General features: G+C 48.3%; 2 protein-coding genes and 1 long non-coding RNA gene across 3 annotated transcripts; 1 reads left to right on the top strand and 2 right to left on the bottom strand.

Moving 5' to 3' along the window:
- Nucleotides 1-34,470: 34,470 nt before the first annotated feature.
- LOC144097502 (uncharacterized) lies at nucleotides 34,471-38,243 on the top strand. Its single transcript, XR_013307035.1, has 4 exons — nucleotides 34,471-34,952; nucleotides 36,138-36,350; nucleotides 36,408-36,574; nucleotides 38,052-38,243. It is a non-coding gene; the product is annotated as an uncharacterized LOC144097502 (long non-coding RNA).
- A 160-nt stretch (nucleotides 38,244-38,403) lies between these two features.
- Nucleotides 38,404-41,245, bottom strand: LOC144097503 (uncharacterized). The gene is made up of 4 exons (XM_077630213.1): nucleotides 41,171-41,245; nucleotides 40,684-40,870; nucleotides 40,338-40,580; nucleotides 38,404-39,132 (listed from the first exon to the last, which is right to left on the bottom strand). Exons 1-4 carry the CDS (start codon nucleotides 41,213-41,215, stop codon nucleotides 38,957-38,959), a joined length of 651 nt encoding a protein of 216 aa, XP_077486339.1. The 5' UTR covers nucleotides 41,216-41,245; the 3' UTR covers nucleotides 38,404-38,956.
- A 640-nt stretch (nucleotides 41,246-41,885) lies between these two features.
- Nucleotides 41,886-44,371, bottom strand: LOC144097504 (uncharacterized). Its single transcript, XM_077630215.1, has 5 exons — nucleotides 43,710-44,371; nucleotides 42,669-42,750; nucleotides 42,503-42,586; nucleotides 42,259-42,435; nucleotides 41,886-42,083 (listed from the first exon to the last, which is right to left on the bottom strand). Exons 1-5 carry the CDS (start codon nucleotides 44,034-44,036, stop codon nucleotides 41,908-41,910), a joined length of 846 nt encoding a protein of 281 aa, XP_077486341.1. The 5' UTR covers nucleotides 44,037-44,371; the 3' UTR covers nucleotides 41,886-41,907.
- Between the last annotated feature and the right edge of the window lie 27,244 nt (nucleotides 44,372-71,615).

Genomic DNA, 71,615 nt, shown 5'->3' on the forward strand with positions numbered 1-71,615 from the left:
AGCCTGTAAAGAGAGTATAGTAAAGTCTTAGCAAGGAGCTCTCCGTTGGGCCCCATTTAAAGCCTGCTACGAAACAAAGGACATAGCAAAAAAGAGTGAGTCTTTTCTTTAGCATATTTATATGTCTCGACCATGACAGATCGGGGTCAAGGATAGTGCCCAATAATCTGTGGTGGGAGACGTATGGTGTTGCAACCCCTTACCATATGTCTCCCACCAAAAAGCAAGCAAACGTTAATAGAGGTAAAGAACAAAATGATAGTTGATGGCAAAGCCCCTTATGTATAGCAAATAAGAAAAATGAATGTTATATATAAAGGAAGGGGGGAACAACTACCGTCCCATAACAGTGACATCTGTGGTTTACAGGGTGGTGATGCGGATTATGAAGGACAGACTGCAGGCTGTTACATTCGGGTGCCCGCCCGTTTTTATTAGCCGCGTCGTCGGCAAGGCTCACCTGCTGGAAGCCAGCACTAAGCTTCTTCGGGATGGTCCCAAGCCACGCGAGAATAATCGCTCCCGCGTTCGCGACCCGAGAGCGTCGCCCAGGTGGATTCCGGGAACAAAGTAAGGGGAGCGAAAGCCCGAGGAATTCCGCCACAGCGAGCGCAGAGAATCTGTCGATCGCTCCCAGGCCGCACCGAGTTCGGCTGCACTGGATGGACCCTTGGCGGAGCAGAGAGGCCGCCGCAGGAATCAAGCGGCAGCTAATCCCCAATGGTTGTGTAAGTTGGGAAAACTAATGCGGCCTGGTTGCCGGTAGAAGACGGTCTGCATGGGAAAACGGCGGCGATAAGCGGTCATCGTCCGTCAGCCTTCCCAAGCGTCGCCAGAAAGGAAGTGACCCTTTCGGCTACTGGACCCGACCGTGCAATCTTGTCCAGCGCGTGGGCTGAGCAGGTGTAAACCCTGTGGAAATACGGGGGGAACAAAGCCTTCCGTCCCGCCCGCACTCCCACTCCGCGGATGCAGCGTTCCCGCTAGCTAACCGCGGAGGGGTTCGTGCTCGAGGGACAAAGGGAAGGGACGACACAGCGTGAACACTCATATGCTATTTATTACACTTGCAATCAATACACAGAGCGGGCCAGCTAGCTACAAAACATCAACGAGGCATTCCTCGGAAATAGAAGGCTACGTAAGAAGGACTTCCGACTTACCGGCTGGGGCAGGGGCGCGACTTCGGAGGTATCGGCGGCGAACGTTTGTATGCGCCGATAATGGCGGCCGGGTTCTCCCGTGCGCGCCGCATTCTTGAGGCAACGCCATTCCCTAGCATTTGCTGGGGAAGGCGACCAGAGCGCGCGTTTGCTGCGCTCGCTTCGCTGCCTGGAACCAGAAGTCCAGCGGCAAGGCACAACGGATCCCCGTGCGCCTGCCGTGGAAGGTGACGGGAGCGTGCGGCTCCAACCGCTCTCGACGCTGGCCGGATCCCGAAGGGCCTCTCTCCGGTTCCGCAGAATTCCGCGTAACCTACGAGGTGGCGCTCCCGTCTTCGTACCCTTTCCCCCATGAGGGAGACTTCCCTCCTCGCCCAGCCGGGGGCTGTCCGTCCCGACGGCCGACGATGAAGATGGGCCGCATCGAAATGGAGGGGGAAACAGGTTCTCCACATCCCTCCCTCCTTAAATGTCGGCCTACGGTTGAGCCCGTCCATGGATGCCATGGACGAAGGGGCCACGAGCGCTGCGGTGATGACTGCAAGGCAGCGCGTACAGGCGGGGTGCCGGGATCATCCGATGAGCAGCAAGGTCACCGGGCACCCGTCCTTGTCCCACGGCAGGCATCCAAAATTAGCGTGTCGGGAGGGTGTTGTTCGCTCCGACGCGTCTTTGTAGGAAGGTAGAGAGGCTGGCCCCCCGCCTCTCGTAGCCGCTGCAAACTGCTCGCCGGAGACTCCGGAGCTCGATGACTCACGGCCGCAAGGCAGCAGGCAGGGACCCATACAATGGACAGCTGGCCGGGGCAGCTTCTCTTGAACTCGGCATATCGCTCCTAGGATCTCCAACAGTTTGAATAAAAAACAATGGAGACCGCGCAAACTCACCATTTGGTTAAATGCGGAGCAATGCAAGTGCCAAACAATCCTATCCGGCACCGCCCGAACGCTTGGTTCATTTGAACGTAGCTGGCTGTCTTCGGTCGAAGCACATTCGCGCTTCGCTTTCCGGCATGGCGATGTTAAGCTCACTTGAGCTGCGTTAGCGTCTCTGGTTACGCGAAATTATAAATTCGCTTCGCAGCCCAAAAAATAAGTTCGAGCAAAGTCAGCTTTCTGTAGTTGAGCGAGACCTCTCGGCTCTATCGAGGTTAAATATGCAACAAGCAAGCCCGTTTGCGCGTGCTTATACCACGCCACGCCACGACGTCCTCCCAAAAGCGACAGGCAGCTCCCGAAGAGCCTTAGGCCTACTCACTCTTACACTTCCGCGTGCCAACAAAGGGTCAAGGACAATAGCTAGAACACAACGCCACGAGGAGATACGTTTCTGCCAAGGTGACCCTGACGCGAACGGCGCCTACCGCTTCTCGCGGCGTCCCAGCGCCCCGGTGCTTTTCCTGTAATCACGACTGAAATCCAAATCAGCTAACTACGGCACCCGGCTCCCAGAGCCAAAGAGACAGAACATAGAATATTTACAGCTATGTACAAGAAAAATCGGGCCACCCTTCAGGCTTCCGCATTCACTCGCTTCTGGCTTGCTATTCTCCGTGGACGTCTCGGTCTCGATCTCCATGAGCAGACCTCGTAGGTTCACCTTCCACAGGTGTACCGATGAAGTGCTCATCAAAAGCGTAGCATGCACGGCAATCCTCCCATGCTGCTATGCTGCTATTACGCTCATCTCGCTGTCAAGAAAGCATCTTCACCTTGCTAGCAACTCCGAATTCGGGTCAGGCCTAACGCTGTTCCAAATCCGGGCGGGCATTCCACGAACCGAACTGACTGTCGTCCCTCGTCCCAAGAGCTTGCCACACGTTGGGGCGCCATTGTGGAAATACGGGGGGAACAAAGCCTTCCGTCCCGCCCGCACTCCCACTCCGCGGATGCAGCGTTCCCGCTCGCTAACCGCGGAGGGGTTCGTGCTCGAGGGACAAAGGAAAGGGACGACACAGCGTGAACACTCATATGCTATTTATTACACTTGCAATCAACCAGTCATTGTTGGACTTGGTTTTCTTATCCCCTAAAGTGGCAGACCACACTATATCTGTCAAGCCGGGATTATCTGACCACAAGATGATCTGTTTGAATGTGCGGTTGAACACACAAGTTCGCAAAAAATCGCATGTTTTAATACGGGTCAAAGATTACAGCCGGGCAGACGATACGTCTATCTTAGACGTCTTAGAAGAAAACTTGAATCAGTTTGCAACTGCATCACACCATGAAAGTGTCGAGGAATTGTGGCAACGTTTTAAGGGCACACTAAAATATTGCATTGATAGGTTTGTTCCCACTCGCTCAAAGAAATCGAAGCAGCTCAATCCTTGGATCACTAGAGAGATCATTCAGTTAAAGCGCAAGGTAAAAAGGCTGCGAAAGCAAAAAAATAGAGCGACAGAACTTTCAAACATCAAAAAGAAGCTGAAAACAGTGTTATTAGATTCGAAAAAAACTTACTTCAATACAACACTGACTAATTTTCTCACAAGCTCACCACAAAAGTTCTGGCGATATTTTTCAGCGAAAAAGAACGCAATCACAAAGGTAATGGATGGGGACGATGAGGTGACTGATAAAAACGATATTGCAAATCTGTTTAATGATTTCTTCCAGTCGGTCTTTAGTAGGGATGACAATGATATTGAGAGTGATCATACAATAATTTACCCGTTGCCATACTCAATGCACGAGATTCGCATCAATAGGGAGGGCATCTGTGAGCAGCTGCTGTCTCTGGACCCGAAGAAATCGAGCGGTCCCGATGAAATACCGACGGAATTCCTTAAACGGTATGCTGAGTGGTTATCATATTATTTGCAAATTTTATTTGAAAAGTCATTGCGGGATCATTCTTTACCTCGTGACTGGCGCAGCGCAATAGTAGTTCCGGTATTTAAAGGCGGTAATCGACTTCTTGTAAAAAACTACAGGCCAGTTTCACTCACTTCCGTATGTTGCAAGGTTTTTGAACACATAATAGCTAAACACATCCTTCATTTTTTGGAAATAAATGACCTATTGTGTCCATTTCAGCATGGTTTTCGGACCGGCCTTTCGACAGTAACGCAGTTAATTGAAACAGTGAACGACTTTTGCAAGGCTATAGATGAACGTCAGCAGGTAGATGTGGTCTGTGTAGACTTCTCGAAGGCTTTCGATAAAGTTCCGCATCATAAGCTTCTTTTTAAACTACGCAGATTAGGAATCGCTGAAAATATAGTACTGTGGATTCAGGCCTATCTAAGTGACCGCTGTCAAGTCGTCAAAATAGAAAGTGCAGTATCGGATAGGCGTGAAGTTCTGTCGGGGGTGCCACAGGGCTCCGTTTTAGGTCCGCTTTTGTTTTTATTGTATATAAATGATATTTCTGCTATCGTCGAATCGCCTGTCAGAATGAAACTTTTTGCCGATGATTGTTTGATTTACTCTCCTTTGGCTTCCCCGGCAGATCAGATGAACATAAATAGGTGTCTTCAGTCGTTAAACTCGTGGTGCCTGAAATGGGGTATGGAAATAAACTACAAAAAATCTAATTACATGCAAGTAACAAGGAAGCAGAATGTTATGATGTTTCGATACAATATCGGTGAAAATTCCTTAGATCAAGTAAAGTGTCTCAAGTACTTGGGAGTGACATTCACAAATAATCTTGACTGGCGCACCCATATTGAAAATGTCTATTTAAAAGCCTACCAGAAGATCTGTTTCCTGAGGAGGAAGTTGCCGAATGCGACTAGAGAAATTAAATTGATTGCGTACAAGACGTTCGTGCGGCCAATCATAGAGTACGCAAGTGCAGTGTGGAGTCCTCATCAAAAGGGTTTAAAACGGCAACTGGAAAGATTGCAAAGGATGTCAGCACGTTTTATATGCTCTAAATACCGCCGCACTGATTCAGTCACAGCAATGCTAAAAGAGTGTGTTAGAATCACTAGAAGTAAGAAGAACAAAGCAGAAATTGAAACTTTTTTTTCTGATAATGAATGATAAAGTCAAAGTTAATAAACATCACTATGTTACACCTCCCCTGAAGCGTTGCCCTCGGAAAAATCACAGTAAGGTATTACAACCTATTATTACACGTACTAATGTCTATCGCTACTCCTTTTTTCCCGATGCTGTAGAAATTTGGAATCAACTACCAAGTGACGTTGTGGACCAAACAGATGTAGAAAAATTTGTGATAGGTGTGAACGCGTTCCTGGAAGATTGCTGTGCAAATCTGTAATTCTGTGCATTTGAGTGTTTCTTTTTTTTTTAGCGAAGAGAATTGCACTTGTGTCTATATATGTTTCCCTCCCTGTAATGACCCTCATGCAGAGGGTTAACAGTATGAATAAATAAATAAATAAATAAAAAATAAAATACAAAGAGCGGGCTAGCTAGCTACAAAACATCAACGAGGCATTCCTCGGAAATAGAAGGCTACGTAAGAAGGACTTCCGACACCGGCTGGGGCAGGGGCGCGACTTCGGAGGTATCGGCGGCGAACGTTTGTATGCGCCGATAATGGCGGCCGGGTTCTCCCGTGCGCGCCGCATTCTTGAGGCAACGCCATTCCCTAGCATTTGCTGGGGAAGGCGACCAGAGCGCGCGTTTGCTGCGCTCGCTTCGCTGCCTGGAACCAGAAGTCCAGCGGCAAGGCACAACGGATCCCCGTGCGCCTGCCGTGGAAGGTGACGGGAGCGTGCGGCTCCAACCGCTCTCGACGCTGGCCGGATCCCGAAGGGCCTCTCTCCGGTTCCGCAGAATTCCGCGTAACCTACGAGGTGGCGCTCCCGTCTTCGTACCCTTTCCCCCATGAGGGAGACTTCCCTCCTCGCCCAGCCGGGGGCTGTCCGTCCCGACGGCCGACGATGAAGATGGGCCGCATCGAAATGGAGGGGGGAAACAGGTTCTCCACAACCCCGAACAGGAAACGAGGGCATCCTCCTCTCTCCCTGGCTCGACACGTGACGAGGGCATGTCCCTCTGTGCGGTGGTGCTTGTTAGTGCGCGATAATGCGTTTTAAGCCACTCCGACCCTCGCGGAGACGTCATCAACCTGGGCAATCTAGGGACGGAGAAAGGTATAAAACTGGACAGCGAGTGCAGTGAAAATCGTTCTTCCTTAATCATTGTCGATCATGCACCATTTTAAGGCTCCTTAAGCCTCCTTTTAAGATCTTCTCTTCGGAGAGAAGTTCCTTTTGGGATGCTCCCTTTTGCACCCTCCATTGTAACAATGTAAATAATGTAAATAAATCCCCAAGTCTTCTGCCTCCCATCATCCAACTCCTTTAACTCGTCGGCAGTCCTGAGTTCGCAGTTCGGAGCAAACGTCGTTCCTGACCTGTGGTCCCGTCGCGAGCGTCTCAGAGCTCCACCTCCAAAAAGGCTTGGGTGGAGAACGAGGAGGTGCTAGGGGAGCTACAAATTGGGTTCCGGAAACAAAGGAGATAGGAGGGCAATCTGTTTTAATTTACGCAGTGTATAGAGACTGCTAAAAAGGAACACAGGATCCAATGGCTAGCATTTCTGGACGACAGCGTCATTCAAAAGGATTTGTGGGATATACTGGGCACATTGGATGTGCACGGTGGAGTAAAACACACACACACACACACACACACACACACACACACACACACACACACGCACACACACACACACACACACACACACACACACACACACACACACGCACGCACACACACACGCACACGCACACGCGCGCGCACACACACACACACACACACACACACACACACACATACACACACACACACACACCAAAATTGAGTTCTGGCAGCAGATTGGGTCAATATAATATAAAATCACCAAAAATTGAAACAGATAACAGGATTTAATTCATGACGTTTCGACTGGAGGACCAGCCTTTCTCGAGGAGGACAAAGCCTTTCGAAAAAGAAATTTTTTAAGCGATAGAATAATCTAAGTATTATTATCCAACTGATCACCACTACACATTAAAAAAAAAGAAACATTCCCCTATGCACGTGACTGTTGGCTCCCGTCATAGGTTAATTAAACGAGCCCCTCATTTTCTTTACCCCTTATATATATATATATATATATATATATATATATATATATATATATATATATATATATATATATATATATATATATATATATATATATATATATATATATATATATATATATATATATATATATATATTGCCGCGCATATTTGCAGTGTGTTCGTTTTTCAAATCTGCCGCCACATCACTTTATCGCTTTGTTTGCTATGCAAGACGCGACTAGATTTATCTTGATTGATCGTAGCCAGGCAGAGCTGATCCTACGTTGTTCCGGAAAGTTCTAGTAACTTTGCGCTCTTTATCTCGAAAGTTCGCTATGAGCTTTAAATTGAGCACGGCCGACAGCGGCCGGCATTCTGTTCGACGACCGCCGAGCACGCTTGTCGCTTCGCCGCCGCCGAGTGATTCAGTCCATTTTGGGTGCAAGTCAGCCCAATAAACAGTTCTTTTAGAAGACCCTTTTGTCCGTCTTCATCGCTGCTTCGACTGCCGTCACCACTACGTGACATCTGGTGGAGGTGCTGGGCAGCCTTCCATGTTCTGGACGCCCCCTTCAAGTCGTGAAACCAGCCCTGAGCGTTTCGCACCCGAGTACGAGCCAGCAGCTCAGCGAGCCAGCCGACGTCTCCAGGGATAGGAGCCTGAGTTCGGGAAACTGCCGGACCGCACAAGACCGCGAAAAGATGCGGCTACGAGCACCGCAACCTCGCCGAAGATGTCGACACCGATCATACTGCAGCAGCCGCGGGTGCCGCCAACTTTCAGTGGATCCCTAGTCGAAGACCCTGAAGAATGGTTGGACCAATTTGAGCGCGTGGCGTCATTCAACAAGTGGGATGATGCGGCTAAGATTGGACACGTTTTTTTCTCATTGGATGGCTCCGCACGCACATGGTACGAAAACTACGAGTCGTCCCTTACGACATGGGAGCTATTCAAGAGAGAACTACTGAAGGTATTCACCAGCGTCGTGAGGAAAGAATGTGCCGAACGACTTCTCGAGTCCAGGATCCAGATTCCGAATGAGCCCGAATGAGCCGAGGAGATAAAGCGCCTATTTCGCCGCGCCGACCCCGGGATGACCGAGGAAAAGAAAGTTCAGTTTTTAATGCGCGGCGTAAAAGAACAACTCTTTGCAAGCCTCGTCCGCCAGCCGCCAAAAACAGTCGAAGAATTCATGCAAGAAGCAAGCCTGCACGATTGAAAAGACCCTCGACGTCCGAGCTCGGCAGTACAATCGTCCTTCCTCTGCCTGTGCAATCCGTTCGGACACGCCGGCCACCACCAGCGACAGCTTGCGGGAAGTTATCCGCGAAATCGTCCGAGAGGAGCTACGCCGATTAGTGCCATCCTCCCCACAGCCACAAGCAGGGACTCTCATGGACGTAGTACGGGAAGAAGTGCAACAGGCACTTGGCACCCCGACGGCCACAGAACCCCCGGCCATGACCTACGCCGCTGCAGTAAGGACTGCCCAGCCCCAACGACAACCCCCACGTCCTCCCCGAGATTAGCCACTTGTTCCACAACGCCGCCTCCAAGCTCCCGCCCGCCCAGACTATGACCATCATCATTATCATTTATTTACCCTTAAAGGCCCTTGGTTTAGGGCATTACATAAGGGGGGGGGGGAGTAGTCGTTACATATACAATGGTACAACAAAAATCAATACAAAGTGCAGGGTTCTTGTTAAACATTAACATCATTACAAGCATCAACACTAATAAAGACACAGCGGCTCAAGAACAACTTGGAAAAAACAAAAAACGGACGCATACACATTCAAAAACACGGCAAAATATCTCAGCCCTTAAGATGTGCTGTTAATAAGTGCCTGAATTGATTAGATTCTTCTTCAGTAACTATGGAATCGGGTAAGTCATTCCACAATGTAATGGAGCTAGGTAAAAAGGATTTATTAAATGAGTTTGTTGAGCCATGTATGCGCTGCAAACTTAAAGAATTGAAAAGTCGGCGTGAGGTGCGAAGCGGCAGGTGTAATACAGAATTTCTTAGCTGTGGGAAGGTATGGTACAATTTGTGAAATAGGCAAAGCTGTGAAATTTTACGCCGAAGTGCCAGGGGTTGAAGATCAAGGGATGCCTTGATAAGAGTTATACTGTGTCGTCTGTCATACTGCGATATGATAAAACGGGCCGCGCGATTTTGGATGGCTTCAAGTTGATCGATTAGATATTTCTGATGGGGATTCCAGATCGCCGAGGCATATTCGAGTTTCGAACGGATGAATGTTACGTAGGCAATTGAGTTGACGGATAGAACCGACGCTCAAGCCCCAGGAAATGCGATGCCTGGAGGACTTCCGACAACCGGCCGTTGTGCTTGCATTGCGGTGAGGCCGGCCATATTCTTCGTCACTGCCCGTACCGACGTATCGGTCTTCGAGGATTTGCCATTAACGCCCCACGACCACGCTTCGGGCAACGTCCGCAGGAATTCGACGAGTACCTGCGTCGAGAAGAGTACACGCTGAACCGCTTTTCGCGCTCACCATCGCCGTCAACCTCGCGCTTTGCGTCGCCACGCCGCAGCTACGCATCCGCGGTACGATTAAGGTCTCCCGGCCCCCGTAGGGGAAACTGAAGGCAGCAACCTCTGGAGGTGAGGTTGCTCAAGAGCGAAACGCCGAAGATCCTCCACCGACCACGCCCCATGAAGACGCTGCACCCGCGAAGCCGCATAAGGAACCGGCACTCGCTGCACCAACGCCGCACACAATGAGAACCCCGACCACGACGCAGGCTGCCTTGAAAACGACGCCGCCACCATGAAGAGCTTCGACCACACGCCCCACCCGTGACTCGCATACGCGACGAAGCCGTGACCCGACGCAAAGAGCGACGTGCAATGCAAGAGCCAGGACCTCTGACTTAGAAGTGACTATCGACGGCCGGAAAGTTACCGCTCTAGTCGACACAGGAGCCGATTACTCGTTGATGAATGAAACATTCGCAACGCAGCTGAGAAATGTCACAACAAATTCGCACCGCAGGGGGCCACCTCATTAAGCCATCTGGACGATGCACAGCGCGAGTGACTGTCAAAGGACATACCTATCCTGCGACCTTCGTTGTGCTACCGCAATGCTCCCGCGAAGTGATCTTGGGTATGGATTTCCTTAATGAGCATCAGGCGATCATCGACCTGCGATCCAAGCTTATCACGCTTTCGACGGACGAAGCCATCGCTTCGATGAAAACTCGGGAAAATCACGTTGCCCTGAGTGTCCTGGAGGAAGAAGTGAGCGTCCCACCCCGATCAAGCGTTATCCTGACCGTAGGCGCCACGAAAGCCATTAACGCTGAAGCCATCATCGAGGGCAACATGCAGTTGCTCCTAGACCCAGGAATCAGCATCGCAAGAGGCATCGCACATTTGCGCAATGGCCAGGCCGAAGTACTGCTGACTAACTTCAGCGAAGAATACCGGCACATCAACAGAGGAACGACGATTGCTTTCTTCGACGAAATATCTGACGTACGAGACTCCTTCGCCCTCTACGACCCCTCCGCAGAAGATTCGCCTGACCAAGAGAACTCGCCCACTTTCGACATCAACCCAGCCCGGCACCGGAACAGACAAGACCAGATCCGCAATCTGCTTCAAAGCTACAGTGAGTGTTTTTTGACATCGCCGAAGGTGCGACAGATGTCAATTGCCAAGCATCGCATTATAACGGATCAACACGTCCGACCTCTCCGTCAAAGCCCCTACCGTGTGTCACCGCGAGAACGACAAGACATCCGGGACCAAGTCGAAGAAATGCTTCGCGACGACGTCATCCAGCCTTCAAACAGCCCATGGGCGGCACCGGTTGTTCTAGTGAGAAAGAAAGACGGCGCATTTCGATTCTGTGTGGAATACCGCCGCTTGAACAACATAACAAAGAAGGACGCCTACCCCCTCCCCCGCTTCGACGACACACTGGCCCGCCTCTGCAACGCCAAATATTTCTCATCGATGGACCTCAAGAGCGGCTACTGGCAAATTAAGAAAGCAGTGCGCAGATTTCTCGGACTATGCGCATATTACCGACGATTTGTGAAAAACTTTTCGCGCATCGCCGAGCCCCTGACCCAACTGGCGAAGGCAGACGTGCCGTTTAAATGGGAAGCGCCGCAAGCAGAAGCCTTAAGGAACTTCAGCGTCTTTTGCAGTCCCCACCCATCCTTGCGCATTTTGATGAAAACGCCGATACTGAAGTTCATACCGACGCAAGCAGCGTGGGACTAGGCCCCGTCCTCGTTCAAAAAAGTGACAGGCTGGAGAAAGTCATCGCATAAGCTAGCCGTTCCCTCTCCAAGGCCGAGGCTAACTATTCGACAACTGAGAAGGAGTGCCTTGCCATCATGTGGGCTACGTCAAAATTCCGCCCCTACCTTTACGGACGACCGTTTAAGGTGGTCAGCGACCACCACGCGCTCTGCTGGCTTGCCAATTTGAAGGACCCCTCTGGCCGACTCGCTCGATGGAGTCTGCGCCTCCAGGAGTTTGTCGTCACCGTCGTTTACAAGTCCGGACGCAAGCACTCTGACGCCGATTGCCCCTCACGGGCCCCTGTATATGCACCGCCGCCGGACGACGATGAGGACGCCTTCCTGCGACCCATCAGCCTCATCTCTTTTGCTCAGCAGCAACGCTCGGACCCCAACCTAAAAGGCCCCATCGAGTACCTGGAAGGCAAGGTTTCTTCACCCCCCGCTTCTTTCAAGCGAGGACTGTCTTCCTTCTGTGTGCAGAATGAGGTCCTTGTGAAGAACTTTACAGCGAACAAAACAGCCTACCACCTTGTTGTACCTACTTGTCTCCGCGAAGAAGTTCTACAGGCTTCACACGACGAGCCGACAGCTGGAAGTCTCGGGTTTACTCGCACCCTCCGCCGCATTCAAGATACGTATTACTGGCCCCGACTGTCTGCCGATGTCGCACACTATGTGAAAACCTGCCGAGATTATTAGCGACGAAAGACTCCTCCCACACGACCAGCAGGTTTTCTGAGCCCCATTGAACCTCCCTCAAGGCCCTTTCAGCAGATTGGCATGGACTTGCTTGGTTCTTTTCCAACGTCAACATCTGGAAATAAGTGGTTATCATAGCGACCGACTACCTGACCCGCTACGCCGAGGCGAAAGCCCTACCGAACGGAACAGCAGCTGAAGTCGCCAAATTTTTCGTGGAGTGCATTTTTCTTCGACACGGCGCCCCCGATGTGCTCATCACGGACAGAGGAACAGCATTCACGGCGGAACTAACGCAAGCCATGCTGCGCTACAGCCAAACCAGCCACTGGAGGACAAGTGCATACCATCCGCAGACCAACGGACTGACCGAGCGCCTGAACAAAACCATCGCCGATATGCTCGCTATGTAGGTCGATGCCGAACACAAAACCTGGGATGTCATTCTGCCTTACGTCGTCTTCACCTACAACACCGCAGTGCAGGAGACCACCCAGATGACGCCTTTTAGGCTCGTCCAAGGCAGGGAGGCCACGAACACGCTAGACGCCATGCTGCCCAACGTTACAGAAGAAGAGAACGTCGACGTTGCCGCCTACCTTCAACGCGCAGAAGAAGCTCGAAGGCTTGCCCGATTACGGATCAAAGATCAGCAGTGGTCCGACGCCAGACGCTACAACCTACGAAGACGCAATGCGGAATACAAGCCAGGAGACCAAGTCTGGGTGTGGACGCCCATTCGCCGCCATGGATGGAGTGAAAAGCTTTTCCGCCGCTATTTCGGCCCGTACAAGGTTCTTCGTCGGCTGGGTGAACTGGATTATGAAGTCATTCCTGACGCAATGACTGCATCTCAGCGACGCCGCGTACGACCAGAAGTTGTCCATGTAGTCCGTCTGAAGCCGTATTACGCGCGCTAAAGGCCGCTGCATTTCCATGCTGTATTTTCGCAAGATCCGTTTTTTTCCTTACTAGTCGCATTATTTGTTTTAATGCATCGGGTCGATGCTTCTTTGAGAGGGGAGTAATGCCGCGAATATTTGCAGTGTGTTCGTTTTTCAAATCTGCCGCCACATCACTTTATCGCTTTGTTTGCTACGCAAGACGCGACTAGATTTATCGCGATTGATCGCAGCCAGGCAGATCTGAATCTACGTTGTTCCGGAATGTTCTAGTAACTTTGCGCTCTTTATGTCGATAGTTCGCTATCAGCTTTAAATTGAGCACGGCCGATAGCGGCCGGCATTCTCTTCGACGACCGCCGAGCACGCCTGTCGCTTCGCCGCCGCCGAGTGATTCAGTCCATTTTGGGTGCAAGTCAGCCCAATAAACAGTTCTTTTAGAAGACCCTTTAGTCCCTCTTCATCGCTGCTTCGACTACCGTCACCACTACGTGACAATATATAAGGGAAATGAACTGAGGGGCTTCCTTTATATATATATATATATATATATATATATATATATATATATATATATATATATATATATATATATATATATATATATATATATATATATATATATATATATATATTTTGTGAGCGCTTGGCGCGAACTTTCACCGCTTTCATCTGTATATCCCCATCATCATCGTCGTCGCTTGCCTGGGCTCAGGGGAGCGCGTGCTGTGTGCCCGGCTGTTCCTGAAAAAAAGACGCCTGTGCAAGCGGTGGCTCACAAGAGGTGGAGGTGCTATTCGTATCCCCTAGCTCTCGCTTCGGACCCGTCTTTCGCTCTCCCTGGAGCTCCGAACAGGCCGTCGTTTGCGTCTGCAGCCCTCAGGTATGGAGGAAGGCAACGGAACGCGCTCACCCCCTTCGCCTTCCCCGGCTGCTGCGGCTGCCCCAGCCTGGACCATCACCAGCCGTCAACGCGACCCTCAGGTCTTCGCCGAACTTCGTGGCGACGACGCCGACGACTGGCTCGAAAACTACACCAGGGTCAGTACGTTCAACCGGTGGTATGACTCCCACAAGCTGCTGAATGTCGTCTTTACTTGACTGACGACGCAAAGACGCGGTTTCTTAATCATGAAGATGACATCGCCGACTGGCCTACATTCACACTGCAGCGGCGGCAAATTTTTGGCACGCCGACAGGCCGCTCTGAGCTAGCCAAGAAGAAGCTTGCCACGCGGCTCCAGCAGCCTGGGGAGTCCTACACCTCTTACATAGAGGACGTTCTTGCTCTTTGCCGCCGCGTTAGTGCTGACATGCCTCAGTCGGAGCGCGTTCACCACATTCTTAAGGGCATTGGGACCGTTGCTTTCAAGGCGTTGATAGCCCAGATCCCCTCCAGCGTATCTGCCATTACCTCCACATGCCAGGCATGGATGAGCTGCAGTCATGCCGCCTTCAGCCAGACCCCAGGGATGGCAGCGTCCTCGTAGATGGGAACCTCCGTTCCGTCATCCGTGCCCTGATACGCGAGGAACTCTACGGGCAGCCCACCACTCTTGGCCCTCCCACCTTTAATATCCCGCCTGCTACACCTGACTTGCGGGGCGTCATCAAAGATGAGCTGGCCGCTTTCACCTGCGCCGTAGCCCCTGCCACCCCTCAGACACCTTCGCGCCCGCCCACCTATGCCGACATTGCCTCGAGGCCACCCGCCCCGGTCCCTACGTCTACTCCAACGCCTGTCTGCGGTCACGTGGCTGCCGTGGCTCCGTGTCCTCCAGCAACGCCTTATGCTCCAGCCTGGCGTACTCCCCGTCCTCTTTGCTACTTCTGCGGGGTCCGCGGTCATGTCTCACGCGTCTGTCGCCGGCGACAGCAAGATGAACGACGCGGTTATGCTGCTTTCGAACGTGCACCTGTGCGCCAGCCTGATACTTCCACCTCGCCGGTCTCCCAAATTTACCGTCGCTCCCCCTCGCCTCCAAACTCCCAGGATATCACTCGGTCCTCCAGTTCTACTCGCCGCAGCTCCCCTTCACCTTTTCGCCGCTCATAACCTCTTCGTCCCGCCTCGCAGCCCTGCGCTCCTAGCCCGGAAAACTAAACGAAGCAGTGTTTGGAGGGAAAGCTGCTTGCCGTGCGAACTCTAAAATTCCTCCTGACCACCCGTCGAATATGTTGACAGTGTGTGTTGAAGGGGTGTGGACTCAAGCTCTCATAGACACGGGTGCCGCTTTCTCCGTCATTCACCTTGCCCTGTGTTCCCACCTGCGCAAAGTCACAACTCCATACACCGGTTCGCCTCTCCGTGGAGCCAACGGCACGCTCATCTACCCCACTGGCCAATGAACTGTGCGTGTTTTCATCGATAACCAGCGCTATCATATTGAATTCCTTATCCTCCCATCCTGCGTTCATCCGATAATCCTGGGGTGGGACTTTTTGTCGTCGTCTTCTGCCCTCATCTCTTGCAACGACCGCCTCATCCACATAGCAGATTCAGAGTTGGCACCCTGGTCTGACTGTTCGCCACCACGTGTGGTCGCTGCTGTCGACTTCGCCCTGCCCCCTGGCCGTGAACAGCTCATCCTTGCCACTTTAGACTTCGCTTTTGACGGCGATGCCTTAGTCATGCCTCGCTCTTCAGGCATCGCTCTTGCCTCTTGCCTCACATCTTTCGTCCGTGGTTGCACGGTCATCACGGCGCTGAACACTACCAGCCAGTCCATGTTACTACCCAAAGGCGCTACTATTGGTTTACTGTTTGAGAGTAAACCTGTCCCTCTCGACACCGACCCGATTTCATGTGCTGTGCTACCAGCTGATACTCCCGCTTCGTGTTCTTCCTCTGCGCTCGCAGCCGCCATCAGCGCTGACCTTACGTCTGAGCAGTCGACAGCCTTATTAGAAGTTGTTATGACCCACCAGAACTCCTTTGATGTGTGCACGTCCGCTTTAGGGCAGACTTCTGTAACGTCCGATCGCATAGAGACGGACGGCTCAGCTATTGTACGGTGCCGTCCGTACCGCGTTTCCGCATCTGAGCGCAAGATCATTGAGGACCAGGTTGCAGACATGCTTTCGCGCCACATCATTCGACCGTCTACAAGCTCCTGGTCATCTCCTGTCCTTCTCGTCCGTAAAAAAGATGGCTCAATTAGTTTCTGCGTGGATTACCGTGCCCTTTACAAGATAACCCATAAAGATGTCTACCCGCTCCCTCGCATCGACGACGCGTTGGACTGCCTCCAAGGCGCTGAGTACTTTTCAAGCATCGACCTCCGCTCGGGCTATTGGCAAACCCCCATGCACGAATCATACAAGGAGAAGACCGCATTTGTTACCCCGGACGGTCTTGACGAATTCAATGTGATGCCTTTCGGACTGTGCAATGCCCCGGCCACATTTGAGCGCATGATTGACACCGCGCTACGGGGCATGAAATGGAAGACCTGCCTTTGCTATCTGGACGACATTATCATCTTTTCGTCCGACTTCTCCCAGCATTTGCACCATCTCAACGCAGTTCTCACGTGCCTTGCGAAAGCCGGTCTTCAATTAAATACCAAAAAGTGCCACGTTGCCATCAAAAGCATCAAAGTACTCGGTCACATCGTTAGTAAGGCCGGAATCCAACCTGATCCTGAAAAAATTGCCGCTTTCCTCAGTTTTCCTCGCCCCCAGCGCCTTAAGGAACTTCGCAGCTTCCTGGGCTTAGCGTCCTACTTCCGCCGTTTCATACGTAATTTTGCATCCATAGCGTCCCCCCTCCATAAACTATTGACTTCTCATACGCTTTATCTGTGGTCCACTGAATGCGAAGAGGCCTTCCAAGCCCTCAAGCAGGCGCTCACTTCAACGCCTGTGCTTCGCCATTTTGATGAGGCAGCCCCAACCATTCTCCATACCGACGCCAGTGGACAAGGCCTTGGCGCTGTTCTCTTACAACGCAACGATGCCAACCAAGAGCAGGTTGTAGCGTACGCCAGCCGTTCTCTTACTACAGCTGAGCGTAACTACACCATAACAGAACCGTTGTTTGGGCAATCCAGAAATTTCGCCCCTACTTGTACGGCCGTCACTTCACCATTGTCACCGATCATCACGCGCTCTGGCTGTCGACACTGAAGAACTTGTCCAGCCGTTTGGGTCGCTGGGTGCTACGTCTTCAGGAGTACACCTTCACTATCACCTACAAATCCGGGAGAAAACACCTCGACGCTGACGCCCTGTCTCGATGCTGGTTGCCTGACTCCCGGACTCACGCTGCGGCCCCCTCAACAACGTGCCCATCACCTCAGGCGCCCGACCTCCCTCTGGATTGTGTACCCATTGTTGTTGCACCAGTCGACGTCCACGCCGATTTTCCCTCCCATCAGCTGGCTGATCCATACTGCCGCACTATCATAGATCGTCTCCGAGGCCAATCAGCGGCACCCAACAGTCGCTCACGCCGCCAGCTTCGCCAGTTCAGATTTCAGCACGGCACACTCTACCGCTACACCTACCACCCTACGGGTCACCGGTGGGTTCCCGTTGTGCCTCACTCCCTTCGTCTTCAAGTTTTGCAGGCTTACCACGACGACGCCTCTGCCGGTCATTTGGGTCACCTGAAGACGTTTGACCGTATCAAGAGCCGATACTTCTGGCCTGGGCTCTCTACTAGCGTCACCAAATACATATCCTCCTGTGTGTCTTGCCAGCGTCGCAAGCGGTCAACATCCGTTCCTGCCGGCCTCCTACAGCCTCTTCCTTGCCCATCCGTGCCTTTCGACACCGTCGCCACCGACTTGTTTGGTCCCTTTCCCCTTACGCCAGCTGGCCACCGTTGGATTGTCACCGCTATTGACCACCTGACGCGGTATGCTGAAACAGCCCCGCTTCACTCCGGTGCCGCTTCTGAAGTCGCCGACTTTTTCTTGCATGCGATAGTGTTGCGCCATGGTGCTCCTCGTGTCCTGATCAGCGACCGTGGGAAGACATTTTTGTCCCATGTGCTTGAAGAGGTCCTCCGCGCCACCAACACTGTCCACAAGGCATGTTCTAGCTTCCATCCTCAAACCAACGGTCTCATCAAGCGCTTTCACCGTACCCTGTCTGACATGATATCTATGTAAATTCAACCTGACCATAAGAACTGGGACAACATTTTGCCCTTTGTCACATTTGCCTACAATTCCGCAGTTCAACGCAACCACTGGCTACAGCCATTTCTTCTTGGTTTATGGCCGTGTTCCATCCTCATTGTTCGATACCGCCTTCTTTTCTGCTCCCGCACCTCCGTCTGCGTCCCTGGGCGAAGAGTTCGCTTCTCGGATGGCATATTGTCGTCACCTCGCCCGCGTCAACACCAGAGCCACTCAGCAAGACCGCAAACACCGCTATGACCTGCACCACCGTACGGTCTCCTTCCGACCCGGAGATGAGGTCCTCCTCTGGACACCCGTCCGCACGCCTGGACTGTGCGCAAAGTTTCTACTGCGCTTTATCGGACCTTGTCGTCCAGCAAACATCTCCGGTCAACTGCGCCGTTGTTCCCTCGCACCCCGTCATCGACCGCCGTCGCCGCTCTCAAGAAGTGGTTCATGTATCCCGGATGAAACTCTACACCCGTCGCCCCTCTTCTATTTAATCCGCGGCCAGGATGGCCGCTTTCCTGCCGGGGAACTATTTGTTTGAGCGCTTTGCGCGAACTTTCACCTCTTTCATCTGTATAACCCCACCATCATCGTCGTCGCTTGCCTGGGCTCCAGGGAGCGCGCGCTATATATATATAAGTAATAGAGTGCTTATAAAATAATAAACAGTGTAGCAGGGCCTATAGACATACAGCGGGGCATAGGCAAGGATGTCCTTTGTCTCCTTTTTGTTTATCTTGTACCTGCTAGGGTTAGACAGCAAACTTGAGCGCAAGCAGCGCATTGGGGTTCAACCTTTCTTTTTTCAAACAAGGCGAATGAATTAAACAGCCATTACCGGGACTAATCTACGCAGATGATATAGAGCTAATGGCTGACAATAGGGAACATTTGCAGAAGTTGATAGATTAGGTTTAGAGTTTAGTAAGGAAATATCCCCTGTCCCATTTAATAATGAGGGCAGCGAGCATAGAATACTGGAGTTCACGCTAGGAGTTGTGGATAAGTACAAGTATCTTGGGGTGTGGATAAATAACGGTGCGGAGTATTTGGCAAGGCATGGAAAATGTGTAATGGATTAAGCTAGTTGTAATGCAGCTGTCATGCAAAATAGGGTACTGTGGAATTACAACAGGTAGGAAGTGGTAAAAGGGATCTGGAAAGGGGTGAGGGTTACTAGCGTGACTTTTTGGCAATGCGGTACTGTGCGTGAGACCAGATGTTCAAGCAAGGTTGGAAATGAAACAGCGTGGCGTAGGGAGGCTAGCTTTGAGAGCACATGGCAATACACCAAATCAGCGGGTACAGTGTGATATGGGATGGCCGTCGTTCGATAGCAGAGAAGTTAGCAGTCAGATAGCGTTTGAGGAGCGATTAAGAAAAAAGGAGGAAAAGCAGTGGGCTAAGAAAGTTTTCAGATACCTGTACATAAGGAATGTTGACACGAAATGGAGAATGCGAACTAGGAAATTGACCAGCGAATATCTGGACAGCAGTGGGGGTGGGAGGAGGGCTTAAATCAGCAAATATCGGTTACGAAAAAGTTAAACAAACAGAAAGAGCTCTTTGGAAAAGAGGGATGCTGACGAAATGGACACTGGGAACATTCAGGATCTTTAAGCAGGAATTGCGAAAGAAAATATCTATGATAATTGTAGGGAAACATTTGTTGTTCGAGACCAAGACGGGAGTTTTGTGGACTAGGACATATAGAGTCAGGTACCACGAGATAGAAACGTTGTTCGGTGCGCGTGGAGAGGAGGCGGAAACGGCCTAACACTTGATGCTTTTCTGTAAACTTCACTCCACAGTCAGGGACCCCGGAGCAGGAGGGAAAAGAGCCCCCCCCCCCCCCCCCCCCAACATTTTTCCAGAGGCGGCAGCGCCCCTCCACACACTCTCTATTTGCTTGCACTTTGATCAGATATCTGACAATTGAACCACTTGAGTTCTAGGACTTTTTTAATGGAAACCACAATGGGGCTGAGCTACTTGGCTTCGTAGCCAGTTGTAAAGCATTTCGTATATGAGTAACCTAAACCAGTCATGTCCCAACAGAAGTAGACAGTCTGACCCGTGTACATGATCATGATTACCCTGATTTAAACAACTATGCATAAACTTTTTATAGCCAATTGATCACTCCTCGTGCGCACATCTATAAAGGTGACAATTCAGTTCGTTTTATATTGCCGTGAATCTTTGCACCGTTTGATCGTCCGCATTCAAAACCGCCGGCACACGGCTTTATCATTTTGTTTTGTAATGCTAGATGCAACCAGACTTATTTCCATTGAACGTGGCCACGGGCAAATGCTTCCGCATTTTCCCAGATTGTTGTAGTGTGTGTTGGTTCTTTATCTCGGAGGTTCCTAGCCAGCTTTAAATTGAGCGCCGCTAAGAAATGCATGGCATTCAGTTCGATTACCGCCCAGCGCGCTTGTGACTATCGCCGCCATCGAGTCATTCAATTTTAGGGGGCGGGAGTCAGCCTCTCAAACAGTTTCTTCTGGAAGCCTTTTCGTTGTCTTCCTGACAGCTGGAGTGTCGTCACCGCAACGTGACAGTTTGCATCAACCTTTGGGCATTGAACAATAAATAATATAACAATATAAAATTTATTATGCAAATGAGCTTTAAGTAAATAAATAACAAAAAAAACTTGGTCTTGCATCCCCCCCCCCACAAAAAAAAAGAGTTCCGGAGTCCCTGCCTACTAGAATGCAGCGGGGCTGATTTATTCAAAGCATTGGGGTTTAAAGACATTGAAGGAAAAATGGATTTTAAGCGGGTAGAGGTAACCAAGTGAAGGTTGTCTGATTGGTGGCTAAAATCAAGACAAGAGTAAAATATTACCAGTCATGGCTAGGTGGCTTGAGCCACCGCCCGATTTAAGGGTTCAACATTATCCTCCCATTCATCCTTTGCGCACGTGCAGACGCGGCTTGCCGCTGGCGTCAAAACGCCTCCTCTCTGGACTGACACAAACCAGTACCGCTGCCGCGTCCACCGTGCTAGTACGTGCTAGCGAGAGGAGCGTACGACAGTCCAGCGAGCAACATGGCGGCGCTCGCGAGATCGGCCTACAGATGGCGTCGTCGTCACTCCTCTAGTGTGAACGGGCAGCCGGTGGCTCCCGCTGAAACGTACGCGGCGGCGGTTCACTTCCAAGCTCGCGCTGGGTTTTCTGCTGAAGAAAACGTGCGCCCTACAATCGGTGAGTGATACCCTGCTTAAAATGTTCCGATTTTGATCAAATAAGCGTAGTATCGACCAACGCAATGTGAAAGGAGCGCGGAGCCGCCGCGGTGGGTCGTGGTTATGCGCGCGGCAGCTGACTCGAAAGACGTGGATTTGACCACGGCGGTCGAATTTCGATGAAGACGAAATTCTAGAGGCCCGTGTGCTGTGCGACGTCAGTGCACGTGGAAGAACCCGTGGTGGTCGAAATTTGCGGCGAACTTCACTACGGCGTCCCTCTTAGCCCGAGTCTCTTTGGGATGCTAAACCTTCATGAACCATAAATCACGAAAGGACGACATTCTCCTTGTTTTGTAATTTTCTCACGTGGCCTCACATGCGTTTTCCTTCTACCGTACTCACGCGCCTTATATATTAATTGCGTTACATTTGCCTGAAAGCAGTATTTTTACTTCGCCTTTTTACCCGTGTGCGCGCCACTGCTTGTCGCTGCAGAAGTTACGGTTGTCGGACAAGCGAACTTGGTGCCACTTCCAGCAGCTACGTGCTTTTCACAGAAGCTGTCACAAACAAACTGTGACAGTTGCGACACTGTGCTACACTGGAGAGCAAAATACGATACGCAATGTGCATCTTTAGCAACGTACTGCGCATACGCTTTCCTTCCTCTATTGTTATAAAACTAAGCCGCTGTGCCTGTCTTCCACGATAGGCGCTTTATTGGGCTTGCACAGCACCTAATGTATAGACCTACACGACGAACTGTGGCACGATACATTAGGCGCTGTGCTTGCATTTTCTAAACCCACAAAAATGCACACGCACTTTTGACGCCAACCTGCCTCAAGAAAGCAGACACGGTCTGGTACCCTAGGACTCCCTTGAGTTAAGGATTAAGCGGATAAATGCAGTGCTGACAGCGCAGTGCACAGCAGGTGTCTATAGATGGTGCGCGCACATGCCTGATCTGGCTAGACGACGCTGGCACTTTTCTGAAGCATTTCCACAAAACAAGACCAATCCGGCAACGTACAAGAGTTTTCGTCGCACAGGAAAGTTTACTGTTCACGTGTACAATACGGAGTGTTTAAGCGGAATAGAATGGGTTCGCTGAACTCACTACGAGGTGATTACTTTTTCAGCTATATAATGTCAGTGACGTTAATCATGTGACGCTGCGCGAATGACTCGAAACGCGAGTGTCACGCGTTAAAAATGACAACTTGGCCGTGTGACAGTAGTATTTAACGCAAAAAATTAGTAGGTCTTGGAATTAGTTCTTTTTTACGTTGAAGTGCAAGCTACTCATTAGTCGTTGCTTAGACGCTGAAAATCATTGCGCGTGAGTTCGGTTAGTCGTGTGCAAGTAGTCTTCAGGGAATAAAGATTGCTTTAGCTCTGGAGCTATAGCGCATTACATGTCTTATGCAGAACATAACTTGAGGGATATATTTCATATTGCCACCTGGTGTTCTCAGGTGGCGCTGAAGTGTCTTCGAAGACGTTGAAGTGTCTCTCGCTGGCTGGCTGGCTGCTTGCTGTATTCTGCTGGTTAGCGACCTGTCTCCCTGTTTTCCGTTACATATTTTGGTGTAGGCGCTGGGTAAAGATCCCTGTATATGTCTCATACTCCTCCGGATACCCTGGGCTCCAGTCCTTCGCTAGTGGACACCCCCGTGCACCGTGCTAGCCGGAGAAATCAAGGCCTACCTCCCGAACACGGGCTTTTGGAGTCTGCCAGAGCACCCACCCATCGACCTGTCATGCCAGCTGCTGCCTACTACACCTTGCAGAATCCGCGACTGCCCAAACCATTCCACGGCAGTCAGCTCGAAGACGTAGAGGACTGGCTTCTCGAGTTTGAACGCGTGGCCTCATTCAACCAGTGGGACGACGCCGCTAAACTTCGAAACGTCTTCTTTAGTCTCGAGGATGGTGCACGTACCTGGTACGAAAACCGAGAAGACGCCCTAACATCATGGCGCGAGCTCCGCCGACGCCTGCTGGAGGCCTACACCAGCACGGATCGTCGAGAACGGGCTGAACGGGCTTTGCAGTCTCGCATTCAGATGCCGAATGAGACTGTAAGCATGTACGTGGAGGATATGACTCGGCTCTTCCGGCGAGCTGACCCGGCCATGCCCGAAGATAAAAAGGTGCGCCATCTCATGCGCGGCGTTAAAGAGCAACTTTTCGCTGGCCTCGTGCGCAGTCCACCTGGGACTGTTGCTGAGTTTCTCTCGGAGGCGGTCACGATGGAGAAGATGCTCTTGCGGCGGTCTACCACCTACGACCGGCCGGTACTCGCCGCTTCACTTACAGAGCCGCTTCCTGCCTTCGGGGCTAACCCTAGTCTTCTCCGCGACCTGATCCGCTCCGTTGTGCGCGAAGAGCTCCAGGCGCTTTTCGGTGCTCCCCTGCCGACGGCCGGCTCTCTCGCTAGCCTGGTCCGCGAAGAGGTTCAAGCCTTGAGACCTTCGTTCCCGTCCGTTGACCCGCCGCCTTTACCAACGGAGTGCCGTCGTCCAACGTACGCTGAAGCCTTGCAACGTCCTGCGCCCTCTTCGGCGCAGTTTCCTCCGTCCAATCAAGGCTCGCTGTTTTCCGCACACCCCGACACGTACTACATCGACAATCGACGATCACCCCAGCGGAAGACGGACCTGTGGCGTGCTCCGGATCGGCGGCGTCTCTGCTTTCACTGCGGGGAACCCGGTCATCTGTATCGCCAGTGCCCGTATCGACAGCTTGGGCTGCAGGGGTTCCCTATCGACATGCCCCGTCCACCAAGAGGTCAACGACCCCGGGAGATCGAGGACTACGTAGCCCAGCAGCGCATGGCGACAATTCCCCAGCGGCAGTCTCGGTCTCCATCACCACGCCGACCTTCGCCACAGCCCCAAAGCTCCTCCTGGATGGCGCAGAGACGGTCGCCAAGTCCCCGCCGGGAAAACTAAAGAGAGCGACCTCAGGGGGCGAGGCCGCTGGCAATCGATACGAACAAGACCCCCCGACAACGCGAACAGCGACCGACCGCGATTTAAAGGCAACGACTGCAGTACCTGAATTCGGAGATCGATTCTCGTTGGATATACCCGTGCTTCTCGATGGCTATAAGGTTAGTGCTTTGGTGGACACTGGCGCTGATTTCTCGATTTTAAGCGGAAAGCTAGCGGCGCTTCTTAAAAAAGTAATGACACCATGGTCCGGCACGCAGATTCGCACGGCTGGCGGACATGTCGTAACTCCGCTTGGCCTATGCACAGCAAGAGTCCAAATTCGCAGCTCCACATTTGTTGTCAGCTGCCTAGTTCTACCGAACTGCTCCCGTGACTGTATCCTTGGCGTTGATTTTCTCCGAGAGTATGGAGCTATTATTGACCTCCGAAAGCGCACTGTCACATTTTCTACCGAGAAAGCTGATGTTTACTCCGAGGACTGTCCACGCCGCGCCGCCCTTAGAATATCCGCCGAGAGCGTTTGGATTCCGCCACGCGCCAGCGTTTTTGTGAGTGTTCACTGCGACGGACTACGTGAAGGGACAGCGGTCGCAGAGGGCAACCTGTCCCTTTTGCTCACCCACGGCATCTGCTCAGCGCGAGGTCTCATCCATCTCCGCGACGGCTGCTCTGAGCTCCTGGTGACTAACTTCTCTAACGAGCCCCGGCACCTTTTTCGTGCTACTGCCATCGCATTCGCCGACCCCTTAGCGGAGGTTTCTGAATGTTTCGCGTTCGAAGCTGTTAGACCTGTGCGCCCATCCCTTGACATCAGCCCGGACCTTTCGGTGACTCAACAGCGAGAACTACGTGCCCTCCTACTTGAATACTCCTCCTGTTTCGCTTCTTCGTCGAAAGTCCGGCAAACGGCTCTTCTCAAGCACCGCATCATTACGCCCGACGATGCCCGCCCCATCCATCAGCAGCCGTACCGTATCTCACCGCAGGAGCGTGAGGCGATCCAAACGCAGGTGAAGGAGATGCTTTCAGATGGAATCATTCAACCTTCCAGCAGCCCCTGGTCTTCACCTGTCGTGCTGGTGAAGAAAAAGGATGGGACACTCCGCTTCTGCGTGGATTATCGGAAACTGAACAACATCACCAAAAAAGACGTCTACCCGCTGCCTCGTATCGACGACTCGCTCGACAGACTTCGTCGCGACCAGTACTTCTCCATTGATTTAAAGAGTGGGTACTGGCAGATAGAGGTCGACGAGCGGGGCCGCGAAAAAACGGCGTTCGTGACACCCGACGGACTGTACGAATTTAAAGTGCTACCTTTTGGGCTATGTTCAGCGCCGGCAACTTTCCAGCGGATGATGGATACCGTTCTCGCTGGACTAAAATGGCAAACTTGTTTGGTTTATCTCGATGAATGATGTCGTCGTATTTTCCGAAACCTTTGCCGAACACCTTGAACGCCTGAGGACAGTATTAGATGCCCTCCGATCGGCCGACTTAACGCTAAAGCCCGAGAAGTGCCACTTTGGGTACAAAGAGTTGAAGTTTCTCGGTCACCTCGTGAGTGCCGATGGCGTTAAGCCCGACCCCGAGAAAACTGCTGCCGTCGCCAACTTTCCTGTTCCTGCAACAAAGAAAAGTGTGCAACGTTTTTTTGGGTCTGTGCGCATATTACCGCCGCTTCATCGCCGACTTTTCAAAGATTGCCGCACCCCTGTACCACCTCACGCGCAATGATACACAGTTCGTGTGGGCTGCCGAGCAGCAGGAGGCTTTTGCCGAGCTGCGCAGACGACTGCTAACATCCCCTGTTCTTGCGCACTTTGATGAAGAGGCTGAAACCGAAGTCCACACCGACGCGAGCAACGTCGGCCTCGGCGCCGTACTCGTCCAACACCAAGGTGGCGTGGAAAGGGTCATCGCGTATGCAAGCCGCACGCTTTCTCGCGCTGAAACAAACTATTCGACCACAGAAAAAGAATGCCTTGCGGTTATGTGGGCAACCATGAAATTTCGTCCGTACCTCTACGGCCGCCCGTTCAAATTAGTTACCGACCACCATTCGTTGTGCTGGCTTGCAAATCTTCGCGACCCATCGGGGCGCCTAGCCCGATGGAGCCTCCGCCTCCAAGAATTCGATTACACCATTGTGCACAAATCTGGCCAGACGCACGAAGACGCTGACGCACTCTCTCGCGCGCCTGTCGGGTTAGCGGATGATAGCATAGAGGACGAGAGTGGTTTTATTGGAGTTGTCAGCGCCTTAGACCTAATGACCCGCCAGCGAGCTGACCCAGACCTGCGACCTATCATTGATTATCTGGAGGGCCGAGCTTCTGTCGTACCCCGACAATTTTCTAGAAACCTGCCGGCCTTCTGTCTCCGGAACGGCATTTTTTTTAAGAAAAACTCCAGCACTGTTGACCGAGCGCACCTCCTCGTCGTTCCGGCAGATCTCCGCGCCGATATCCTTCTTGCTTGTCACGATGAGCCGACCTCCGGCCACTTGGGCTTTGCCCGCACACTTGCACGCGTGCGCCAGGCGTATTATTGGCCCAAACTTTCTCACGCCGTCCAGCGTTACGTCAGAGGCTGCCGCGATTGCCAACGTCGTAAGGCGCCTCCTCTCAAGCCAGCGGGCTTGCTCCAACCTATTGAACCCCCTCGGACGCCTTTTGATCAAGTCGGCATCGATCTTCTGGGCCCATTCCCTGTGTCATCGGCCGGTCATAAATGGATCATAGTCGCGACCGACTATTTAACAAGGTATGCGGAAACTAAAGCGGTGCAGCGCGGTACGTCATCTGAGATCGCCCAGTTTTTTATGCAACAAATCGTGCTGCGTCATGGCGCACCGTCCCACGTAATCACTGATCGAGGTACGGCGTTTACGGCACAGCTCATGCGCGACGTGTTCGAGCTCAGTCACACGAACCATCGCAAAACTACTGCCTATCACCCACAGACGAACGGGCTCACAGAGAGACTCAACAGAACGATCGCCGACATGATCGCAATGTACATAGACTCGCAGCACAAAACCTGGGACGAGATTCTCCCGTACGTCACATACGCTTACAACACGGCCACCCAGGAGACGACCCGATTTACACCATTTCGTCTGGTCTACGGACGTGACGTTCAGACGATGCTGGATGCAATGCTTCCATGCAGCACTGATGACCACCCACTCACGCCAGACGCCGAGCAGTTCGCTCAGCGCGCCGAGGAAGCACGTCAACTTGCCCGTCTTCACATTCAGCGGCAGCAGGGCACGGATGCACGCCGCTACAACCTCCGTCATCGGCACGTCGAATACCATCCGGGAGACCAAGTTTGGGTGTGGACCCCGGTACGCCGCCCAGGCTTGTCTGAAAAACTGATGTGCCGTTACTTTGGACCGTACCGAGTTTTGCGCCGCGTCACCGAAGTGACCTACGAAGTTCTTCCTGACGGGACTGTGCAGCCTCAGCGTCGTCCACCCCGCTCTGAGGTTGTGCACGTTGTCCGCATGAAACCCTACTTCACGCGGTAATGGATAGTACGCTCAGTGTTCTGCTAGTTTTCGCGTGGGACACCTTCGCCCACCTCCCTTGTACATTTTTGTGTGCTTGTGCTGTTTTTTTTTCTCTTTCCACTGCCCATACTGCAACCCCGCTTTTGTTTTTCTTTTTTTTTTGGAGGGGGAGTAATGCCACCTGGTGTTCTCAGGTGGCGCTGAAGTGTCTTCGAAGACGTTGAAGTGTCTCTCGCTGGCTGGCTGGCTGCTTGCTGTATTCTGCTGGTTAGCGACCTGTCTCCCTGTTTTCCGTTACAATATACTACTTAAGAAGTAAATTCTACAAAAGGATATCGATGCTCGATACCGCATGGCTCTTTTGGCTTTTGGAAAGGATTGCTAATTTTTACTAGTGTTTTCCAGCTTCTCGGGCGCCGAGAGCACTACTCTGACGTCACTGCGTTTTGAAATCTTCTTTAGGCAATGCGAGGTGTTGTACAAGTACGGAATGACTACTATCCTATTTCCTTTGCTTCGCTCTGGTTCTTGTCCTTTTTCTGTGCCGTTTTCAACCTACCTTCAGATACAGATACAATAAGGCTGATCAAGTATCTAGCTGACTGGAGACGCGTCACTTGCTTCAGGAAACGATGGCTCATTGAATGGCAGCATGACTTTTTCTAGTGCATTATCTTGATATCGCTTAGCGATTGCTCTCTTAAAAAATTTAGAATGAGATGAATGAAACGGTAAGAGAGGTTTGTTAGCCCTTGGACGGTACTCCCAACACGTAGATTTTTCAGTGAAAATTAGCTTCAAATATAAAAGGTATAAAACACCATCTCTTGGAATTTCATGCGTCAGTTCCAAAGATTAAAACACTCTCCAAAAAGTGCCGAAAGCTAATTGACAGTGGCCGAAAAATCCATGCACCCTTGTAGAAAAATTAAAATATCATCAACGTATCTAAAAACAGTCACATTGTTAAAAACCTTCCGGCGGTCCGAAATGACTGTCACAATGGGCTAAAACTGTCACTAAGAACAGGGGCAATACAAGAGCCTATACAAACCCCTTGCTTTTGCATGAAAACTTGGTCATTCCATTCAATGTAAGTTGATCTGAGATAAAATGAAAGCAATTCCAGAAAACTTTCTACGGACAAACCAGCTGCATTCTGAAAAGCTGTTGACCCAAAACAGTCAATGAACTCTTGCACACATCTGAGGAGTTTTTCTTGTGGCAAGGAGTAGTATAAATCCTTTATGTCAAAAGAGCAGGCCAGAAGACCTTTGTCGTGATTCTTCTCCTAGAACTCCAAAACTTTTTCGGAACTTCGAATATGAAAGGGATCGTCAATCGATAAAATATATATACTATAGTTTCCTTTGCAGGAAGAGTGTGACAGATTTTTGCCACGTGCCATTTTCTGATACAACACCCTTAGGGGACACTCCACTTTATGGGTTTTAGCGGTGAACATGACCAGCAAAATAGCAGCATTATTTTTTCGATGTTTTTCGCCAATCTTTCAAGGTTGAGTTTGTGGCACAGGGCTTTGCCAGCCGATCGTAGTTTTTTCGCAAATACCGCTTGTGCCTTATGCAGGACTGACGGTATCACTTGCATGGCCTTCTTTCCAAGCTGATCTCTTGTTAGCACAACAAACCCGCCTTCTTTATCTGAAGGAAGAACGGAAAGATTATCTTTTCTCAAATGTAAAGCCAAACGACTTATCGAAATACGTGGAATTACACCCCTTGCGCGGCTCAGCACGTAAACCCCCTCCCAGATGCACCTTTCGGCTTCACTCTATCAGCATACCGTGAAACAAGGGACAACTGTTCCCGGCCACTCAGCTTTGGCTCAACGGTGAACTTGGGTCCAAGTTCACCGTTTGTGACTGTATTTAGATACGTTGATGATTTTTAAATTTTACTACAAGGGTGCAAGGATTTTCCGCATTCTGTCAACGAGCTTTCGGCCCTTTTTGGAGTGTTTTAATCCTTTTATAACTGACGCATGAAATTCCAAGAGATGGTGTTTTACAGTTTTTATATTTGAAGGTAATTTTCACTGAGAAATCTACGTGTTGGGAGTACCATCCAAGGGCTAACAAACCTGTCTTACCGTTTCATTCATTTCATTCTCAACTTGTTAAGAGAGCAATCGCTAAGCAATGTCTAAGTAATGCACTAAAAAAGTCGTGCTGCCATTCAATGAGCCATAGTTTCAAGAATCAGGTGACGCGTCTCCATTCAGCTGGATACTTGATCTGCCTTATTGTATCTGTATCTGAAGGTATGTTAAAAACGGCAAAGCAATAGAACAAGAATCAGAGCGAAGCAAATGGAAATAGGATAGTAGCCATTCCGTACTTGCACAGCACCTCACATCGCCTGAAGGTTGCTAAACGCACTGACGTCAGAGTAGTGCTCTCGGTGCCCGAGAAGCTGGAAGAAACTAGTAAAAATGACCAATCATTTCCAAAAGCCAAACGAGCTACGCGGTATCAAGCATCGGGATCCTTTTGTAGAATGTGCTTCTGAAGCAGTATAGGAAATTCCTCTGTAGTGTGGCGCTAAGTACATCGGTCAACCTGGCCGACGTCTGCATGAAAGGTTGCTGGAGCACAGGTGGAAGGTATTCGATTATAGAGATGGTAATCCTTCTGAACATTGTCATCCCTGCGCTGAAAGGAATAAGAAACCATGCAAACCTTTCTTCAGCGCATGCAAGATATTGGCAAGCATAGATGTCAGGGTGTTAGAGAGATAAGAGAGGCAGATTTGATTAAAAAAGCGGTTACATCCTGCACCAGTGCAGCATCTGTCTCACTGACTAAAAAGATAAACAATGTTTTTGTTTGCGGCCACTTGTCGGCAGTGCTGTCAGTTTGACGTCATGCAGCAAGATGTATTTAATGTGCTTGTTTTCCAATAAATCTTTAGTTGGAAGTAAGCGTTCGTGTTGTCCAGTCCTTTAGTTGTCCGTGTTTTTTGCGCTTGAACATGACTGCAATGCACCAACTAGCACAATGGTCGGTGCTCTTGAAAAATAAGAAAGCAGTTGAGGTGGGCTGAGCCTAAGCTTCAAACGTGCTAAATGAAAAGAAAGGAAGGAATAAGCGGCAATATCGTATATTCATAACGTTTCTCATCGCCCGAACAGAATTAGTCGCAGATCTGGCGTGAATGTGGTTTCTTCAAACAGCGCAAAAGAAGCTGACACAGATAGAAGGGGTACACACACAGCGCTGACTTTCAACTGTTTATTCATAAAATTTACATGCATACATACGCATGGCTTGATGCGCGAAAGGAGGCAAACACATACAGTGCGCAAAATATTGCTAATCGCGTTTCGCTCATTTTGCCAAGTACCGTCGTTCTTTTCCTGATAAGGCAAGAGGAGGTCTGCTGACGCAAACGTTACCCACAAGCTAAAATGATAGCAAATGATAGAAAGAAAAATGATAGGCGTAGCGTAGGGACAGGAAGAGGGCAGAGTGGATAGGAGAACAAACGCGGATTAATGTCATCCTAGTCGAAATCAACAGGAAGAAATGGGCATGGGCAGAGCATGTACCGTGAAGGCAAGATAAGCGCTGGTCGGTAAGAGTAACGGAGGGGATTCCAAGAGAAGGCAAGCGTAGCAGGGGGTGGCGGAAGGTTAGGTTGGCCGATGAGATAAATATATTTCAGGGGATAAAATGGCGAGAACTGTCAAAGAACAGGGTTAATTGGAGATACATTAGAGAGCCCCTTATCCTGCAGTGGACGTAGGCAGGCTTATGATAGCATCGGCACTAACAATATCATCATCAGTCTGGCTGCGCCCACTGCAGGGCAAAGGCCTCTCCCATTTCTCTCCAATTAACCCTGTTCTTTTCCGGCTGCCGCCATGTTATCCCCGCAAATATATATATCTCATCGGCCACCTCTGCTTGCCTTCTCCTGGAGTCCCCTCCGTTACCCTTAACGACCTCTTGCCTTCGCGTTACATGCCCTGCCGAGACCCATTTCTTCCTCTTGATTTCGACTAGGATGATGTTAACCCGCGCTTGCTCCCTCCCCCACTCTGCCCTCTTTCGGTCTCTTAACGTTACACCTGTCATTTTTCTTTCAATAGCTCGCTGCGTTGTATTTAACTTAAGCTGAGGACTTTTCTTTAGCCTCCTCGTTTCTGCTCCATAGGTGAGTACCGATAAGGTACAACTGTTGTATACTTCTCTCTTCAGGGATATCGGTAAACTGTTGTTTATGATCTGAGAGACCCTGACATATGCGCTGCGCCTTATTCTTATTATTGTAGTTTTTCCCTTTCATGATCCGGATCAGTATCAACTGCCTGCCCGAAGTAGACGTATTCCCTTACCACTTCCAGCGTCTCGCTACCGGCTGTGAACCGATGTTGCTTTGCGAGACTGTTTAAGTTAGTTTGGTTTTCAGCGCCTTTCTCAATTTCTCTAGCAGATTTCTGACAGCACGAACAGCCATTTTTAGGAAAGAAAAGGGTGTTTTATTATGAGAATGCGTTAAGGTGGTTTATTTTTAAAGTAGCTTAACAGATGGGTAAAAATGGTGTCTTAGCTATCGGAACACAGCCGGCCGAAGCTGCGAAGACAAGCCAGTGAAAACTGCACTTGTTCCCTAACTAGCCCGACTCGCAGACTTAAGTGGTTTGAATTCGGCTGCGTGCTATGCACACTACTGATTATGGTAGAGGTCTCTCTCACGCAGTTTCTAGGTCATATAGGGCTGTAAAGCTTTCGTGCATTATTTTGGAGTGGTAGATTGGATTTAGATGTAGTGAAATCTGACTCAGCGCTGATAATCCTCGTCACTAAAAACTAATTCAGGCCAGACGAAGTTTGGGGCTATCTATTGGAGGCTTGCAGCAGTGTCACTACACTTTTGTCAGAACTATGGTTCCTGAAAAGGCAGATTTTAAGCACTAAAAAGTAAGCTTGGAGCTGAGCGATTACATAACAGGTTCTTGTTGCTACCGGCCACTGATTTCTTTAATTTTTCATTGGCTGTGTCATTAGCTTGCATAACAGCAATTACTCAAAGAGGCGAACTGAAGCTGTGATGAAAAGTTAAGAGCCCTGGTAACTCTGATGCGTACTACCTCGATGGAAAGGAACGCGAACAATCCGGCGCCAACAAGCTCCGCTGTTTCAATTTTTTTTTCACCGCGCTTTCACTTCGGTGATAGCGAAAAGACCATAGACTCGTCTTTTATGCATTCTAGGGCGACTCTAACGTCTTTTTAGTACCACCCAAGTTAAAGGGCGATGAAAATAAATTCCAACAGCGGGGCGTGTTGGCGCTGGTTTGTTCGCGTTTCTTTTCATCGAGGTAGCTACCAAAACTATCATCGGGTACTGCTCAATAGCAAAGCGGCAAAAACGCTGCGGATCAAGTCCTAAAACTAATGCACGACGAAAGAGGATAAGGTGGAAATAAATAACCCCCCCCCCCCTCCCCCCCAACGCTCTGGCCTTCCGTGTAATGTGCGCCAGCCGTTGGAAGTACTGCCTAAGGACGATGTAATGTTCAGCAATACAAAGCGTCAGCTGTGTCTTAGGGCTAGTAAAAAAAGTCATTTTTGGTGCCACAGGAAAGCCTTTGTGAGAACCCATGAAAGTTAGAATGGAAAATTAAACTCAAACAAATAATTCAACGGCATGCGAATAAAAACATGCTCCATTACTTTAGAGGAGAGACTCGTGAGTAAATCGGGTTGATAGTTTGACACGAAAATGAGGGACCTTTTTCTATGGACGGTAATTACATTTCCTATGCTCCAGTGTTGTAGAATCATGCCAGCGGACGAACATGGTTGAAAGAGGCAACATAAAATGACACTTGTATTGATCTTCGTAGTTTTTTTTTATCCCCAAATTTCAAGTCTTCAAGATCAGACACAGAGACAGGTTTCAATTAGCAAATTATATTTTCACGATATGATTAGCGTCACCAAATGTCTCGTTGAACTGCCGGAACGGGAGGGGAGAGGTCCGAAATTTGCTATTTGGTTTTCCCGTGAAAACTGAACAAAAGAAGCCATTATGAACACGGCCAGCACCGATGTGTGGAAAAGGCTTACTTTGTTCAGCGTTTATTGTGAATGCTGGAATGCGTGGGTGTTAAGTCTCGCAATTGGTGAGAGCATGCCTGAAAAGATAGATGGGAAGTCTCATGTCAAGAAAGAATGATTGGATTTGCCTTATATTGACTGAGCGTTTCGCTCTGTGGAGTAGCACATCATCCATGCAAAAGCATTAAGTGTTTAACTGTTCAAAAACATTTCTTCTTTTTTTTCTGTGGCCGTTTATATCCTTGTCAAACCACGGTAATGGTCCATTTTAGGTCATAGGTATCCCGGACATTTTTAAGGAATTGCAGAAAAAATCCACCACAGCAAATCGGCGGGTTAAGATTCGGTCGAAAACAAGGTGTCACGCTCTTGGGCGAAAGTCAGTCAAGTCCGGTGCGAATAAATAGCTTAAACAGAGTTGCTGCATGATGCCGGCTCTGGGTTAAAGGGAGACTGAAGCACTTTTTGCAAAAATCGGGCTTGCGGCGGCACCTTACAGTTTTTGATGCTGCGAACTCGAATAGAGAACTGAAATTTGGTAAAAACAAGCGCTAGTTGTCGTTTTTAGCAGAAATACGCAGCCGGCGCCTCGGGGCACATCGCGGGTCGCGCCGCCGCCTCTGATTGGCCAAGAAGACGTGACGACACTTCGAGGACCGGCGAAGCGGCCGATATGGCTGCAGTGCTGCGTAGGCTGCGTTGCGTGCCGATTGCAGCTCTTCGCGGTGTTGTATAAGCGATTACAAGACACTTTTGGCTCTCACGTGAACATCGGGGTTATCCTTATGGAAGGCTTTCATTCCACAGTTCAGCTCGGTACTTCCCCTTACCTTTTTGAGCCTGACGCATCCCCGCAAGGGAGTTCTACTGCGCCCCCGTCGAGCGACAGTTCGTCGTTGGCCGCCAGCGAAAGCGACGAGGCATTTTTACGCGTGGGAAATGTGAACTGGTAAGTATCTCGATTGCTAATCGGTTCCCGCGCATATAGATGCTGTTTGTTGATGCGGCGTTGCTGCTGACGAGGCCCTACAGCGCGAGTGGCTCAGTGCGGCATTTCTTTATTGCATTTGGTCGCGAGGAATACGCAGGTGTAGTGTAGGTATAGAACACGGTCAGTGTTTGAGCGCGCTGGCAGAACACATTATCCCGGTTGTAAATGCAATTTATCGACAAATAAATTCAAGGAACAGGCTGCTACCGCAGTATTTGCGCGTGCTGTACGATAGCCTGATCGGCGTGCGACAGTACGTTTTTAACATGCATTCTTCCAGTATACGCAAATTATTCAGCATGTGCACGTTTGTTTTTCATATCTTCAGAGTAATGCTGTAGGTTTCGGCGCGCTGGCGCATCTTTTTGGCCCATCTGTTGCGAACACTCCGCGACGGGGCAGTGACCTATGCTGCGCGTCCTGTTTTATTTTGCTTTGCTGCACGTCGTTAGAAGGGGAGGACCAGTTTGAGCTTCCATGCACTTAGGTCTATCTCCCCGTTCGCGCTTGCGGCTTCCCTCGCCACCCCAGACGGCGGGGCTCTCTGCCGGCCTCGACCTTGGGCCCGTCCCCTGGGCGAGGGACGGTGCAGCCGCCTGGGGAGGAATTCTCGTATAAGGGAAAGACGTTGACATCAGTTTTGAGCTTTCCGACTCGTTCAAACTGACGAGCTGCAGTTAGCAATTTATTTTTACGCGTGAAAAGGGGCGCGGACATCTTGAGGGTGGACCGGCGAAGGGGGCTGCGCTCGTGGCAGGTTGTCTCTAGCTACTCCTAGCAGGCAGGCGCTCGGTCTGGCCGAGCGCGGAGGCAGCGACCGCTTGAGAGCTGGTGCAAGGCGCGCCAGTTCGACTGTTGGGACGCGGTGTCCCTCGCCTCTGTGCAGGCGATAGACTAAGTCGGCCGCGGGCAGTTGTGGCCGTATACTGACTCTTGTACCCATTTGTAAATAGCCTGTATAAAAGTTCTTCGTTTCTCACTAAATCGCTTCGCATGCAAGTCATATCATCGAGAAGCCTTCATGCGGTGCATTCAGTTTTGAAAACCACCGGCAAACTTTACTAATGCATAGTACGATTTTAGACTTCTTGCCTACAGGCTTGGCACTGAAGCATTACCGAAGCGTTTTACCTTCCTCTTCAGGTGTTCCTGCAAACACTGCGCAGTAATGACTGAAAAAGAAGACTGCCTATGTTGTCAAGAGGTCCCCGAAATTACTGGAAAGCAGAAGCGGGCGCGGTGCATCACAACAACAAAAAAATTCAAAGATGTATGCCTCAACAAAGCAGTCCTTGAAGTTGCACTGGCACGGCAGGAATCCAGGGCATCAAGAAACGACAGGGGCTCTGTGAACAAGTGAGGAGCACATGTGGTAGCTGGGTCAGTTTTATTGACATGCATTCTTTATTTTAGGAGGATGAGGTATGCTGCATATCGACAATTTGTCTACCTTGTGTGGAAAAGACTGGGCAGGCACAAGAGAGAAATCCTGCCGAGCTGCGTGCTCAGTGCTGTAAGAAAAAAATATCTTTCTGCTGATGGCAGTTATACAGGATTCAAGCACCCTTATACTTGCTGAGGTAAGTACACATTATAAAGCCTAAATAGCTAAGCACACAAGTCATTCCTCTAATTTGCAGTTATTTGTACCTCCTTCCAGAGTTTGTGCAAATGCCTAGAACATTCATGAAATAAATTTTCATTCATGGTTGGCAAAACCAGAGATAAAAACACACAGATGCTTTCAAAAAAGTAATTTATTTGCGAAGCTTCTGCAAGTCAGCATACATCTCGCCAGTAAGAATGCGAATCAAGTGGGCGGTAGAGACCATGCTACAGAATGAGGAGCATGGGAATGAAATTACAATTTCACTCCATTTGAAATAGTAATAAAAGAAAAGAATGGAGAATATCTGGTGGTGGACTGGATGGCAGTATTATATGCGTAGGTGACGAAAGGAAGGACAAGGTCCCAGTTGGAATGGTCAGGACTGATATACATGGTGAGCATGTCAACAAATGTCCGGTTAAACCGTTCGGTGAGACCGTTGGACTTCAAGTCTTTTTATGCTAACCTACAAATTGTCGAGAAATGCAGAAGGATAAAGCTTTTAGGATCATGCAGATACTGTCTTATAGTTTATGGTGTGTTCACCACAGTCTGTCGCTACTAATATTTTTTGGAAGACAGCAATGGCTGCTAAATATGTGGCAGTAGTGCATTGGTTCCTCTTTCATAATGGCAGATATGAAGTACAGCAGATTGAAATCTTAAAAAAATAAAGTGAAGAGAGAGCCTCAGTCCAGCGACCAGCGTTCCAACAAGAGGACTTGTCTTTGTCAGGTCAAGTGCGGTCATCATTGGCAGGGGTTATATAGGCCCTTCACTCTAAGGAGGATGGACTGGGGTTACGGTGGGGTGTGGAGCGAAGAGGGTGGGAAGGTGGCGCGCTTAGTCTTCAAACAGCTCTTGTCTAGCCATGGAGGCTGTCACCTACAGGTAGGAGAGAAGCGGGTTAGTAACCATACTGAGTTGAAAAGAATGCAAGAACAGACCCCCCTTTTTCAAAAAAAAATGCAACAGAATCTAAATGAACAATGGCAATAAAACAATAAAAGGAAAACAGCTAAGGGAGCAAAAAAATGCCACGAAGGAAAGAATAGAGGCCTTAAAGTGGTTGTCAAGGTTGCATTCTTTTTCCTTGTAATCTATGCAATCCCCAGCATATAGTGCAAAGTGGTATACGTACTTTTTAGTGGCTGCATGATTTCGCCTACTCTGCCTTCTTGTGTTTAGTGATATCTGTTTTTCATTTTTTTTACAAACTAAACATTTTAGTAACTAGTACTCCCTAATTAAACTACACGGTGCATGTCATCACATCCTTTGCTGTACATTTTTACCTGTCACAATGGCTATCAAGGGCTTTGGCTGCTCAACCCACGTTCGGATTTGGGACATGTGGTAAACCCCCATACTACTTACCAGCATTTTCTCTGCAGATCATGAGAGGCTGATCATTGCCTATTGAATCTTGACTTTCTTTTCTCGACCAGCTTCTCCTTTGGGACCTTTGGAAAACTGCTGCTGAGTGGTGGGCGAGATTCTGGGGCAGTTTTCCTCTCCTGGGGCTGCGTGCTCTCAGCCATGGCCACAACCTTGTCGAGGAGGCATTTGACGTAGCCTGTGTGAGCATTTCATCTTGTAGATTGTGCAATATTCACTTTCTTCATGACCAAATAAACTAGGTGGTGCAAGCTTACCATGAGTGGGTGGCTCCTTTAATGGACAAGCTGTTGGGTCACCACCTGCTGCCTTTGGGTAACGCACGCACCATCGAAGTGTGCCATCCTTTGTGCGTGCCTGACCACGTCCACTGTTCTCATTGTAGTGAAGTGCAGCAAGTTGGGTCCTGAAAAAGTTGCACAGGACCGTGTGAAAACGTGTAAACGTGTAACATATATAAAAAGTCCAACCGTAAAGATCATGCAACAAAAGAAGGTCACTGATGGATGTTAAGCACAGCACCATGTTAGCAATTAGTGCTTAAAAGCACCATGAGCACGCATGATGAAAATACTGAAGAAGCAAAGAACTACTTTTGAAGAGCGAACAGAACAATGCATCGCCTCAGTTGCTGGGCAAATTGAAAATGAAAATGCAGTTCTTGTATGGTAAACACAGCCAAAACTAAATGCTCACAAAGTGTCGGCACGTAAAATCCCTTCCGATTCGCTCGACTCTGTTTTTAATTTCTGTTTAGACGACGTAAGAAATGATGCAGCTATTGACAATTTCAGTAAGTGTAATTTAAGATGGGCACCTTTTCATATAGTTCTGGCACGTGCCTACATGCCTTTCACTTTTCTATAGATGCGTTTAACATTTGTTTTGTTTAACACAATTGTTTTGTGATATCGATGGTTTCTCACTGTGAAAATAGAGTATAGAAGACAACAGCTTACCTGGCCCTCATTCCTGAATACGAATAATGGTAGGTCTTCGGTGTAAAATGGACTAGAAGGCTATGAAAAGCCTCTAATCCATATGTTTGATGTCTGGTGGATAGCCGTGGCATGTCTTGCAGAAGGGCCTTAGACTTTGCAATGTCTTCTAGCTTCTGGAAAGCTTCTGATTCTAAAAGGAAACGGCTATTATCATCTCTTTGTATAGCTCTAAGCGTGCGGCTTGCTGTATGCTCCTGCATCAACCAGTTAAAAAATATTTCAGTGCACCTGTAAATAAACTTCTGTTCAGTAATGAGCCACTTATAAGTTTCGATAGTTTTAATAAACATTGGCATTTGAGTTGCACTGTAATAAATGGTATGGAAGAAATTTAAACAGCCATTATTTAACTAGCTCATGAAGCTTTTCATGTAAATCCTGCTGCACCGCACAGGTTGCTCAAAATTTTGGAATCCCGTCTATTACACTCAACAACGATAGGTTGTCCAGCCCTCCATTCCATTCCCTGCCATTTCCTCTTGATTTTTGCTAGGATGTCATTAACTCGTTCATATCGTAACGTTGCACTTTTCACTTTCCACAGCTTGCAGCATTGTACTCAATCTAAGTTCAACCTTTTTTGCTAATTTTGTTTCTGCACCATAATAGTGAGTACTGGTAAGATACAGCTTTTGTACAATTTGCTCTTGAGGGATACTGGTAAATTACCATTCATGATTTCAGCATACCTGCCAAATGCACTGCTCCTTATTCTTATTATCCTATTTCTTTCACTCTCATGGTCTGGATGTGCGGTCATTACACACTAATAAGATCTCTTCCCTTCGCGCTTTTAAAGTTTTACTGCCTATCACAAACCACTGCTCGCTTCAGAGACTTGGACATTGCTTAAGTTCTCTGCATAAAGTTTTTAGACCCACTGTTCTGCTTTGCCCGCCGAGGTCATCGATCATGCTTTGCAGTTTGTTCAGAAATCATTTTTCGAAAGCGCTAAAACAAAACGGACAAAGAAGGAACAGACATGGACAAGCACTCATCCCCGTCTGTTCCTTTTTGTCTATGTTGTTTTAGCAATTTCGAAAAATGACAAACGTGCACCAGCTAGCCCGATCCGCCACTCTTCTGGAGTTTCGAGTTCTTTAGCAAGGCAACGTCATCACCAAATTGCATTAACTCTTATCGCCAGTTCTTCTCATTTGAGGTCAGTGATTACCTTCTGTAAACATAGAGTGAATAGTACTCTAGAGATTGTGTCTCCGTACCTGAAACCCTCTCTTATTGGAAATTATTACTTTATATATCATAGTTAGATGTGCCTTATTATGCTTTGCTAGGGCCTTTCACATATTTTCATTACAAAATGTAATAATATACCTTCTCTGAGCCACTGCTTTGGTTCGATGTCACCATGCAAGCACGTGGGGAACAATGCCTGGTCGTGTGTGTGGATGTCCCTTATGTGGTTGAGAAGTGACAACCATTTAGGCACAATGAGTTGTGCTTTGCCTTCGCTGGATGCTGCCGCCCAATACAGGTGGTTGCACACAGACTTGATCCAGGGTGCAAGTTCCTTGCAGCTATTTTGTTTTGCAGCTGTGTGCAGCTTCTTGGTGATACCTAAAATGCATATTAGAAAAAAATAGAACTAATGTAATATATTCCATAAATACGCTAAAAATAACATTTTATCAGCCACTGTAAAGCAGCAGCTGCTAGATACCTTTTGCCATGTGCCACACGTCAAACTCGTGGGTGATTGCAGCTTTGTTGTTGCGGAGAAAGCACTTGATCTGTGTATGACGGTCAGTCACCAGCAGTGCTACTTTGATGTTCGCACTCTCCAGAAAAGCAAGGCCTTGTTTCAGGCCTTCCAACTCCATGCGACAGCTGCCGCCAGCATCATTGGACTGTGGAATGATAATGGCAAAGGATATTGAGTTTGATGCGCTGCGTGTCTATCAGTTAAAAAAAAAGACTGCATGTGTTGAGGTCTCTCCTTCCCAGGTGTTTAAGTATTTTTACGAGAATACATCTTTGTATTTCTAACAATGGTAGTGCTATGCTGATGGGGATTCAAGGATAAACCCATGGCAATGCATGTGCTGTAGAAAGAAGTCACCATATTTAAGTGTTGCGTTAGTTCATTTGGCAGCATTAGTGAGCTATAAACATTTACAGAATGTTGCTGTAGCACAGTGGAAACGCACCTGCACGACTTCAAAATGCAAGACTTTGTGGCGTTCAACGTCCATCAGAGTATACGTGCCATATTTGGCACTAAATCCTGGCGAATCAGATCGTCCATCTCCAGCAAGGTTGACTTGTTGGCCTTGCAGCTCTTGGAGCAGACTTTTCTGCTCTTCTTTCCAAACCTGAAAAAAAAAAAATCAGTGTGCATTGAACCTTGATCATGCAAAAAAAGCTGGAAACTTCTTCATGACTCCTTACCCTGTCAATTGCAGGCCACAGATATGAACGCTGGATTGTAAAAAACGTCCTGTTGCTCACAACTGGTACACCAATTGAAGCCAGCATTCTCAGTGTAGCTGTTGGATTGCTTCCAGAGAAGAGAACTGCTGCGCAAAGCTGCACGTTGAGCATCGGCTGCTGTTTTTTGATGTCCTGATTACACCAGTACAACAAGTGGCCCGATGCACACTCCCCATAGACTTTTAGAAGTGTACCTTCACACTCGAATCTGACTGCCCGAGGAGCAAGGCATTCTGTGCACAGCTGGAAAAGTTTCCAAAGGTACTTCTCCTGTACCAAAAAAATTTTGTTGCCGGAGTCATCTGTGGAGTTTCCAACACATCCCTGCCTGGAAGAGAATGGGCAAATTTTCAATTGCACTGGACGGCCTAAACACGCTACCTCGCATGAAAAAAATTAGGAGTGAATGTTTATGGCACCAGAGTAAAAGAAGGGTAAACAGGTGTTTATCATACTATTTACAAATCACATACTTCTCTTCAAATTCTTCACATGGGCTGTAGTCCTCATCATCGTAGTTCTCATCTCCACCTTCGTCTTCTGTGGTGTTCTCATTTTCAATCGCCTCTCTCTGGATTGGCATGGTCGTTTGAGTAGCTGCGTCTATCATGGGACTACCAACCTGAATGCCTAAAAGTCATGCGACATGTGCACCTGCATTTAGTAGTTGTTACCACTGGATTCAATGTAGAATATGCGGAAATTTTTGTACAATTGAAAACCTCTATAGCGCTTTGCCCCCTTCCCCATCAATATTATACAAATGCATGAATCGAAAATGTATGCTGATTGTGGAGGCACATACCAATAGATACAGTATGCGGTTTTGTCTGAGAGTGGCGTGATGCTGTGCTTCTTTTCACACATGCCTGTACAGCTTTGCTTTGTGTTGATGGCCACACTGTTGCTTGGACAGACTTGTGTCTTCCCCCCTCACAAGACTCTGTCAGTTTGACCTCCGGCGGCACATCCTGTGCTGCATCTGAAATAATGAGCAGGTTATCATGTAATGCCTTGTATTACTCTGCTTGGTCAAGATTGGTCATTACCAGTAAGAGCGAGGATACTTAGTTGCATTGCACAGTTTTCTTGTGGCATTGCACAGAGATCTGCTGCAGCTTCTGTTGTGACATCTGCAACAGAGGCTGAGACATGATTTGATGCACACGAGATCCATGCATAACTAAATGTTCAGACTGAATGTAGCGTCATTACCTGTAGAGTTACCAGAGGAACTGCCCAATTTTGGATCAAGTGTTTGCACGCTTGATCCTTCTCCAAGCAGTTCTGCAAGGACCTGAAAGGATAAAAAGTGTACTGGACCACTGAATTGCTCTTCACTGAAAATTTTTCTATGAAAGCAAGAAAGCCGCGTATGTGATGTCGTTCTCGGCTGTTAGGTGATCATCGAAATGGATGTTTACCTCGTAAGAATAGCATGACGCCTGCCGACTTATCGCATTTGCATAACCACATCGGAATTGGACAGATTTAAAAAAAGTGTGAAGCTAGCGGTTAGGGTCATAGGGGAATAGCGAGGCGCCAGTGCGCATTCGCAGGGCAGTTACCAGAGTGGTGCTATTGTCCTGCGCCTGCGCTGTGGCTCCTCGCTATTCCCCTGTGACCCTAATCGGCAGCTTCACCCTATTCTAAATGTCTCTATTAACTTCTAGTCCGTTCTGCGTCCCGCCGCTGCCAGAATAAGTCCGACGCCGCGCACCTGTGTTTCAAAGCCAAGCTTCAGCTCGCCCAGGCTCTGTCGAGTATTTCCGTTTCAGATTGCGTAGCTAATGATTCAAGGCGAAGCAGCAACGGGTGGGAAATCACGACGCCGCATGTGAACAGCTTCGACATTTGTTTGCTTCGACGCGTCGGACCAAACCTCGCTCAGCGCGCCCCAAGACCTGGCCAACCTGGCAGCGCCACTGCTCCGCAGGGGCTTCCCGAGCATGTCAGGCACAGCAGTGGGCTTTCTTCAATTGCCTGTCCCGTCTGCACGCGAAGAATCACCAGCGGTGTTTAGTTGATTAATTAAGTAACGTTTAGCACAGGGGTCTCTATAGCATATCCCCTTGCGCGAGAAAAGGAAACTCGCCAGTACAGCCGCGCGCGGCGCATGCAGCTGTGACCTACCATCGCGGGATCGCTCTCCACGTGGGCGAATCACAGTCAACGCTTCATGCCACGCTCCACACAAAAATGAGACCTGAATTTCCGCGAAGTAATGAATTTAAAATCGGAAGTAGAAGCACTCACCTCATGTTTCCTTCTTTTAGCAAATGCACTTCTTGGCGGTGGCGACATGCTTTTTTTGTGCGAAAATACTGAAGGAACCGCGTCATGGTTCAGCCTTGCCCCTCTGACAGAAATCCCTAGCGATCGCATTAGGGACAAGCTCTGCGCGTAGTCGCTGTCACGAAAGTGCTTCGAGCAAAGTACGCTTGTTTTGGTCGGCTTGAAATTCTTCCTCTTCACAGCCACGACCCACTGCGCTGCGAGCTTTTGATCTTTCGGGAAAGTGTGGAAGACGACATCGTCGCGGCCGTAGGTGCTCGTACACCCGAATGCACAGCAGTACCTCATGTTCGATCGCCTGCACGGGGTCGGGTGCTCAAAACTTGGCTGGAACACTTTGTGAGTACGTCCACAGCGCAGCCAACACGAGGAACAACGCGCACTGAAAGCACAGTCCGGCGACTAGGGAGAGTCTCCGACTCCTCATAATGACGTCACACGGGCCGACAAGGAGGCGGTTCTCCTCTCCGCTGTTTCCCTCTCCTGCGCTCTCTAGGGACGCGGGAGATTTGAACGGCGTGATTTCAATCTGTGATTGCGCCGGTGCTTTTGCAACAATTGAAAAAATAACTTCACAGACATGGTCAACAATGAGTATACTTCAAAAGCCTAGTAGGTTAGCAGATTTGAAAACCGCCTCAGTCTCCCTTTAAGCATGGTGAGAAAATGTGTGCAGTGTACGCCCGCGACAATGCATTACGCCGTAGAAACTGCATGTGCGGCCCACTGTATAACGGCATTACTACCTCAGATATTCATTTTTCCTCCTTTACTCTAACCCCCTCTTCCTATCACTCAGCGTCAAGCAGCCGTACAGAGCAGCGTGGGCCCCCAGCCGAGTTCTTGGAACAGCATGGCAGGCAAGCTTCTCTCATGGTAGGAAAACTGGCCGAGCTAGTGGTGACACTAAGACTTCGGGGCGTGTTTTCTGAGCAGCTGTTCCCGGTTCATTGTTTCGCTTCCTAGTTTTGGCCAGCGACGCTTTTTCTGCAGTGAGCGGCGCCTGATATTAGTGGCCAGCTATCACCTCTGATGTTTCAGTAGGGGGTCGTGAGCAGTGTAGGAGGAAAATAATTGACAAGTTTTGAATAAGTGGTTTCTACTTTTTGAAAAATGAAGGCTAATTTTCGTTTAAAATTTTGATTGCTTCATGGTTATTTTTTAATAATTTATACTGCTTTATTTGGATATTTAAACCGCACTCTGTCTTTTCCTTGTCATTGATCCAGTATAACTGACTTTCATGTTCTGTTACTTTGTGGTCGAATAAGAATGTTTGAGAACTGGGCTCTCCATGACCAAGGCTGTTAGCTGAGAAGGTTTTTGCGAAGGTTGTCTTTCGAGGTTTCAGACGTAAGTGAAAGAAAATAAATGAACACAATTAACTGCGAAAGGGATCTTTACGCTGTCTGGTGCTTTGATGTTAAGAAGCTAGTTTTTTTATTCAAAGGAAGACAGCAGCCACCAAAACCAAGGAAACCACAGGGAAATATTTTTCTTTTGTTTTCCCTCTTGGGAAATAAATGTGGAAAACTACAAGGGGGAAATAAATGTGAAATCAACTATCTTTCAGCCATAAAGAGATTACTCTTATCTTCCCATAGGTCAAGGTTTCAAATTCAGATAAAAAAGCATTTCCGGAAGCTTTCCTTAGAATTAATGACTGTTCGCTTCAAGCTTATATTTGTCATAACGAGCCGCTCATTTTCCTTCTCTTGTCTGCTCAGTGGCTCTTAGTTTTGTCGGAAATACCCATGTTGACTCATCACTGTTTTCGGCCTCGTTGCGTAGCTGGAAAGACCGAATCAATGGCGCTCTCGTAAATCGGAATGTGTGCATTGTGTAATAGTATGTCTACCTATTGAGCGGTATACAAATTTGAGGGAACACTTAAGCTTTGCCTTAAGCATATATGACATGATAGAATTACGGGCGCCTTTAGCGTCATGAGGCCACCACTTCGCACACTGTTTATTATTTCTTCGCTCTGTTTTTTTGTTCACTATTACGCAACGCTTGCCTACCCTCAAGAGTAAAATGCGACACCGTTGGAGATCCCTCCCGCGCATGCAGTCCTCTCTTCAACATAGGTTCGGCAGGTATGCTGATATATGCAGCATTGGTCGTTCTCTAATTTAGATTAATTGATAACGACGAGTAGTGCAGAGGTGAAGCGATGCGCCACTGCGCGGGTAAGTGGCAGTTTTAAACAAAGCCACCCGACTGGGCTTGTGCGGGCTAGGTTGCTATTTCCGAGGCCCTGTAAGACTCATGTGCAAAGCCACCGTGGGCAGGTGGCAGCTGCATTGACTTTACTTCAAATAAATTTATTTCCACTTGCCGCCGGAGCAGGTGGCTCACAACTCGGTGGGGAGATGCCATGTTGGGCAGCTTCCTCACAATCCGGTGGGCAGGTTGTCGCCTCCCACGGCGAATAGGTTGTGGAGACGTCACAAGGTCACGTGAGCTTGACGGAGGTGCCCTTTCATGGGTTGAGGGGCTTATGTCATTGTCGCCGTCGGCCTCGGCCTAACCAGCAGTGCGAACGAGCAGAACACCAGAGAATCAAGGAGAGCGAACACGTAGAGTAGTAAAGGATAAACAAAAAATTAATGCAGATTAGCCCAGCTTATCCAGGCTATACAAAGCGAAAGATGTCGCCGTTCACTGCGTTCATTGGCGTTGGCGTTCAATGTTCTAGACAGCGATCGCTTTGCGGAAAGGAAAGGCTCATAACTGGCTCCCTGGATACGCGGGCGCCTCATTCGTGTTTTGGCACATGTGGTGGTGGTAGAAAGCAAGACGTGGCCAGAATGCATTAGCGCTGCATGCCACCTCCCAGGGTGGTAGGGAGGGCGCGCTGCCTATCGAGTGTGCGGAACGCAATCAAAGCGGGCTTTTGCAGTTGAACACCAAGCCACGTATATGGAAGCGAATTGAGCTCTCCACTGAGCCACGGAGCCGGTTTGCGCCTTTCCTTCCGTGAAAATGAACGTCTCTGTGGTGGTTCAGTGGTTAGGGCGCTCGACTACTCATCCGGAGTTCCCGGGTTCGAAACCGACCGCGGCGGCTGCGTTTTTATGGAGGAAAAAAACGCTAAGGCGCCCGTGTGCTGTGCGATATCAGTGCACGTTAAAGATCCCCAGGTGGTCGAAATTATTCCTGAGCCCTCCGCTACGGCACCTCTTTTTCCGTTCTTCTTTCACTCCCTCCTTTATCCCTTTCCTTACGGCGCGGTTCGGGTGTCCAACGATATATGAGACAGATACTGCGCCATTTCCTTTCCCCCAAAACCAATTATTCTTATTATTTTTATTGCAAATTTCTCAACGCCAAATAACTCTATGAACGTCGTCGGCTCACTTGTTTTGTTTGGTTTTTGAGGAAAGGAAATGGCACCGTAGCATGTCTCACATATCTCGGTGGACACCCGAACCATGCCGTAAAGGAAGAGATAAAGGAGGGAGGGAAAGAAGAAAGCGCAGGGGAACACCTGTGGCTCAGTGCTACTAGTGGCGCATGCGCCGTAGTCACTACGGAGCGAGAGAGAGATAAAGAGCCGGCGGCGGCCACCTGCGCCGTGCGTGACGTCACTCGCGCTCCGACATACGCCGGCTGACCCATCATAGACGTGTCGCGCTTTGGCTAGCCTGATTTCTGCCTGAGATTTTGATTTGGTTGGATCTAGCAAGTGTCGCAGAATGTTCCACGTTTTTGCTAGGCTCATACCTCTTTTCATGTCGTCGCACCTGCTACACCAGTTTTGCTCGCAAAGTTGCATCGCATACTTTTCGATCTCCCGGTTGTGTCTGGCTATCCTTCTTTTGAGGTTTCGATTCCACCTTTTTTTTTAAGTCTGCGTTCTAGGCCACATTTTGCCTCCCACATGTGGAGGAGCCTGCTGTCGGCTATTATTGGAGCGTCTGAACCCTCTAAAGGTATCGTCGCCTCGACGACGTGTCTCTTTAGTGTATCTGTCCAATCCCCAATGTCCGTGATGGTTCCGATCGAGATTTCCTTCCGTCGTTTTCTAAATTTTTCCCATTCCGTGACTTTCGGCTGTTTTAGCCGGTTTTCCCTCACCCCTTTCGTTAATGTTGTGGCTATTGTATAATGATCACTTCCCATGTCTTGCTCTGTATTCTCCCAAGTAACCGCTGTTGCGTTCTTAGAGAGCGTCAGATCAGGCGTAGTGTCCGCCATCACGCTATTGCCTCTTCTGGTCGAGCAGCCTGGGTCGGTGTGCAGTGTAAAACCTAGCTCCTGTATGTCCTCCCATAGCTGCCTGCCCTTGCTGTCTCTTCTTCTGTAGCCCCACTCCTCGTGTTGCGCATTTAAGTCGCCCACTATAACCAGGGGATTTCTCACCGCCGCCTTCAAAGCCTTCCTAAAGATGGCCCTGAATCTATATAATTATAATTGGTTTTGGGGGGAAAGGAAATGGTGCAGTATCTGTCTCATATATCGTTTGACACCTGAACCGCGCCGTAAGGGAAGGGATAAGGGAGGGAGTGAAAGAGGAAAGGAAGAAGGAGGTGCCGTAGTGGAGGGCTCCGAAATAATTTCGACCACCTGGGGATCTTTAACGTGCACTGACATCGCACAGCACACGGGCGCCTTAGCGATTTTCCTCCATAAAAAAAAACGCTAAGGCGCCCGTGTGTTGTGCGATGTCAGTGCACGTTAAAGATCCCCAGGTGGTCGAAATTATTTTTCGTTGTTTTGGTCGCGAGTAGATGTTTAAGAGAAAGAGGCTCGGCTCGTCCTTTCGCCCCGTGAGCATCTCTACTAAAACCCCTTCTATGTCTTTAGAGTTGATTTCGTGTTCAATTGTTTTATGGAGGAAATCATACAAACATACGTAAAAGATGTAACTCGCTCTAGCCTACCGGAGTATAGGGGGCCTCCCAGAGAGGAACTCGATGCGCCTATAACGGAGGCAGATGTGAGAGCAGAGATAATTAAGCTCAAAACGAAATCCGCTCCGGGCCCGGACGGAATCACAAACACAATGCTGTGGAATCTAGACGACGAGTCGATAACAGCAATTACAAACTACATCCAGCAAGTGTGGGAAAAGGGTGAGCTCCCCGAGCAGTAGAAGGAAGCTAGTATTATACTAATTCCTAAACCAGGCAAACCACCAAAGCTGGAAAACCTTAGACCGATCTCTCTTACTTCCTGTGTAGGAAAGTTAATGGAGCACGTGATAAAAACGAGAATGACTCGATTTATGGGAGAAAACGAGCTATGGCCAAACGAGATGATCGGCTTCCGACCTAGCTTGAGCACCCAAGATGTAATGCTGAGACTTCAACACGACATCATAGATTCGCGGTCGAGAGGCGCAAAGGTAATCTTAGGATTAGACTTAAAAAAAGCCTTTGATAATGTCAAGCACGAGGCAATCCTAGCAGAACTGCAAGAAGGTGTAGGCTGTACAACCTACAACTACATAAAAGACTTCCTGTCTGATAGGACAGCGCGTATAAAATATCAGGACATAGAATCGGAGGAAATCACGTTGGGAAGCAGAGGTACCCCCACGGCTCTGTACTATCCCCGCTCCTCTTTAACCTAGCAATGAGAGGCCTCCCTACGAGACTCAAAGAGATAGAAAGCGTAAACTTCAGCATGTATGCGGACGATATAAACGTTTGGATTAACCAGGGTAGCCACGCTGACATCGAGAGCAAGCTGCAGGAAGCCACGAATATAGTGGTGGACTACGCAGCAGCTAGGGGGCTCTCGTGTTCACCAGAGAAGTCAGAGCTCCTGGTGTACAACCCTAAATCTCTGAGACTTAAACAAAGCAATGACTTTAACATCACAGTCGAAGGTAAACCGGTCCACAAGGTAGACAGGATCAGCATTCTTGGTTTCCATATCCAAAGCAATGGATATAATGATGCGATTATAAAGAAGCTGGAAGGCTATGCGGCACAGGTCATAGGAATCTTTAGGAGAATAGCCCTCAAGGGAAGAGGGCTTAAAGAGAGGAGCCTAATTAAGCTGGTGCAGGCCTACGTTATTAGCCGTCTGAGCTACGCTACACCATGCCTTAATATACTGGCCTCGGAACGAGACAAACTAGATTCGGACAGGAGATTTAACAGGAGATGTTAAAAGCGAGCACTCGGTATATCCATAAGCACTTCAACCGAAAGACTCTTAGGAATGGGAGTTCACAACACATGGAGGGAAATCGCCGAGGCTGTTAAAACAGCCCAGCTGGAAAGACTTAGCCAATCCAGCACAGGTAGGGCTATCCTAAACATGGTAGGACTACAAATAGACAGGGGTATGCAAAAGAAGCAGGGCATCCCAAGAATAATTAGAGAACAACTTAGGGTGGATCCTCTCCCTAGGAATATGCACCCCACCTTTCACAAGGAAAGGAGGGAGAAGAGAGCTGAGGCGCTAGTCAGGCGCTTCAGCGAGGCAAACGAGAAAACAGTAGCATACACGGACGCGGCGAGTGGCAAGCTGGGAGCGGCGGTAGCCTCGGTGGTGGATGGCCGGGGTGAGGCAGTCTCATCAGCAACCATACGCAGCCGCAATCCGGAGTCAGCAAAAGAAGCTGCATTAGCGCTTGCTTGCGTAGGGACAGAAGCAAAATTCATAGTTAGCGACAGCAAAACGGCCATATATAACTATGGTAGAGGTAGGATTGCACCAGAAGCGGTGCGGATACTAACAGGAGGAAAGATAGACAGGAAAATTAGCCTCGTATGGGCACCAGCTCACACGTCAGTTCCAGGCAATGAGGCGGCACACGCTCTGGCTCGAGATCTCTACTTCCGAGCCGGAGCAGAACCGCCCGACTGCAAAGAACTAGACGAGAGACTGCAGAATTACACGGAAATAACTGAAAACTACAGATTACAAAGGAGACTAGTCGCTCCACCGGACAGAGAGCTCGGAAACAAAGAGGCGACGATCTGGCGCAGATTGCAGGCAGGAAATTACATTAATCCGGTCTGGGCATCGCACGTCCTCAAAGACGAAGACATAGATAAGTGCAAAAAATGTGGAGAGGGGGACCCTCGATCACGTAATTTGAAGATGTGTAGACTCCCCAGGGGATAACGAAGGAATTGATAGTAGAGAAGCCTGGGAGATCCTTCTGCGGAGCACGGACCCCGTCAAGCAGAAGCAAGCCATTCATCTGGCGGTGGAGGCCGCGAAGAGCCAGCAACTCTTTGAGTGCCTTTAATCGCGGGGGTCCCGGCCCTTACCCCCTAAGCCTGCGTGGCGGGGGTAGGGGGCCTCCCTTCTGATGGAAATAAAGGTTTTTGGAATGGAATGGACATACGCCGGCTCGCGCTAAGCGCGGTGTTGACTAGCGTAGTGATGTTTTTCGCTTCAAAAGTAAGGCAACAGCTCAGAAAGCGTGAGGATTAACGCAGAGGACGAAGGTACACCAGTAGCCAAATGCGGGATGCGTGGCGGCGACAAGAGTCGGCGCCGAGTAGCGCGTGTCGTTGCGCGTTCGTCCGAGTGAGGCTCAGAGGCGGCGGACCGCTCTGAGCTGCTTGAGCCGAATGTTTTTTCAAGCAGCTGTCTTCTATTAAATCGAGCAAAAGTTGGATGCAGAGGTGTATGCTTGAAAATAGATTTTTGGTTAAGAAATGCGATCCGTGTGTTGTCATTTATTGGTCCCGTTTTCGCGTTTGCTTTTATGCGCAGGGACCTGAAACAAGCAGGTTAATCGACAAGAACTGCTGGACACAAACAACCATCGCCATCGTTCTCGTGTTGGCAGGCTCGCTAGCCATTTATCATTTTGTGTATCCTCTACATCTTTTTAACCTGCCATACAAATCTTCGACTAAATGTGGCAGCGATTTAGTGAAGACGGAGCCAAAGCCGTGCGCCAATGCGAAATGCAAGTTTCTGGCCGGCGAATTTCATCGCTCACTCTCGCGTGAATATGACCCTTGCGAGGACTTTTACAGCTACGTGTGCGCTGGCTGGCTGGAAGCGCATCCTGGGCAACGAACCAGCGTGTTTGAGCAACAAGCTGAAGGTATCGACTCTGCCGTGGCTGCGATCCTACGGGATAGGTTTGTTCCCGCGGAAGATCAAACGGCTGTAGAGAAAGCGGCTGGACTTTTCCAGTCCTGTTTAGCCCTTTCATGCGAAGACTGTCAGTCGGTTCAAGACCCCGCTAAAGACATCATGGACTTCCTGGGTAGCCTGGGAATATCGTTCGAGCCTAAATCAAATGTTCCGCTGGTTTACTTGATGCTTGACCTCGCCTTGAACTACCACATTCCAACGCTATTTGATAGAACGATTCGTCCGTCTTCAATCAAGACCGAGAGTGCTCAAGTGATTTTCAGCTTGAGAAAATATTTTGCGGGGAAGATATTGGTTACCGAAAATATTGTAAGGGAACACTTGCAGTGGCTCGGCGTCGAAAAGCAGCAGTTGCGGGAGCTCGTGGCAGTGATAAAACCACTCGACGAGTTTCTTGTCAAGCTTAGAGGCAATGCCGTCGAAGATGACGCTCCACAGGGAGAAAACTCTACGCACTCTCTGTTGGAGCAGAAGATCGCGTTCAACGATGGAGACGTTTGGAACAGTTACATGAAGAACCTCACAGACGGCCTGCTGCCGGGGGAGCATTACGTTGCGTTCAAGACCAGGCAGCTGGAATCCTTCCTCATGAAGGTGTTCCAGAAGATCGAACCGGATCATCTGCGCATGTGGATTGGCTTCGAAGTGTCCCGACAGCTCAGGCATGTTGTTCAGCCGGCTGATTACAATTCCTTCAACAAAAATCACCGTCTTTCCCGCTGGGAACTGCACTGCTTGATGCATACCTCTCACGTAATGCGTGGGGCCGCTTATGCTGCGTACTATCACACAGCCGTGCGCAACGAAACAGTGATGAAGGGGGAAGAAATGGTTTGCCGCATCAACGAATCCTTGAAAGTAGATATATTAAAAGCAGACTGGCTATACGGTGCGAAGGCAATTGTTATTCGTAAGCTGGAAAGGCTGAAGAAGGTAATTGGCTACCCTGAAAACGCAGAATATGGAAGCGCACTCGACGATTTCTATTCGCCCGTCAACGTTGGAACATCTCTTGTAAAAAACTGGCTTAGCGCTTCGCGCTCGAAAGCAAGGAAGTTGCTGAAGCGCCTTTCACCACCTTTTCCGATGAGCGTCATTGATGATGCGTGGCAGTTGAAAGCCGTTTACTATTCCAATGCGAACGCGATGGTGCTGGGCCTTGGGCTCCTTTTGCCGCCTTTCTTTGACACAATCCCTGCCGCTGATTACGCGTCGGCGGGACATCTTGCCGCCCACGAGATGATGCATGCTTTTGACGTACTGAACTGGCAACGAGATAGCGAGAACAAATGGAGAGCATGGTGGCCCGAAGACGTGAACACTGAATACAAGAGGCGTGTCATGCACATTCGCAGTTTGTACTGGCCTAAGGAGCACCATTCCGACCAGCCGAGCGACGATGTAGACTCCGAAGCCGCTGCCGACTTTATAGGGCTGCCTGCAACGTACAAAGCCTATCTCACGGCTCCCGGAACGCTAGCAGGCTTGCAAGACATGCCTGAAATCACCAGTGAGCAGCTGTTCTTCATCTCGTTTTGTTATAGGTGGTGCTCGAACCGGCGTGCCACGGAAAGGTACCCCGAGTACAGCCTGAGGTGCAATGTACCTATCCAGAATATGGTGGAGTTTTCGGCCGCTTACGAATGTGCCGTAGGTTCGCCGATGAATCCGGACGAAAAGTTCACCTTCTGGTGAATTGCGCGACGCTGCTGACAACTGTGTGAAGTAAGCTAGGGTAGTACATCATACAAATTTGTTTGAATGCGGAAGGTGCAGGGTTCGACCCCCCAGTGCCGCCGGGGAGAGGCCGGTGATACAATGGGTACAAGCTTTCCCCAGGCCTGGTGCTCGGTTTATTTAGGGCGAATGCTTCGAAAATGGATCTTTGACCCTACGTTAAGAATTCAAAAATATCCTGTGCCATGGAGCTCTTTGGCCGCAGATGCCCTTGCGCAATAAACATCCATAATCATTTATCACCACACAAATTGGAGTAAGTCCGGCTGCTGCCCTTAAACGGACACTAAAGAGAAATAGTTAGACTCGACTGATAAGCTGGCGTCACATGATAGCAAATGTGTCGCTTCTATGCAAAATAACGATTCTATAAGCAGGGGAATTGCTTTAAAATGAAGGGCACTTGTCGCCACAACACGCGGATTCGTACAGCTGCAGCTGTAACGCATGTACAAGCTTACACCTGCGACACAGATTCGATATGCAGTTAAACTTGTACTAATGGTACAGGCGCATCCCCGAGAAAATCGTTCAACTGGCTCAGGCTGGTTTGTCTAGATTATGCGTCGATTCCTTGCCGACAGCCATATCCGGCTGCTGGCTGACTGTATTTGGGCCGAATGCACACACTCTTTTCAGCTTACAACCCGCAGGAAGCAATTCTCGAACGTGAATGATCGCAGGAGCGTCAAGCACAAGGGTCATCTGCGATCATACTTACTTCGTGCTTAGTCAACACCATGCGATAATCAGCAGCACAGCGTGACGCTTGATCAGTAAAGCGAGTGAAGGAGGAGGAGAAAGAAGAGGAAAGGCAGAGAGGTTAACCGGAATAGTAATCGGTTTGCTACCCTACATGGAGGAAAGGGGTGAGGAGATAAAACATGAAAGAGAAAGAGCGTAACTATGAAAAGTCAGCATTCGTAAAAGCGTGCGAAGAAGAGAGAGAGAAAGAAAGACGGAAAGGCAGGGAGTTTAACTAGGCAGCGCCTGGTATGCTACCCTACACGTGGGAAGGGGAACGGAGGTAGAGATAGAAAAGGGAGAGAACAAAGGGATATCACCTTTCCACGTGTCCGTTGGCCGTTGGCGTGTGAAATTTTGCGCTGAGATGAGGTGCTGAATGGAATACGTTACAGCGCGACTGCTGCTCGCGAGCTTATGAGGGTCCCTCGAAGCTTCCGGGCACACATCGCGGCAACACAACAGGCAATTAGGGCCAGGCGTTCGAGCCGTCCTCGGTGATACAGCCATGCGTGACAGCGACCAGCAGTTTGTTCTGCTGTCTATATGCTGCACTATAGAACTACGTGCAGTTTGTCCTTGGAGTCTATTTATACAGCACGCGTGCGTTGCAAGGAGACACCACAGCCGTACACGATGCAGCGGAGGACATCTGCGGAGGAGGGGCTGAGGCGGTGTTAAAAACGGCGACAACAGGTCTCGCCTCGAGGCAGCCAGCGCACCTGTTTCTCTTGTGTGGTTCTGAGCAACCCGTGTCTACTAGATGACGATAGCTCCGAGGCCTGCCGTGATGAACCACACAGAGAGGGCCAAATTGACATCATGCTCCAATCAAAGTGCATTGCCACCTCGATGTGCGGCCGTCTTCAACCTAAAAGAACGAACGGCCGAAGTTGGATTCGTTGTCTCCTCACGTGCTGAACGCCGCCGGGACGAGAAAGCGGCGATCTGCCTCGCGCGTCAGGTGTTATGATGCACAGACGTCGGCAACACATGTCGACTGCAAGGTGGCCATGGAATGACACGTACTTACCAAACGCAGCCTACACTGCTTCCAAGGCATCCCCATCTGGTGCAGGCTCAACACATGCCGGAGCGCGAGTCCATAAGAGCAGGGGTGTGAAACTGTTTTGCAAACGTGAATGTGAAAGGCCACTCCGTCCTCGGTGAGACTGTCCTCCATCTGGAGATTCAGGGAAAGAGAGCCCTCTAAAACTCAGCATCTAGTGCGCCCGAGAGACTTTCCCGTTTGCTCATGACATTGTACAAATTGTAAATAAACGCATGCCTAATATTTCGCCCTTCACCCAACTGGATCCTTCCCTCGACGGCACTCCTGACCTGGTGGAACGGGGCACGACTAGACCGAGGTTCCGTGATGCCGCGACCTTGAACCCCACCTCTAACAATTGGTTGGCAGCACTTGGGATGTACCGTGCGACACCGCGGTTCCTCTGTGGGTAAGCGTTAATTTTGGTTTCGATCTACCAGATTCAAAATGTGGGTTAATAATTTGAACTGCTGGTTGATCGGGTGCCGGTATCTCTGTAGTAAAAGAGTAGTTGCTGAGAACCAAGATGAGCAAGCACGTGTAGCATCTAAAAACCGCCACCACAGAACTGAAGAGGTTGTAGAGGGCAGAACTGTCGTTCTTGTGCAAAAAGATGAGAGAAAAATTCAGAAAAAATTGTGTTATTCAGGCAATTAGTTTGTAGTGGAGGAAGAGGCTGATTTTAAAAATTGCTTAGCAAAATACGCAAATGTGGATAAAAGAACACGAGTAAAAAGGACTTAAAGAAGGAGCAGAAAGGAAAGCAGAAAAGGAGAGAGGAAGCTTTGACGCAGAACTGAAGAGGCTTAAACTCCAGCTTGAGATGCAGCGAACGACAACCCACAACGGGAAAGGCAACATCTTTGGGAAAGGAAAAAGTCGAGGCGTCTTCTCGTGAGATAAGACCCGCAGTGTCTGTGACTGTAGCCGAGTTGGTAAATCGCGACACGACACGGGAAGTCGTAGAGAGATCGTCCAATCGATGCGGTAGTCCAAGAAAAGCAGAATACGAGACGGTGTTCTTGATAGTCGCAGTGCTGAGATAGAGCATTAAGAGAAGGCTTCTATACGACAGAAGTGCGAGGATTTGCCTCCGAGGGCGGTAGGAGTGCAAACGGAGACCGTTTGCGGTTTAGATACTGAAGCCTGTGGAGTTCGCTCACCTTTCCGCGAACTCGTTTATCTTGTGTTCGCAGGGAAGACCGCTTCAGTGGGATCGGATGTCGCCTACAAAGGAACCCGTCCCGTCCCGGCCTCCGCGCCGTCACGGGCATAAGCCGCCGGGAAGAACCCTAACCATATACAGGTGTCGACATGTGTGCGAGTCCAAGGAGTTGCCGAGGCTCCGGGAATGAAGGAGATACGGCTTGGTAGGGGCCGAGTGACCACAAAGACCATTATTCCCGTAACGACTGTCTTCTTCTCTTTCGATATTCTCCAAACAACTTCAGTGATCGTCCGTCGGCATATGTTCGTCGCGTGTGCGTCGCGTGTCGGCATATGTACGTCGCGTGTGCTTATTCATTGCTTTCAAACACATTAAAAAACGTGCAATCCTACCGATACCTCGGAGTCATCATTTCCAGCAATTTAACCTGGTCCGAACATATCTTGAAATTAGCGGCCAATTCATCCAAATCACTCGGCTTCATCAGACGATCGTTATACTTGGCTCCACCTTCTGTCCGTAAATTGACATATGAAACCTTCATCCGCAGTAAACTTGAATATGCATCTTCTATATGGAACCCTCATCAGGCGTACTTAATTAACACCCTAGAAGCTATTCAGAACCGCGCAGCACGTTACATAACCTCAAATTATGACAGATATACAGCATCACCAGGATTAAATCAACACTCAATCTGCTACCACTTGAGAACCGTCGAAAAATCTCACGACTTTGCCTTTTTCATTAATTGTATTACAACTTTCCTTACCTCCGTGACTCATTACTTCTACCTCCCATCCGAACATCGCGTCGCCTCTTCAATTCCCTGAGTGTTCAGCGTTTACATGGTTCTACAATAGCCTTCAATAAATCATTTCTACCTACAGCAATAGAAAATTGGAACCAGTTACCAGATCACATCGTAAACAAGCGTGACGCTAGTAAATTTAGAGACGCACTAATCGAACATTACATCAAATGAAATAAAAACAACCTCATGCTTTGATTTTTACCATTTATTTTTTCTTGTTATTCCCTATTTAGCCTATCCGCCACCATGTATTGTATAGAACTGCATTTTAACATTTCACAGTGTATTCCAGATCCTTTTTGCATTGTGTTGTATTTTACTGTATTAACATTGTTATTCTCTTTACTTTGTATTTCAACTGTTCCCCCCTTATGTAATGCCCGAAAAGGGCCTTTAAGGGTACAATAAATGAATGAATGAATGTTAGAGACGTAGTAACTGCTGTGCTGTAGGTGTCGTGGGAAAGGGTGGTCGTGTTTGTGCTCTTTGTGTATTTGACTGCAACCTCTCCTTTTCCAAATGTTTAGTCAGCGATCGAGGGGGCGCGGAGATAACAGTGGGGGTCAGGAATGGGTTTTCCAGTTGCCTTTTCTGACGCCTTGACAGCAGTTCAAATAGCCAGGCCCGGACTCTATGGGCGCCTCTGAAAGGCTAATCCTTCCAATGCGGCGGAAGTGTTTAGAGTTTCACCCGCGATTCGAAGTACTCTTTTTATTCGTCTTCATGGAGTGCGAAATCGTGGTGAAAACTCTCGTTTTCGGCAGAATATTTGATGTTGATGGATGCCAGTGCTTTCTTAATTAACTATGACAAAGGCTATTATGGCATTGAGGTAAAAATTACTGGTGTCAATTTCCCATCCTATCAAATGATAAGGACCCCAGGAGTGCAGCAAGGACTCGCGTAGACGAGGCATTGATTCCTTAAATGAAACCGTTCGCGGTAGACGCGGGTTCGATCCCGGCCGCGGCGGTCGAATTTCGATGGAGGCAAAATTCTAGAGGCCCATGTACTGTGCGATGTCAGTGCACGTTAAAGAACCCCAGGTGGGTCGAAATTTACGGAGCCCTTCACTACGGCGTCCCTCATAACCTGAGTCGTTTTAGGGACGTTAAACCCCCATAAAGAAGGAAAGCCCAGTCAAAACACACTACAGGATTCTAAGACAGAAAATTTCTGTAGTCTGTAGTCTTGTCGTATTTTGGGCATGTCTTGTGTAGTCTGTCTTGTCTTCTGTAGTCTGTCTTGTCTTTTGTAGTCGGTCCTGTCTTCTGTAGTCTGTCTTGTCTTTTATAGTCTGTCTTGACTTCTGTAGTCTGTCGTCTTTTGTAGTCGGTCCTGTCTTGTGTAGTCTGTCTTGTCTTTTATAGTCTGTCTTGTGTAGTCTGTCTTGTCTTCTGTAGTTTGCTTTGTCTTCTGTAGTGTGTCTGGTGTAGTGCTCGTACACTGTGTAACAGTCGTTACTGTGTCACCTGTCAATTAACACAGGATTTGTTTTCTGGAGTAGGCAATGCACAAAAATGCACAGCTTGTTAATGGTCGCCTGTCAATTAACACAAGCTTCGTGCATTCCAGAGTAATTCGTGCACAAAACCACTAGAATTGAAATGAAAATGATCAATTTTTATTTACTGTTTCGTGCTTTTTTTTCGAGCTTGCTGATTCATGCTGTCCAGCGTTGTCCTGGCCGCAGGTTCCTAGATACATCGCCCATGAGCCAAGAAAAGTGGTCTTTGTCTTGGCTGAAAAAAGTAAAAAATAGAGATCACCGCTGCTACCTGCACAAAAAAATGTGAAAGCGTTGACGCCTCCTCGACACTGGTCGCCTTTCAAATTTGGCGCCATGGTTGTTTTCTCGTTGACTTGATTGGTTATCAATTAACTCTTCTTTTACCCTCATTTCATCCCAGCAACGGTTTCGAGTTTTCAAATTTTTCTCCATGCATCGTTCCTGCCCACTCACTGAATACCCGCTCAGTCTAATTGCCTTCTCATTCATTGCCCTTTCATTGCCTTTTGATTCTCAATAATTACCTAATTCCCTCTAATTTATCATTATTTTTGCTATCTCCTGGTTACGTATAGGTCACTTATCACTGGCCACATGATTGCTCATTTCGAGTTTTCAAACTTGGCGCCAAGCTTTGGCTTTGTCCATACTTCCAGTTTTTCAAATTTGGCGCTACGTTGTAGCTCCACCTACTTTCAGCGTTTTCAAATTTCGCGGCACTTTTTCTCTGGCCCAGCCACTTTTTGGACATTTTTGGCTGTAAATAATTATCCGATTACGAAATTTTCTTTTCGCGCAGCATCCGCACATCATCCTCTTCCAATTACACAACCAATCGTAGGACGCTATCTCTTCTGAGTTGCCCACAACTGCTGCGGACACGATCCCCGGCAACATAGCCTAGTTAAGTTCTCACTTTATTCAAAATGTTGTAATACTGAACAAGGCTTACGACTGGCCGAGTTAGTACTGACTCACCTTAAAACCAGCCAGAAGACAGAACACACAAGACGAGCTCAAGAGGCTGGACTAACAAAAATTTCATTGAAGATTTTGATTATTTGATTTGATTTGTGAGGGTTTAACGTCCCAAAGCAACTCAGGCTATGAGGGACGCCGTAGTGAAGGGCTCCAGAAATTTCGACCACCTGGGGTTCTTTAGCGTGCACTGAGAACGCACAGTACACGAGCCTCTAAAATTTCGCCTCCATTGAAATCCGACTGGCGTGGCCAGGATCGAACCTGCGTGTTTTGGGACAGCAGCCGAGCGCCATAACCACTGAGCCACCACGGCAGCATCATTGAAGGAAAGCCACAAAAGACCCGCGAAGAGATACGGGCACACAATAACCCAAAGCAGTGAAAGGGCGAAGTGCAATCAAAGTTCACTGGCATACTAATGAATCATCTAAAAAAGCAAATTTATTACGGTGAAGGTTTACCGACGGCTTAGCCACACGTGTCATTAAGCTTACCAATGTAGTAAGCCTCAACTATCTACCGACAGATTTATCCCTTCCGTAAACCACTGACGTGTCGTGGAAATTAGGCGTGCAAAGAGACAGGTCATCCTCAGATTTGCATTCACAAGATTTAGCGTGCAATGCCAGATTAGAATTTGCCTTCCCCCTATAGAGTGAAAGTGCTCAGTCAGGTGCAAATTCAGATATCTGCCTGTCTGCCCATATTAGTTGCAGCCATAAGGCAGTAGAACGCAATAAACTCCATTACTTTTGCAAGTGGTGAACCTTTTTTGTGACACTGTCCATTGTGGACAACTACCCAGTTTTATCAAGCCTTTTTAATGGCGGCGCAAAGGCCTCCTGTCTTGCACTGTAATGCTGCTGTTAAGACAACAGCAGCATTACGCTTTCCCGTGACTTTCTTGAGACTGTGAAATACTGTGGAGGTAAGGTGTATCAGCATCATCGGAGTATGTGCTCCTTACCCTCGAGCGAGTGAAAACATACGACAGGTTGTTGAGATGGGGAAGTGGGAACCCAGCTGCTTGGAAACCTGCTACAAGAATGCGTCCTCAGCAGTGATATATAGCTCTGTATATAGAGCTATATAGACTGTATATAGCTCTATGGTTTCAAATGCTTGATAGCTCTGAGCCCTTGGGCTTGCACTCGTTAATGCAGAAAACCTCGTAAATGACAACCAGAGCTTCGAGCGTTAAGCCATAGGTATTCAGAAGCTCAGTGGTCTGTGGGAGAACTTTTGGCTGGGTGACACAGTAACAAATGCTGCTCCAGTTACTTTCACTCCATTGCAAAAAACTTGCACAGCAGAGACCTGCCCTCCATTTTGCATTGCAGAAACAATCACTGAAATTCAAAGCACGCATACTAAATGCACACCTGCCTTCCAACACAGCTTCATAATAATGGGTATAATTATTGGAATGAAATGAAATACCAGTCAGTACATGTAGTTTACAATTTATCCAAAAATTATAAGCAACCGACAAAAAATAAACATTAAAAGAGAAATAACCAGAATTGTTTAAAAAATCTGTCAGAAGAATTATGTGACATCCATTACACTCCAGCAGTTCTTCGGCTTGTGCACCTTCAAACCACACTTTCTTACAGGCACATTGGCACAGAAATTGGGTTGAACCTGATCTTTAAGAATCTTTTTTGGTACAACAGTAGGGAGAAACCAGGTTTTACCCAAAAACGAAGGGTCCTCCACATTTGCATCACAAGCCCAGATGGTGCACTTGGGTTGCCTCTTATGCTTATGCAAGAAACAGGAACAGAGATATCATGACTAAATCTAAAAAAGAGGAAGTGCAATGCAAGTGTAATGCAGAGAACTACTAAAACACTGGGAGGATTCCAGGAGTAGGTGAATGCATGAATGGGTGGCAATCAGATGGCTAAATGAGATTAGGAAATTTGAGGAAAAAGGGTGGTAGCATGTGGCACAGGATACAGTTACCTAAAATGAACTGGAGAACCATTGTTCTGCACTAATTTTAACAGCACATTCACACGGTAGACAAAATCACTAACTCCAGGAACGGACTGCGCATCATGCGACTCAATGTCAATCACCATTGAAAATGGCACCATCACCGCGGACTGCACATGAGGAAAAGTAGACGTATTTTTGCTCTCAACTTTGAGCAGCAGTCAGCTGCGCTTTTAAGAGCAAAGCTCTGAAATACGGCAACATTGGCACTTTGTTTTACTGACATGAGGGTGCTCATGAGCGTGCAAGTCCCATTTTGTTTTGCACCAAATGCGTTAATTGCGAGGTATGTTTAACTAAAGAGGTGCATCTAACATGGGCATCAGCCCTCCGCTAGGGCAGCTCTTCATTACTTCCCTTCTATATCCCTCCCTTATATCACGGTACAAGTGTCCACCAAAATGTGAGACAGTTACTGTTACATTTCCTTGAATTTTCCTTCAACTAATTTTAAATTTTTCAAGGATGCAGCTTTAAGAAGGTAGAGGTACAAACTGTGCAGCATTACCATATGCTATGGCAATAAACCAGCAATAAATCTGTGCTGACAGCAGCTTGCCCAGTGCATTGCAAGGATGCTATGCCATACAAGGACTGGTGTCATCGTCCAATGTTACATTACTGACTGACAAATTGTTCTCTGTATCAGAAATGCTGGTAAACCATCATTGTTGAGCACAATGTTTTTAAAGAGATAAATGAACATATAGGTCCTTTTCGAGGACACATGCATACCAGGCAACAGGTGTGCAATGTCAAAGCACGTATATGTTAACAGCAGCTGCGTCAAGAGCTACATCAGTGACTATACTTTGTACAAGTCTACAGGTCCGGTATTTATAAGCTGAGGTACTGCTGTGAAGTGCATGTAGAGTTTGCATGCATTTCTAAACCTAGCTGCAAGCCTATGTTGAAAATATGTTTCTAAATAGGCAGCTAAGATATGCATCACTGAAAAAGAATAACTGCCATGAACGGATCAGGAAGGATGACACAGCCGAAGGCAGGAAGCACGCATGGCCCAATAGATGCTGGCCGCTGGCAACTGCAAATAAATACATCCAGAGCAACAGCTGTCAGTGGCTGTAGCGATGTCATGAATGACAAGAGAGGAAATCGTCTACTGCTTTAAAAACTATAATGAGATGTAATATAAGTAAATAAAAAACCAATGAGCTAGGCCATGACAAAAGAAATGAACGGATTTTATGGAATGCAACCATATACATTCTTTGAGAAGAGTCACAATGACTGTTATAACCACACTGAATGATGAGCTCGCTGAAATACCGAACACCAATATGAATATAAGATGTGCAGGTTTTCATTAATTCCTATCATGGTGCCTTGCACCAATGTCTAGGTAATAAATTGAAAGTTGCAACCAGTCTGCCCTGGTTAATTGACAAGATAGAATGGAAAGAAGCATGCCTTCAATAGCAAGAAGCTTGATATCTCACAGCACAGCTTAGCATCATAGAAAAATTGCTAGCGCATTTAACAAATCTGCATACAATTAAAAGCTGCACAAATTTGTCGACTGGCAATGCAAGTAAGGGCAAGAGAAACAAAAAAATACCAAAGAACACTCGTGGGTGCGGCGAAGGGAGGTCTGTGGGTCGGATCCCGTGCCTGGGAAGAGTTCCGAGCTCGGAGAATCGCCGGCACCACAGCTGATGGCACGCAACCAAGAATAAATAACAAAGTGAAAATAAGTAACAAAAAAACCATCGACAATGGCGAAAGACTTGAATGCGGGCCGCAAAAGGGAGGGATATAGCAAAAAGGTATAAATCCTAAATAAGTGTGCAGTTGCATCTCCGACGGCTCGCAGTGCTCAGAAGGAGAGGAAGCATCAACGCTTGCAGCTGAGGAGACGCAAGATTGATTAACTTTGACATAACACTGCCTAAAATCCTGTTCCATTGGGGAAGCACAGATAAGTTTACAAATGACAAGGCGAGGAATATGCACCAGCCTTTCACATGCGATCACTTTCTCAGAATAATTTAGTGTAACGAATATTAAGGCACAAGCACTAATCCGATAAGTACCAACCCTGAGCCAAATAGTGCGGTGTCTGATCGCAGCTGGCCTAGCGCGAGTGCTCCGCCGCGCGGCACTTCTCGCTCATCGCCTTCTACGCAGTGCAAATCCATGCTTTTGCACTGAGTATCGAAGCGCTAGCAAGCGAAAGCGTAACTCTGTTGTGATATCTGGTGCCATTTTTAATTTACCACGGCACGCGAGTACTGAACGCACATAAAGAAAATGAGAACACACTTGTCATGCAGGATATAGGCCCTGCTTTTTGGCTGCGGAAACCGTATGCAGACTGCCTCCACTCACATCCCTATATAGCCGCATACAAATAGCGCGTGTGAATACAGACCATTAGCAAAGAAACGCAGAGCGGGACTCACCGGTCATGCGATTCATTCAGGCTTAGTAAAACCGCGCAGGAGTCTTCGTTCGCTTTTACAGATGACAAGACGTCGCAGCACTGTCTTTGTTCTTGGCTTGCCCGTTGAAACTCGCCAATGTTGAAAGGCTGTAATTCTGGTCGTTGGCTTCCAAAACACACTCCTGCTCACCTTCCTATTGAATGAGTTCTTCACACGTGTCCGCCGTACCAGCACCCAAGCAATGCCTCAAAGAGGCAAATAATACAAAACGCGACGCGTCGTTTGCGCTGCAATGGCGCCGACGGCTGCGTTTTCGCGTCGTTGGAAAATTGCAACCGACAAAAGTTTGTTTTTAAACCATGAATAATTAAATTATCTCCATAACAAAGACGTTTCATTTTTTTAATTATTTTTAAAATATTTATGAATATTAAAGCGCTTTTAGTTACTTTTTTTGGCATATCGTTTGTAGAAGCTGCGATCCTGTGATCCCCTGAAATGACCCGGATGCCCTAGCAGACGACGGAGCAGACGACGGAGCAGACGACGCTGTTGACAGAATGTAATTTCGTTTGATGCCAGATAAAATCACTAAGTTGCGACAAAAACTGCGGAGAAAAGCGCCGTATCTCGAGCTGGCGAATATCGTGGATAAGTTGAACGCAACTGGCACGATGGAGAGTAGCTACGATGCATTAATTTGCGCGACACTGGCACGCTCACCGGAGATCATGAAACTTAACAGCTTAATCTGTGACCAGTACAAGCGGATTGCTTTGATATCAACTGCGTTACGAAACTACGTCGATACTTGCGTCTCACTTTAGCTAATATGCAACAGCGGCTAGCACTTGCCGCATCCTGATCGCGTGTAGTTTAACAAGCAAGAGCCCACTAGCGCATCGAAGCAGCCGTGTTTTCGAGTTCGTATCGTTACGAGAAATACGAGCTGTTTTGGCACGTACTGGAATTGAAGTTCTCAGCCTGTGCGTCACGGACGGTGACGATGGCGTCGCGGACGATCTTAACTAAGACTCGCCGCAACGCAGCCGATAACCCAAGTATATGGGCGTTAAAGGTGGTTCACCAGTACTGCAAACGTGGGCATAAAGTATCGCTCAGTCGCAGCGCCAGTCGCTCGCTGCTCGATTTTCCAGCCTTCCGAGTGAAGGTCGCAAGCTGTTGAGCCAATCGGTGAGCCATCCGGAGTGAGCGAGCCGAGCTTCCGGGAACGACGCCGCCCGCGGGCGCGCCGGGCAATGAACTACGCGCTCCCCCCTGGCTGCCCTAGTCGTCGCTAAGCCTAGCCGGTTTCACATCGATGCAGCAGTTGAGTGCACTTCGAAACCGGCTAGCGCTGAGGTGCTGCTCTCGTCATCGTTTTACTGTGAACCTCGTCTCATAGTAAAACAAAGATATGCTCGGTTTCCGCGACATCTTCAGGAGCGGAGCCAGCTGAGGCCAGGAGAGCCACGATTGAGGAGCAGCAATTAAAGGCGCCGTGGGAAGACATTTGTTAGTATTCCTGTTATCGTTTCTACCAACGACTCGATATTGGCCAACGATACTCCATCCGACGGCTTAGTATGGACTTGAACAAACATTACTGTCGCATTTTTCTGACGCTGGCGGCCGGTATCCAGCCTGGCATGCCGGCCCCGAGAAGAGCGCCCGTACTTTATCATGGCGCTTAACTGTATGGCTGTGGTGCACATCAAAACCCCCAGACATCCTCCTCTTTGCTCAGATTGTCATGGCACACAGTCACACTGGGACCAGAGCAGTTTAGAGGACCTAGCGCGGGTGCACAAAAGCTAGTCTGTGTCAAAGCAGGCGAAACTCTTGAAAGCGTGCGATTGACGTCAGTCCCAAGACTTTATTCTCATTTCGACCGAGAATCAAATCGGTTCAAACTCGCCAGCCGCCGCATTTCACCTTCGGCGTCATACGCTGTTGTCTATATTTAGCGACATTTTCGTGTCACCGTCATGAAATTTTCAGTGAAGGCAATGAACGACGTCGTAAAGTATTTTTTGATATTTTATGATAAGCAGCACGTCACTGCCGCTAAAAAAAATTCTCCGCCAATACTGTATCAGTGTTGGACTTAAGAGCGCTAGCTACGATAGCTTCAAGTGTTTAGATCGGGGTGCTAGATCTGGGTGCTCAGCAAACGTGGAGAAGACAAAACACGAACATCTGAGGGCGTTTCGTTTCGAAAACATTCCTTCTAAGATACAAGCAGCGTCATCTACTTCAAAGATTTTGCACTACTATTGCGATCTGCAGCCACCTTCGCTTTATCCGGTACGTTTCCTCCTTATATATCAGTTAACGAATTGTATACACGTGTGCATTAAAACAAGACGAATTGTTCGACCGCATCCGGAACCCTCTGCGACAAACGATTAGGCCATATGGCTGTCTGGAAGTACCCGGAATGCATGGTTTGGGGGCGAAAAGGTCGTCGGTGCGAATCCCACACATATTTTGGGCTTCATCTAAATATTTATTTTATCCTCAGGAACATGACAATTCAAATGACACCACTTCGATCATTACGCTTCAAACAGGCGGCCCCAAAATTTGATGCAAATCGGGGTCCGCAGGGTCCCACTTCGATAGCCGCTATACTGGCTTATGTAAAACGGATCGAAGGTATCTGTGACAACTGAGGCTCTACGCGCCCGCTGTTGCTATGCGATATAGTGTGGTAACTGTCTTGGCCAATTTGACCTTCCCTGCAGACAGACGTGTCCTTGACAAACGTAAGTAGTAAGAGCTGACGCTCTTAAAACTGAAACGCGGAAAAATGATATCGGGGTTGCTTTGAACATTTATACAAACAACTGCGTTCATGTACATACATGCTGCCTTTGTGTAGCCGGATGATTATGGCGAGTAATTTTCCCTGATTGACGATTAACGATATTCTTTTCCGCGCCGTGCGTAGAAGTGTCCTTGGCCTTTTCTGTGCATGTAGTAGTAGCGGTACATTATGTTACATGACTTGAACCTGTCACAGAAGCCAAGAGGACACTGACTTTCAGTAGCGCGCATCGACTTGCGCACACCGATTGGTGTGCAGGCGCTGTCGTGGCTGCAGCTACATGCCGCCACCGCAAGCGCGTGTGAATACGCCGGCACCGTTGGCTTCGTCGCTTGTGCATTACAGCTTTTTTGGGCTTTCAAAGCCGCATTATACTCTTGAGCATGCACTACTTTCGTTACACTGTCATGTGGGAACAGAAGGGAATTAGGTGAGTGCTCGAGCAGTCATCATCATCATCATCATCAGCCTTGCTACACCCACTGCAGGGCAAAGGCCTCTCCCATGTCTCTCCCATTAACCCTATCCTTTGCCAGCTGCATCCACCCTTTGCCTGCAAACTTCTTAATCTCATCCGCCCATCTAACCTTCTGCCGCCCCCTGCTACGCTTACTTTCTCTTGGAACCCACTCCGTTACCCTTAAAGACCAGCGGTTATCTTGCCTTCGCATCACATGCCCTGCCCAAGCCCATTTCTTTCTCTTGATTTCGACTAGGATGTCATTAACCCGTGTTTGTTCCCTCACCCGCTCTACCCGCTTCCGATCTCTTAACGTTACACCTATCATTTTTCTTTCCATGGCTCGCTGCGTTGTCCTTAACTTAAGCTCAACTCTTTTCGTTAGCCTCCACGTTTCTGCCCCGTAGGTGAGTGCCGGTAAGATTATGCTGTTGTACACTTTCCTCTTGAGGGAAATTGGTAAACTGCCACTCATGATCTGCGAGAATTTGCCATATGCGCTCCACCCCATTCTTATCCTTCTAGTTATCTCCCTCTCATGATCCGGATCAGCTGTCACTACCTGCCCTAAGTAGACGTATTCCGGCACAATTTCTAGGCTCTCGCTGCCAATTGTGAACTGTTGTTCCCTTGCTAGACTGTTGAACATTACCTTGGTTTTCTGCATGTTAATTTTTAGACCCATCGATCTGCTCTGCCTGTCTATCTCGTTGATCATGATTTGCAGTTCACCTCCTGAGTGACTCAGCAAGGCAATGTCATCAGCAAATCTCAGATTATTTAGGTATTCTCCATTTATTCTTATTCCCAACTGTTCCCAATTCAGGCCTCGAAATACCTCCTGCAAACATGCGGTGAACAGCATTGGCGATATCGTGTCTCCTTGCCTGACGCCCTTCCTTATTGGAATTTTATTGCTGACTTTATGGAGGACTATAGTAGCTGTGCAGTTGCTATATATATTTTCCAGTATTTTGACATAAGGCTCTTCTACCCCCTGATTACGCAATGCCTGTATGACTGCTGAGGTTTCCACTGAGTCGAATGCTTTCTCGTAATCAATGAAAGCTATATATAGAGGTTGGTTATATTCTGCGCATTTCTCTATCACCTGATTGATAGTGTGAATATGATCTATTGTGGAATATCCTTTACGAAAGCCTGCCTGATCATTTGATTGATTAAAGTCTAACGTTGCCCTGACTCTATTAGCGATTACCTTAGTAAATACTTTGTAGGCAACGGATAGTAAGCTGATCGGCCTGTAATTTTTCAAGTCCTTGGCGTCTCCCTTCTTATGAATTAAGATAATGTTTGCATTCTTCCAAGCTTCTGGTACAGTCGAGGTCATAAGGCATTGCGTATACAGGGTGGCTAGTTTTTCTAGCACGACGTCTCCTCTAAGCCAATTCTCGTTCGGTGAGAGAGCCAGGTCGCGGGAAGCGAGTTGAAAACTCGATTCGCCAATGTGAATGAGCACTTCATTTCGCTCGGTGCCCGTCACCAACAGACCAGAGCACCTCGCATCCTCTTCGCGACTCGCCACAGTGAACGCGCTCTGAAGCATCTTTGGTCAATTTGATCCCATCGCTGTCAAACGACAGCACGACAGTATTTCTAGAATTATGCAGTAAAAGAATTACCCTCACCAGGAATCTGTCCATTTCAAAGTTTTGAAATGGACAAGAACGAATGGACCCGGGTAGAGAATTCCAGGCTTCTATTGAACGGGGAAAAAAACTGAATTTGAACAAATTAGCATGCGCAAAATACGGTATCAAATTAAGCTCGTGATGACTTCTTGTAGATGATAATGGTGCAAAGTTAATGTAGTGGTTAGCTGACAGCCTTACTGAGGAATTGACGATACAATGTAAGAATTTTAATGATTCAGTGTGGCGACGGACAGACAGCGTGGTTAAATTCAATGAGAGAAGTGTAGAAGAGGGTGAGAAATCGCGATCATAACGATGACATATAAAACGCACAGCTTTCTTCTGGACTGCTTCTAACATGTTAATTTCGAATTGCTTGTACGGGTTCCACACTACAGCTGCGTAATCAAGAACAGGGCGGATTAGAGATTTATACAACAGTAGCTTTGTGTCTTTTGGTGAATTGGGTAGCGTGCGTCGTAGATAACCTAGCTTTATTACATACGTAATCAATGTGTTTAGACCAAGACATGTTATGCGTGAATATGACACCAAGATATTTGTACTGCGAGACCCTATCCACCACACGGCCATTGAAAGAGTAACTAAAATGGGAAACGGTAGATTTGTTACAAAAAGACATGAGGACGGTTTTGTCGAAATTAATTCTCATTTGCCAGGTACTACACCAACTACAAAACATAGCAAATGACTCTTGGAGGTGACGATGATCATTAGGGCCATTAATTACTTCGTATAAAACGCAGTCATCAGCGTAAAGACGAATGCTAGAAGAAATGTTATGCGGCAAGTCATTTATATATATTAAAAAGAGTAGTGGTCCAAGGACGGAGCCTTGAGGCACACCTGACGTTACATCAACAGCAGTAGAATGAGAAGAATTATAAGATACGAACTGGGAACGAGATGAGAGAAAGCTAGAAATCCAATCAACCAAGTGAGGATTGTTTAGTATAGCATTTAGTTTAGCAAGAAGCTTGGAATGTAGAACAGTATTGAATGCCTTCGAGAAGTCTATAAAAATGGCATCAACTTGGTTACCGACATCGAGGTTATGTAATATATCATGAGCAAATTCTGTTAATCGTGTTACCGTACTAAAACCGCGCCAAAACCCATGCTGAAAGTTAGATAGCAAATTATTGGATTCAAGAAAAAGCATGATGTGTTTATGAATGATGTGTTCCAACATTTTGCATGACTGTGATGTCAATGAAATCGGTCTGTAGTTCGATAAGCACTGTCTATCACCAGATTTGAAAAGAGGGAGCACTTTGGCTAATTTCCAAGAAGAAGGAACTGTAGCGGATGATAAGGACTTGTTGAATATGATGGTCAGATATTTCGAAGACCACATGGAGTAACGAACCAGGAACGCATTATGTATTCCATCTGGGACGGTACATTTCTTAACGTCGAGGTTTAATACAAGATTTAGGATGCCATCAGTGTTTATGACAGCATCACTGATTGCTGGAGAAAAAATTATATCAGTGAGTGGCGGAATGACGTTGTTATCCGGAACGAACACCGAGTTAAAATATTTGTTGAAAGCATCAGATATTACAGCAGGCTCACTGATGACGTCATTATCTAATCTGAACGAAGTGGATGAAGTGTCACGAGGTAAGATGGATGACCAAAATTTTCGGGGGTTAGTTCTTAACAGATCGCGCAGGTGGACACGAAAAAAGAAATCCTTGGCCATGCGCAACTTAAGATTAAGTTCTTTTTTTGCCTTGTGAAATCTGTCTAGGGTAATGGGATCGTTGCTTCTTCTCGAACGCCTTAGCCTACGAAGGCGACGAGATAAATGCAAAATGTCTCGAGTCATCCAAGGAACATTAGTATTTCTTTTCTTAGTTTTAATAGGAACAAAGCGTTGGACACAATCCTTTACAAGACATTCAAAGTAATTAGTAAGAAAATTTACGTCGTGGCTTGCTGAGAAAGCAGAGAATGTATCGAAACGATCAGCTAAAACCTCAATAATGGAATGGTCGTCAGCACGAGTGAAGTCAGGAAAAGTAGTAAACAAATAGGGTGATTTGGAGACTGGACAAGAGAGTGAAACTAACACGCCTTTATGGTCTGAGAGCCCATCAATTACTTCACAAGAGAAGTCATTTTGGGCCAAAGTAGAGTTTAGAAAAACTAAGTCGAGGATGGAATTCAGCCTAGTAGCACTAGAAACAACCTGAGTTAGTCCAAACAATAAGGAAATGTTTATTAGTTCTTTACAAATTGTAATGTCACGACCAAATGCAGACAACGATGACCAGTGGATGCCAGGAGTGTTGAAGTCTCCCAAACAGATAAATCTTGATGAAGTAATGTTGATCTTGGTTATGAAATTTGCGACAGCGTGAAGGACATCAACGGAAGAACCAGGTGGACGATAAATAACA

This window comes from Amblyomma americanum, chromosome 7, assembly GCF_052857255.1.
Source record: "Amblyomma americanum isolate KBUSLIRL-KWMA chromosome 7, ASM5285725v1, whole genome shotgun sequence".
Lineage (NCBI taxonomy): Eukaryota > Metazoa > Arthropoda > Arachnida > Ixodida > Ixodidae > Amblyomma > Amblyomma americanum.

Bases quoted from the DNA above. Each gene is read 5' to 3' on its own strand.
- LOC144097503 (XM_077630213.1), bottom strand. From the start codon at position 41,215: ATGGACGTTGAACGCCACAAAGTCTTGCATTTTGAAGTCGTGCAG. The intron at 40,581-40,683 runs GTATCTAGCAGC...TATGCATTTTAG, and splicing joins CGTGTGGCACATGGCAAAAG to GTATCACCAAGAAGCTGCAC. The intron at 39,133-40,337 runs GTATATTATTAC...GTTTCCTTTTAG, and splicing joins AAAGCAGTGGCTCAGAGAAG to AATCAGAAGCTTTCCAGAAG.
- LOC144097504 (XM_077630215.1), bottom strand. From the start codon at position 44,036: ATGAGGTACTGCTGTGCATTCGGGTGTACGAGCACCTACGGCCGCGAC. The intron at 42,751-43,709 runs GTGAGTGCTTCT...TTATCCTTTCAG, and splicing joins CTAAAAGAAGGAAACATGAG to GTCCTTGCAGAACTGCTTGG. The intron at 42,084-42,258 runs GTATGTGCCTCC...CATGACTTTTAG, and splicing joins ACCGCATACTGTATCTATTG to GCATTCAGGTTGGTAGTCCC.